This window comes from Procambarus clarkii, chromosome 65 (genome assembly GCF_040958095.1).
Source record: "Procambarus clarkii isolate CNS0578487 chromosome 65, FALCON_Pclarkii_2.0, whole genome shotgun sequence".
Lineage (NCBI taxonomy): Eukaryota > Metazoa > Arthropoda > Malacostraca > Decapoda > Cambaridae > Procambarus > Procambarus clarkii.
In genome coordinates, this window is record NC_091214.1 from 1,092,209 (window position 1) to 1,164,297 (window position 72,089).

General features: G+C 33.8%; 1 protein-coding gene across 1 annotated transcript; it reads left to right on the forward strand.

The window, feature by feature from the left end:
* Window positions 1–11,443: 11,443 nt before the first annotated feature.
* On the forward strand, window positions 11,444–21,918 carry LOC123749313 (uncharacterized). The gene is made up of 7 exons (XM_069309399.1): window positions 11,444–11,571; window positions 11,859–12,053; window positions 12,583–12,818; window positions 13,512–13,690; window positions 13,950–14,043; window positions 20,795–20,883; window positions 21,597–21,918. The coding sequence occupies exons 1-6, from the start codon at window positions 11,490–11,492 to the stop codon at window positions 20,810–20,812; spliced, it is 804 nt and encodes a 267-aa protein (XP_069165500.1). The 5' UTR covers window positions 11,444–11,489; the 3' UTR covers window positions 20,813–20,883; window positions 21,597–21,918.
* The last annotated feature ends 50,171 nt before the right edge of the window (window positions 21,919–72,089 follow it).

Below are 72,089 nucleotides of genomic sequence, written 5' to 3' on the forward strand. Positions count from 1 at the left end.
CTTTCTCTTGAGCCCCTGCATCATTCTCTTTAGCCTCTGCATCCCTCTCATGAGCCCCTGCATCCCTCTCTTGAGCCCCTGCATCTCTCTCTTCAGCCTCTGCATCACTCTCTTGAGGCTATACATCCCTTTCTTGAGCCTCTGCATCCCTCTCTTAACCCTCTGCATCACATTCTTGAGCCGTTGCATCACTCTCTTGAGCCTCTGCATCCCTCTCTTAAGCCTCTGCAACACTCTCTTCAGCCTCTGCATCACTCTCTTAAGCCTCTGCAACACTCTCTTCAGCCTTTGCATCACTCTCTTGAGCCTTTGCATCACTCTCTTGAGCCTCTGCATCCCTCTCTTAAGGCTCTGCAACACTCTCTTCAGCCTCTGCATCACTCTCTTAAGCCTCTGCATCCCTTTTTTGAGCCTCTGCATCACTTTCTTAAGCCTCTGCATCCCTTTCTTGAGCCTCTGCATCACTATTTTGAACTCCTGCATCCCTCTCATGAGCCTTTGCATCCCTCTTCTGAGCCTTTGCATCACTCTCTAAGGCCTCTGCATCCCTCTCTTGAGCCTCTGCGTCACTCTCAGGAGGCTCTGCATCTTTCTCTTGTGCCTCTGCATCCCTCACTTGAGCCTCTGCATCCCTCTCTTGAGCGCCTGCATCCCTCTCTTGAGCCTCTGCATCCCTCGCTTTAGCCTCTGTATCCCTCTCTTAAACCTCTGCATCACTCTCTTAAGCCTCTGCATCACTCTCGTAAGCCTCTGAATCACTCTCCTGAGCCTCTGCATCCCTCTCTTGAACTTCTGCATCCCTCTCATGAGGCTCTGCATCCCTCTCTTGAGCCTTTGCATCACTCTCCTAAGCCTCTGTATCCCTCTCTTGAGCCTCTGCATCCCTCTCTTAAGCCTCTGCATCACTCTCTTAAGCCTCTGCATCACTCTCTTAAGCCTCTGAATCACTCACTTGAGCCTTTGCATCACTCTCTTGAGCAACTGCATCCCTCTCTCAAGCCTCTGCATCACTCTCTTGATCCTCTGCATCACCTTCTTAAGACTCTGCATTGCTCTCTTGAGCCTCTGCATCACTCTCTTGAGCCTTTGCATCACTCTCTTTAGCCTCTGCATCCCTCTTTTGAGCCTCTGCATCACTCTCATGAGCCTCTGCATCCCTCTCCTTAGCCTCTGCATCCCTCACTTGAGCCTCTGCATCCCTCTCTTGAGCCTCTGCATCTCATTCTTGGGAATCTGCATCCCTCCCTTGAGCCTCTGCATCCCTCTTTTAAGCCTTTGCATCACTCTCTTAAGCCTCTGCATCACTCTCGTAAGCCTCTGCATCACTCTCTTGAGCCTCTGCATCCCTCTCTTGAGCCTCTGCATCACTCTCTTCAGCCTCTTCATCCCTCTCTTGAGCCTCTGCAACACTCTTCAGCCTCTGCATCACTCTCTTGAGCCTCTTCATCCCTCTCTTAAGCCTCTGCCTCACTCTTTTAAGCCTCTGCATCACTCTCTTCAGCTTCTTCATCCCTCTCTTGAGCCTCTGCACCACACTCTTCAGCCTCTGCTTCACTCTCTTGACCCTCTGCATCACTCTCTTCATCCTCTTCATCCCTCACTTGAGCCTCTTCATCACTCTCTTGAGCCTCTGCATCCCTCTCATGGGCCTCTGCATCCCTCACTTGAGCCTTTGCATCACTCTCTTAAGCTTCTGCATCCCTCTCTTGAGCCTCTGCGTCACTCTCTTGTGCCTCCGCTTCCCTCACTGTAGCCTCTGCATCCCTCTCATGAGCCCCTGCATCCCTCTCTTGAGCCCCTACATCTCTCTCTTGAGCCTCTGCATCCCTCTCCTAAGCCTTTGCATCCCTCTTTTGAGCCTCTGCATCCCTCTCCTAAGCCTCTGCATCACTCTCTTAAGCCTCTGCATCACTCTCTTGATCCTCTGCATCCCTCTCTTAAGCTTCTGCATCTTTCTCTTGAGCCCCTGCATCATTCTCTTTAGCCTCTGCATCCCTCTCATGAGCCCCTGCATCCCTCTCTTGAGCCCCTGCATCTCTCTCTTCAGCCTCTGCATCACTCTCTTGAGCCTCTACACCACTCTCTTGAGCCTCTACATCCCTTTCTTGAGCCTCTGCATCCTTCTCTTAACCCTCTGCATCACATTCTTGAGCCGTTGCATCACTCTCTTGAGCCTCTGCATCCCTCTCTTAAGCCTCTGCAACACTCTCTTCAGCCTCTGCATCACTCTCTTAAGCCTCTGCAACACTCTCTTCAGCCTTTGCATCACTCTCTTGAGCCTTTGCATCACTCTCTTGAGCCTCTGCATCCCTCTCTTAAGCCTCTGCAACACACTCTTCAGCCTCTGCATCACTCTCTTAAGCATCTGCATCCCTTTTTTGAGCCTCTGCATCACTTTCTTAAGCCTCTGCATCCCTTTCTTGAGCCTCTGCATCACTATTTTGAACTTCTGCATCCCTCTCATGAGCCTTTGCATCCCTCTCCTGAGCCTTTGCATCACTCTCTTAGGCCTCTGCATCCCTCTCTTGAGCCTCTGCGTCACTCTCAGGAGCCTCTGCATCTTTCTCTTGTGCCTCTGCATCCCTCACTTGAGCCTCTGCATCCCTCTCTTGAGCGCCTGCATCCCTCTCTTGAGCCTCTGCATCCCTCGCTTTAGCCTCTGTATCCCTCTCTTAAGCCTCTGCATCACTCTCGTAAGCCTCTGAATCACTCTCCTGAGCCTCTGCATCCCTCTCTTGAACTTCTGCATCCCTCTCATGAGGCTCTGCATCCCTCTCTTGAGCCTTTACATCACTCTCCTAAGCCTCTGTATCCCTCTCTTGAGCCTCCGCATCCCTCTCTTAAGCCTCTGCATCACTCTCTTAAGCCTCTGCATCACTCTCTTAAGCCTCTGAATCACTCACTTGAGCCTTTGCATCACTCTCTTGAGCAACTGCATCCCTCTCTCAAGCCTCTGCATCACTCTCTTGAGCCTCTGCATCACCCTCTTAAGACTCTGCATTGCTCTCTTGAGCCTCTGCATCACTCTCTTGAGCCTTTGCATCACTCTCTTAAGCCTCTGCATCCCTCTTTTGAGCCTCTGCATCACTCTCATGAGCCTCTGCATCCCTATCCTTAGCCTCTGCATCCCTCACTTGAGCCTCTGCATCCCTCTCTTGAGCCTCTGCATCTCATTCTTGGGCCTCTGCATCCCTCCCTTGAGCCTCTGCATCCCTCTTTTAAGCCTTTGCATCACTCTCTTAAGCCTCTGCATCACTCTCTTAAGCCTCTGCATCACTCTCTTAAGCCTCTGAATCACTCACTTGAGCCTTTGCATCACTCTCTTGAGCAACTGCATCCCTCTCTCAAGCCTCTGCATCACTCTCTTGAGCCTCTGCATCACCCTCTTAAGACTCTGCATTGCTCTCTTGAGCCTCTGCATCACTCTCTTGAGCCTTTGCATCACTCTCTTTAGCCTCTGCATCCCTCTTTTGAGCCTCTGCATCACTCCCATCAGCCTCTGCATCCCTCTCCTTAGCCTCTGCATCCTTCACTTGAGCCTCTGCATCCCTCTCTTGAGCCTCTGCATCTCATTCTTGGGCCTCTGCATCCCTCCCTTGAGCCTCTGCATCCCTCTTTTAAGCCTTTGCATCACTCTCTTAAGCCTCTGCATCACTCTCGTAAGCCTCTGCATCACTCTCTTGAGCCTCTGCATCCCTCTCTTGAGCCTCTGTATCACTCTCTTCAGCCTCTTCATCCCTCTCTTGAGCCTCTGCAACACTCTTCAGCCTCTGCATCACTCTCTTGAGCCTCTTCATCCCTCTCTTAAGCCTCTGCCTCACTCTTTTAAGCATCTGCATCACTCTCTTCAGCTTCTTCATCCCTCTCTTGAGCCTCTGCACCACACTCTTCAGCCTCTGCTTCACTCTCTTGACCCTCTGCATCACTCTCTTCATCCTCTTCATCCCTCACTTGAGCCTCTTCATCACTCTCTTGAGCCTCTGCATCCCTCTCTTGAGCCTCTGCGTCACTCTCAGGAGCCTCTGCATCCCTCTCTTGTGCCTCTGCATCCCTCACTTGAGCCTCTGCATCCCTCTCTTGAGCGCCTGCATCCCTCTCTTGAGCCTCTGCATCCCTCGCTTGAGCCTCTGTATCCCTCTCTTAAGCCTCTGCATCACTCTCTTAAGCCTCTTCATCACTCTCGTAAGCCTCTGAATCACTCTCCTGAGCCTCTGCATCCCTCTCTTGAACTTCTGCATCCCTCTCATGAGGCTCTGCATCCCTCTCTTGAGCCTTTGCATCACTCTCCTAAGCCTCTGTATCCCTCTCTTGAGCCTCTGCATCCCTCTCTTAAGCCTCTGCATCACTCTCTTAAGCCTCTGCATCAGTCTCTTAAGCCTCTGAATCACTCACTTGAGCCTTTGCATCACTCTCTTGAGCCCCTGCATCCCTCTCTCAAGCCTCTGGATCGCTCTCTTGAGCCTCTGCATCACCCTCGTAAGACTCTGCATTGCTCTCTTGAGCCTCTGCATCACTCTCTTGAGCCTTTGCATCACTCTCTTAAGCCTCTGCATCCCTCTTTTGAGCCTCTGCATCACTCTCATGAGCCTCTGCATCCCTCTCCTTAGCCTCTGCATCCCTCACTTGAGCCTCTGCATCCCTCTCTTGAGCCTCTGCATCTCATTCTTGGGCCTCTGCATCCCTCCCTTGAGCCTCTGCATCCCTCTTTTAAGCCTTTGCATCACTCTCTTAAGCCTCTGCATCACTCTCGTAAGCCTCTGCATCACTCTCTAAAGCCTCTGAATCTCTCTCTTGAGCCTCTGCATCACTCTCTTGATCCCCTGCATCCCTCTCTCAAGCCTCTGCATCACGCTCTTGAGCCTGGTTACCGGCTTTCCTTCTCTGTCTCTTTGCCTCCGATTTCTTGGCAAGTGACTCCTCGAACTTGGAGAGACCTCGTTGAACAGACTGCCTCCAGGCTGAACGGTCTGCAGCCAGTGTCTCCCATATAGCAAGATCGACGTCCATGGCTTTCAGGTCCCTTTTGCATACGTCTTTGTACCGTAGCTGGGGCTTGCCTACTGGACGCTTTCCCTGCCTCAGCTCTCTATACAGGAGATCCTTGGGGATCCTGCCGTCGCCCATTCGCACAACGTGCCCGAGCCAGCGCATTCGTCTCTGTTTCAGCATTGTGTACATGCTGGTGATTCTTGCTCTCCCCAAGACGTTGTTGTTTGTCACCTTGTCCTGCCAGGTGATGTCCAAGATGTGTCTAAGGCAGCGCATGTGGTAGGCATTCAGCCGTCTTTCTTGACGGGCACGGAGTGTCCAAGACTCACTGCCATAAAGGAGAGTGCTCAGGACACAGGATCTGTAAACCTGAATCTTAGTATACTCAGTCAGCCTATTGTTGGCCCACACTCTCTTTGTCAGTTTCGACATGGTAGTAGATGCCTTACCGATGCGTTTGTTTAGCTCCGTATCAAGAGAGAGGGAGTCAGAGATTGTGGAGCCCAGGTACACGAAGTCGTGAACAACTTCCAGTTTGGAATCAGAGATGCCGATGTCAGGTGGGGAGTCCACTCCTTGTCCCATGACTTGTGTTTTCTTCAGACTGATGGTGAGTCCGAAAGCCTGAGAGGCCTCGCTGAAGCGGGTTATGAGCCGTTGGAGGTCTTCAGCTGAGTGGGCAGTGACTGCTGCGTCGTCGGCAAAGAGGAAGTCGCGCAGACACCTCAGCCGAACCTTTGTCTTGGCTCTCAGCCTGGCGAGGTTAAAGAGCTTCCCATCCGACCTGGTCCGGAGGTAAATGCCTTCCGTGACAGATCCGAAGGCGTGCCGCAGCATAACTGCGAAGAAAATCCCGAATAGGGTTGGAGCCAGTACGCAGCCCTGCTTTACTCCACTTCGGATGTCAAAGGCGCCTGATGTTAGGCCATCAAAGACCACGGTGCCCCTCATGTTCTCATGGAAAGATCTGATGATGCTGAGGAGCCTGGGTGGGCATCCGATCTTGGGGAGGATCTTGAACAGGCCATCCCTGCTGACGAGGTCGAAGGCCTTCGTCAGGTCTATGAAGGCTACAAAGAGTGGCTGCTTCTGTTCCCTGCATTTCTCCTGCAGTTGTCTGAGGGAAAAGACCATGTCGATGGTGGACCTGCCAGCTCTGAATCCACATTGTGATTCTGGATAAACTCTCTCTGCAAGTACTTGGAGCCTCTTCAATGCGACTCGAGCAAACAGCTTTCCGACAATACTGAGGAGGGAGATTCCACGGTAGTTGTTGCAGTCGCCCCTGTCACCTTTATTCTTATACAGTGTGACGATGTTGGCATCCCTCATGTCCTGTGGCACCTCTCCTTCTTCCCAGCAGAGGCAGAGAATTTCGTGCAGCTCCATGAGCAGGCTACCTCTGCAGCACTTCAAGGTCTCAGCAGGAATGCCATCTTTGCCAGGAGCTTTACCAGAAGCAAGGGAGTCTAGGGCATCGCTGAGTTCTTCCAGGGTCGGTTCACTGTCGAGCTCCATTAACACAGGCAGACACTCAATGGCGCTCAGGGCATCTTCGGTGACCACATTGTCCCTGGCGTATAGCTCAGAGTAGTGCTCGACCCAGCGCTTCAGCTGCAGTGTCTGGTCCTGAATCACCTCGCCAGTGGCAGATTTCAGAGGAGCGGTCTTCCTCTGGATTGGGCCAAGGGCCTGCTTGATGCCGTCATACATTCCCCTTACATTGCCTGTATCCGCTGCAGTCTGTATCTGGGAGCAGAGCTGGAGCCAATAGTTGTTGGCACATCGCCTGGCGCTCTGCTGCACTTTGCAGCGGACGGCCCGAAGGATCTGTAAGTTGCGCCGACTTGGGCAGGCTTTGTAGGCTGCCAAGGCGTTTCTCTTCTCTTCGATTACAGGTGTCATCTCTTCCGAGTGAGCCTCGAACCAGTCTGCCGACCTGCTGGTCTTCTTGCCAAAGGTGGAAATGGCAGCGTTGAACACAGCGTCTCTGAAGTGCTCCCATCTTTTACAAGCAGTGACCCCAGCTGGGCCAGGAAGAGCTTCCTCGAGCACGTGTGCAAAATCTTCCACCTTGTCCTGGTTGCGGGTCTTGGTGGTGTCGATGCGAGGTCTGCCCGCCTTTTTCGAGTGATGAATCTTCTTTGGTTGCATCTTGACCCTGCTACATACCAGGGAGTGGTCGGTGTCACAGACAGCACTCTGGTAGCTACGCGTAATCTTGACGCTGGGTAGACTTGCACGCCTGGTAAGAATCAGGTCAAGCTGGTGCCAGTGCTTGGATCTGGGGTGTCTCCAAGATACTCGGTGTTGAGGCTTTGTGCCGAAGAACGTGTTGGTGACACAAAGACCATGAAGGCAGCAGAGTTCTAGCAGACGTTGCCCGTTCTCATTCATCCTTCCTATGCCGAATTGACCCAGGCAAGTGGGCCAAATGTTGTGCTCGGCACCCACTCTGGCGTTGAAGTCGCCGAGGATGAACAGTGGCTCCTTTACAGGGATTCTCGCTATGACTCTGTTGAGGTCATCGTAGAATTTTTCCTTTGCCTCTGCTGGAGAAGTCAGGGTTGGTGCATATGCACTAATTACATTGACTGGTCCTGTTTGGGAGTACAGTTGCAGAGACAGAATTCGTTCGGTTTCCCCCATCGGTGGCATAATGTGTCCCAACAGTGCATTCCTGACGGCAAATCCCACACCATGTTCTCTGGTCTCATCTGGAGGTTTTCCTTGCCAGAAGAAAGAGAAGGTCCTCTCTCTCACAGATCCTGATCCTGGGAGCCTGGTCTCTTGGAGAGCAACAATATCCATCTGCAGCTTGCTCAGCTCCCTATCGATGATTGCTGTTTTTCGGGCGTCATTGATTTCTTGCAGGTCGTCAGAGAAACCTGGTGTCAGTGTCCTGACGTTCCATGTGCCCAGCTTTAGGGCAGTTGATATTTTCTTCTTTGGTTTGGTATTGCTTGGTGCAAAGTTGTCGGGCCGCTTGTCAGTTTTCACCCTAAACCCCACGCACCCAGTGAGGTTAACGGACCGTGGCGAGGCAACACCTTATTGGCTGGGGTTTGCCCAGCTTGAGGCGGGCGGTAGCTGCCCAGTGGGGCGCGATGACCCCTCCCACCGTCGGAAGCAACCCCTGGCGTCACACTCTTCGCCAATCGAGCAGAAGACTTAAAACCGGTAGACTGTCGCTTCCCGTGTTGGTTCGACGCTGTGAGGCGAAGCTGGAGTGTCCTCTCCAGGGCGCAAAGCCTGGGTAGGTAGATATGGAGGAGAAGCTCCATATATAGGGAATATAGGGAATGTCATAAGAGTAGTCACAAGGCATATATATATATATATATATATATATATATATATATATATATATATATATATATATATATATATATATATATATATATATATATATATATATATGTTGTACCTAGTAGCCAGAACGTCGTACTCGGCCTACTATGCAAGGCGCGATTTGCCTAATAAGCCAAGTTTTCCTGAATTAATATATATTCTCTAATTTTTTTCTTACGAAATGATAAAGCTACCCATTTCATTATGTATGAGGTCAATTTTTTTTTTATTGGAGTTAAAATTAACATAGATATTTGACCGAACCTAAGCAACCCTACCTAACCTAACCTATCTTTATAGGTTAGGTTAGGTTAGGTAGCCGAAAAAGTTAGGTTAGGTTAGGTAGTCGAAAAACAATTCATGAAAACTTAGCTTATTAGGCAAATTGGGCCTTGCATAGTAGGCTGAGAAGTGTGTTCTGGCTACTAGGTACGACACACACACACACACATATATATATATATATATATATATATATATATATATATATATATATATATATATATATATATATATATATATATATATATATATATATGTCGTACCTAATAGCCAGAACGCACTTCTCAGCCTACTATTCAAGGCCTGATTTGCCTAATAAGCCAAGTTTTCATGAATTAATGTTTTTTCGTCTACCTAACCTACCTAACCTAACCTAACCTAGCTTTTTTTGGCTACCTAACCTAACCTTACCTATAAATATAGGTTAGGTTAGGTTAGGTAGGGTTGGTTAGGTTCGGTCATATCTCTACGTTAATTTTAACTCCAATAAAAAAAATTGACCTCATACGTAATGAAATGGGTAGCTTTATCATTTCATAAGAAAAAAATTTGAGAAAATATATTAATTCAGGAAAATTTGGCTTATTAGGCAAATCGGGCCTTGAATAGTAGGCTGAGAAGTGCGTTCTGGCTACTAGGTACGACATATATATATATATATATATATATATATATATATATATATATATATATATATATATATAATATGTCGTACCTAGTAGCCAGAACGCACTTCTCAGCCTACTATGCAAGGCCCGATTTGCCTAATAAGCCAAGTTTTCATGAATTAATTGTTTTTCGACGACCTAACCTACCTAACCTAACCTAACCTAACTTTTTTGGCTACCTAACCTAACCTAACCTATAAAGATAGGATAGGTTAGGTTAGGTAGGGTTGGTTAGGTTCGGTCATATATCTACGTTAATTTTAACTACAATAAAAAAAAATTGACCTCATACATAATGAAATGGGTAGCTTTGTCTTTTCATAAGAAAAAAATTTGAGAAAATATATTAATTCAGGAAAACTTGGCTTATTAGGCAAATTTGGCCTTGCATAGTAGGCTGACAAGTGCGTTCTGGCTACTAGGTACGACATATATATATATATATATATATATATATATATATATATATATATATATATATATATATATATATATATATATATATATATATATATATATATATATATATATATGTCGTACCTAGTAGCCAGAACTCACTTCTCAGCCTACTATGCAAGGCCCGATTTGCCTAATAAGCCAAGTTTTCATGAATTAATATTTTTTCGTCTACCTAACCTACCTAACCTAACCTAACCTAGCTTTTTTTGGCTACCTAACCTAACCTTTCCTATATATATAGGTTAGGTTAGGTTAGGTAGGGTTGGTTAGGTTCGGTCATATATCTACGTTAATTTTAACTCCAATAAAAAAAAATTGACCTCAAACATAGTGAAAAGGGTAGCTTTATCATTTCATAAGAAAAAAATTATAGTAAATCTATTAATTCAGGAAAACTTGGCTTATTAGGCAAATCGGGCCTTGAATAGTAGGCTGAGAAGTGAGTTCTGGCTACTAGGTACGACATATATATATATATATATATATATATATATATATATATATATATATATATATATATATATATATATATATATATATATATATATATATATATATATGTCGTACCTAATAGCCAGAACTCACTTCTCAGCCTATTATGCAAGGCCCGATTGGCCTAATAAGCCAAGTTTTACTGAATTAATATATTTTCTCTAATTTTTTTCTTATGAAATGATAAAACTACCCATTTCATTATGTATGAGGTCAATTTTTTTTTATTGGAGTTAAAGTTAACGTAGATATATGACCGAACCTAACCAACCCTACCTAACCTAACCTAACCTATCTTTATAGGTTAGGTTAGGTTAGGTAGCCGAAAACGTTAGGTTAGGTTAGGTTAGGTAGGTTAGGTTAGGTTAGGTAGGTTAGGTAGTCGAAAAAACATTAATTCATGAAAACTAGGCTTATTAGGCAAATCAGGCCTTGCATAGTAGGCTGAGAAGTGAGTTCTGGCTACTAGGTACGACATATATATATATATATATATATATATATATATATATATATATATATATATATATATATATATATATATACCTTAATTTATTGCCTGGCAATGGCAATTCTGTAATTGCAGAGTCTCCCGGTGCTGCTGCTGTTGAAGTGTTACCTGAAAACTTTGATGGTATGTCACATTTGTTATTATATAAAAAAAATTCCATATATATATATATAATATCATATATGGCTATCCTCTCTGAAATTGCAGGGGAAAGGACTTGGGTCCTTGATGTATGTAGGGTGGAACATAGTAGGCTTAAGTTAAATGCTTTATAAAGACCCTTAGGCCATTTTCATAGTCATTGCTGATGTAAATGTCCTGTCAAGGGTGTATAGATAGATGAATAAATATGGTTGTAGATAAATGGATAAAGGGGTAATATTATAAACACATTTGTAAAAATATTATTACAAATTATAAATACTGTATATATATATATATATATATATATATATATATATATATATATATATATATATATATATATATATATATATATATATATATATATATATATATATATATATATATATATATATATATATATATAAATATTTTTTGGTCAAAATATTGACTTATAGTTTGAGTGAAATTTAAAATAGCTAAAGAAGATAGTCTAAAAATCAGTGTAAGATTATAATTAAAGTATAATAATTTCAGCCACTGCCGAACTTGCTGCAGAAATAAACAAAATCCAAGAATCGCAAGTGAAGATTTCTCAATGGCAGCAAAGAAGAATGAAGGCTGAAATTTCTTGGGAAGAAAGTCGGTCAGTTCTATTTGAGTGGGAGGTGTGTAGGCACGCTGTTCCAGTTGAAGGTACATACACAATACTTATAAGCATATTGTCTATTTACATCAGCATATCAGTTTACATTACAACTTATTATATTTGCATTTTTTTTTAGTTATATTTTTTGACTAGAGAGTGGATACTTCGTTTTAAATATACCTGAAGCATTTTATCACTAATGAAAAATGTTTATGTATACTTATAGACCATATTTTTTTCCTAATTCTGCATGATCTGAAACTGTACAGAAGTATTTTTTTGACAAAGATGTGATATTTTTGAACATATGTTTTCAAATATTTTCATTTGAAAGACACAAAATGCTTCAAATGTATGATTGAAGCCAGCATCAAATGTGAAGATTGTCATCGCCTATTCTGCTACCACTGTGATATGAAAAAACATTTTTTAAACCCATTCCATGATAGGTTTTCCTGGGCCAGTGAATATTATGAAGCATTGCCACCAACTGTGACTGTTGACCTTAATGGGACATTTACTGACTGGCGTATGTAAACCAAAAAATTCTTTACATATGAAAACTTTTCTTTTTACCAAGCCTTTACAATATAAGTACCAAAATATTGAAAGAAAAAAATAAATAAATTTTTTACTCAATAAGCAATTCAATTTTTATGGCATTTGACTTACTGAATATTATTTAAATATGCAATCTTTGCTAAGTTTATTATTATTTTCTTATTCAGAACCTGTTGTGCCAGTTCCTGTGCCAAAAATTTCCTGTAACTGTAAAGACTGTAACCTTAAAATAAAGAGTTCTGACATCATGTGTACTTTCATAATGCTCTCAGGTATTTTTTATTTAATATTAAGTTTGAACACATAAGTCTATGAGTATTTGCATCACTGAATATAGTAGCATCACTGAAGTTCTAGTGAGGATACCCATAGCCAAGCATGTGGACTTCAATCTTTAAGACACAAACATATCCATTCAGTGATGGAGATGAGTTTTACAAAAGATTCAAAATAAGCTGCTTTATTTTAGGAATAAATACTAAAACTAAGCTTTCTAGGCAGGTATGACCTTTATCTGCCCATATTTGAGTGTCAAGAGTGTGGATACAGCCTTCCTGCAGATGCTAAGATGTTGTATGATGGTGGATACTTCTGCTCATCAGCCAGGAAAAGTAACACATTCTTCAGCACCAAACTCCTGAACAACTGGCATTTCCTTAAAAGGAACAGTCCAGGTTTATCAATGAAATCCTTGTTAATAGCGCTCCAAGCGCTTGGCTCTCGTAATGGAAGAGTAAGTATTTATTAATTTTATATATGTAATGTAAGTACCTGTATACATTAAACTGTATATATAATAATACATAAAAATATGAACCCACTCCACACATTCTCTTATGCCACTTACATGTACAAAACCTTGTTCCTAAATGCACATCCTGATCTGAAACTCTTCCTTGATAGATGTAAAGGATCCCATAATCACCACACCAGAAATCAATACCTCTCGGATATCCCCCGAGTCAAACTAAATCTGTGCAAACTCTCTATGCAAATAAAGTAATTGGTTATTGCTCCTAATTGGTAAACTCTTTATTGAATTAAAAGCTGTCCAGCTGTTCAAAACATTATTCAAAAGTAAAACTAAAAAGCATTAATTTCATCCTTATAGTTTCCTACGTAGTTCTTCAAACTTGCACTGTTACTTGTGCTACCCACTCCCCCAATATATATGGCTAACTCATGCAACTTTCATGGCTTAGCCACATCTGGGCCTAGTGCTGGGAACTAGGTTCCCAGCACTACGCTGGGAACTAGGTTCCCAGCACTACGCTGGGAACAAGGTTCCCAGTATTAGGCTGGGAACCAGGTTCCCAGTACTAGGCTGGGAACGTAGTTGTTCAATCTTGCACTATAACTTGTGCTACCCACTCCCCCAATATATGGGGCTAATCCATGCAAATTCGATATTCAGTATACATTTCAGGATGGTTGCATCAACTTTGAAGCTGCTAAAAGAATATCCCAGGAGTGGAGATTTATGCAGTATGAACTTGCAAATGTCCAAAGCTACAATAAGAGCGTGTGCCCTGCTTGTCATACTAACCCATTTGCCATACATATTGATGGCAACAAAAAGTTATTCCGATATGAAAAAGTTGGAAGGTACAGTTCTTAAATAATTTTCCTTTTGTAAGATAAATTTTTATTTTTCAACAATTAATACATTTCTATTAGGGCAACTTATATATCACAATACATTATTCGTTATGTAAATATATCAATATCTGAAAAATTCTTACATGCAATACATAATAGCGTTATTCATGTATTACAACATTAAGTAATATATATTTACACAATCATCAAAATTGAAAACAAATCAATGTAAATTATGTAAATACTGTCATTTTGTTTCTTTCAGAGGATTGAGGGAATCATATTATTCAGAGAGTGTCTTTGCTGCTGACAATGATGTGACTAATCACCTTAACCATATAGAGAGCTTAAAAACAAAGGTAAATATTATGTGTACAGACTTTGTAAACTGTACATAGATTTTATATTTTTATTTATATATACAAGACTTTTTACATTCTTGTACAGCCACTAGCACGCATAGTGTTTCAAGCAAGTCGTTAATCCTATGTTCCCCAGAATATGACCCCACCAAATCCATTAACAACCAGGTACCCATTTTACTGTTGGGTAAACAGGGGGGGGGGGCCATAGTTAAGGGTTGGTGCCCAGTAAATCTTCCAAGGCCAGGATACAAACCCAGGACAAAGCGCTCGCGAAACGCCAGGCGAGTGTTCTTAACCCACTACACCATTGGGAAAAGACAGTCATGATGTCTTACAGTTTACAGAGTTAATATATATATTATAACAAGTAGTTAGGTTTTTTTAACCCACAGGCAAGTCAACAAGTAAAACATAGAGTACTCAACGTTTGTCAAGAGCTACATGCACCATATAAATGGTGATTTTTGGGGTCTGAAGCCATATTGAGTAAGATGCTATATTTCTGTTGGTCTATATCACTTTTATATAACCCATCAGGTTAGGTTCTTTTCATTATATATTATATATTTTATATATACTGTATTTATATAATATATATATATATATATATATATATATATATATATATATATATATATATATATATATATATATATATGTCGTACCTAGTAGCCAGAACGCACTTCTCAGCCTACTATGCAAGGCCCGATTTGCCTAATAAGCCAAGTTTTCCTGAATTAATATATTTTCTCTAATTTTTTTCTTATGAAATGATAAAGATACCCATTTCATTATGTGTGAGGTCAATTTTTTTTTATTGGAGTTAAAATTAACGTAGATATATGACCGAACCTAACCAACCCTACCTAACCTAACCTAACCTATCTTTATAGGTTAGGTTAGGTTAGGTTGCTGAAAAAGTTAGGTTAGGTTAGGTTAGGTAGGTTAGGTAGTCGAAAAACAATTAATTCATGAAAACTTGGCTTATTAGGCAAATTGGGCCTTGCATTGTAGGCTGAGAAGTGCGTTCTGGCTATTAGGTACGACATATATATAAATATATATATATATATATATATATATATATATATATATATATATATATATATATATATATATATATATATATATATGTCGTACCTAATAGCCAGAACGCACTTCTCAGCCTACTATGCAAGGCCCGGTTTGCCTAATAAGCCAAGTTTTCATGAATTAATTGTTTTTCAATTACCTAACCTACCTAACCTAACCTAACCTCGCTTTTTCGGCTACCTAACCTAACCTAGCCTATAGGTTAGGTTAGGTTAGGTAGGGTTGGTTAGGTTCGGTCATATATCTACGTTAATTTAAACTCCAATAAAAAAAAATTGACCTCATACATAATGAAATGGGTAGCTTTATCATTTTATAAGAAAAAAATTTGAGAAAATATATTATTTCAGGAAAACTTGGCTTATTAGGCAAATCGGGCTTTGCATAGTAGGCCGAAAAGTGTGTTCTGGCTACTAGGTACGACATATATATATATATATATATATATATATATATATATATATATATATATATATATATATATATATATATATATATATATATATATATATATATATATATTTGTATACTGGCAGCAGGTTTTCTTTCAAACATGTTTCATTGAATATGACCGCATATTCTGTATTTATTATTTTCTGGTTTAGGGCTTCTATCCCTCTAACTATTTGCACGACGTACGTCGTGCAAATTATACAAATAAGTGTAATACACTCTATAGTAAATCACTTCTTTTCTTCACCTTAAAAGTACGAAAATGAGTTTTGGAGAACTCCTATTCCAATTAAGCCCTGATGCTAAGAAAATAGTTAGAGGGATAGAAGCCCTAAACCAGAAAATAATAAATACAGAATATGCGGTCATATTCAATGAAAATATATATATATATATATATATATATATATATATATATATATATATATATATATATATATATATATATATATATATATATATATATATATATATATATATATATATATATATATTATATATATATAAATATATATATATATATATATATATATATATATATATATATATATATATATATATATATATAAATATATATATATATATATATATATATATATATATATATATATATATATATATATATATATATATATATATATTATATAAATATATAATATATATCATTTATATTTGATTTGCAGAACAGCCAAAATTGTGGTGTCTCGTTGTGGAAAGCGGCACGAAACGAACCGTATACACACAAATCCCTGGACCAGACTGGCATAAACCTTGCATCATGCCGGCATGGTGTAATTCTCAAAATGTGCAATATGACTCGTGGTGAGGATTTTGGCTATGCACACTATCTCCATATAAATTACTTCAAAAGTGCCAAGTACATCTGCCAGGACATCATATGCCAGTACGGTACTGGCCATGGGCCCTGAAAATTCAAGAAAAAAATAAGAAATTCACCCTACTGGAGACAAAGCCGTTCCTAGGGGTTTTGCATGCAAAAGCACATGCATGGTATTGCCAGGTAAATAATTATCATTTGTCAAAGTAACGGGTATAAATGTAACGTTATTTTAGGGTTAAAAAGTTATTAATCAGAATAAAGTATTTAATCATAATTAAATTTTTGAGCAATCGACTAATATTCTTTCCTTGTAATTATTTTACAGTGTGTTACATCTTAATTATAGGTCTTGTATGGAGGACGCTGGCAGCACGGAAGTGGTTTTACCACAGGTGAAGAAACCGAGCAAATTTTCAGCTATATGTCGCGGTCCAACAGTACCACCAAAAACATGTTGAAAGCCGGTTAGTTTATAGTGCATTGTTACAATGAGGAAGGTATAATCTATTAAAACTTGTTAGTGATATTTATTATGTGTAATGAAGATGACTTCAGTAACTAGCAACACCTGGTGTCACCCTACAACTTTGTGTATATGAATTGGATTTGATTAATATAGCAAGTAAATTATAGATAGTATAAAAGTGAATGTTGACCAGACCACACACTAGAAGGTGAAGGGATGACGACGTTTCAGTCCGTCCTAGACCATTCTCAAGTCAATTGTGATGAGGAAGTAGAGACAGGCAATAAATAGGCTAGAGAGAGCTGAGGAACAAAGTAAGGTGTATTTTAGGGGATAGTAATAATAATAGGATCTGCAGATGGCCTATTGGCCCATACGAGGCAGCTGCTATTATAACCACTGAATGAGAAGGAGATAGAAATAAGAACTAACTAACACACCAACAAACTAACACACTTCGTAGCAATCTAGTTCACAGTGCTCCTCAAAAAAAAAAAAAAAAAATGCTCCTCCTGCTGCTGGTGTCTACTCTATTTCCTGTTCATCTGGTACAATACAATTTGGCGAAACTGGCTGTACACTGAATGACAGACTTAAAGCACACAAGAGAAGTGTCAAGTCTGCAGACACTAACAATGCTCCCTTCAGCCATGTGAGGGATTCTAATCATCCCATAGATTGGTCTTCCTCCAAAATAATCTTTCCTGCCTCTACTCTCCACAGACGCCGTCTTGTTGAATCGGCTCTAATACACAATGTACCCAACATGAACTTGAGTCCTGGCTTTGTTGCTGTGGACTCTTCCCTTTCACAGTATATTTAATCTACAAAATCTACAAAAATCTACTCTACAAATCTACAAGACTTTAATCTACAAAAAAGCCTCCAGATCTTTAGCCCCTGCTATTGCTTTGCTCTTCAACAAGTCACTTGAACTCCAAACCTTTCCAGATATTCTAAAAAAAGCGAGAGTAACGCCTGTCCACAAATGTGATGATCTCACAGATGTTAACAACTACAGACCTATATCAATCCTGCCAAACTTGTCAAAAATTTTTGAAAAACTAATCTATAAGCAGCTTTACTCATATCTAGTCAAACTCAATATACTTAGCCCTTGCCAATATAGCTTCAGGCCCAAAAAAAGAACTAACGATGCACTTATTAGTATGCTTAACTCGATTCATACAGCTCTTGATAAAAATGAGTTCCCTGTTGGGTTATTTGTGAACCTGCGTAAAGCTTTCGATACTGTCAACCACCAAAACCTTCTTCTTAAATTACATCATTATGGTGTCAGAGGACACTCCCTACAATACCTCAAATCCTACCTTACTGACAGGCTCCAATGTGTTTCTGTGAATAATACAATTTCTCCCACCCTACCCATCAACATTGGTGTTCCCCAGGGCAGCATACTTGGCCCTCTCCTCTTTCTCATCTACATTAATGACCTTCCAAATGCCTCCCAACACCTCAAACCAATTCTATTTGCTGACGACACAACCTTCATTTACTCCAGTCCTGATCCCCTTGCTCTAAATGCCACAGTAAATACTGAGCTTAATAAAGTCCATCTGTGGCTAACTGCCAACAAACTCACCCTTAACATTGACAAAACTTTCTATATTCTGTTTGGCAATAAATCCTCTAATCAAATAAATCTGAAAATAAACAATACCCAAATTTGTAACAAATTAGATGGCAAATTCCTTGGCATTCTCATTGACCACAAGCTGAATTTCCAGGGACACATTCTAAACATATCAAAAAAAGTTTCAAAAACTGTGGGCATTCTTTCTAAGATCAGATATTATGTACCACGCCCTGCCCTGGTGACTCTCTATTACTCCCTTATCTATCCATATCTCAACTATGGTATTTGTGCTTGGGGCTCTACTACCCAAAATCACTTACGTCCTCTAATTACTCAACACAAAGCTGCTATTAGGATAATATCCAATTCTGGCCCCAGACATCACTCTGTACCCCTACTCAAATCTCTGAATATGTTAGACATTGTCACTGCACATTCTCTCATGTGTATTATACATATATAAAACGCTAAACTATAATGCCAATCCTGATCTCAAAAGCTTCATAGAAGGTTGTAACAGAACCCATGAGCACCACACCAGCAATAAATACAGTTTTGATATTCCTAGAGTACGACTTAATCAAACCAGAAATGCTCTACAAATCAAGGGGCCCAGAATGTGGAATGACCTTCCCAACCATGTTAAAGACTGTACCTCTCTCAACCAGTTTAAGTTAAAAACGAAGCTATACCTAATAAATTCCCTGTAACTCACCTTACCCCTCTGTTGTCAACGCATGTATGTTTTTTTTTTTTTTTTTTTTTCAAATCAACGCTGTTTGAATGTAATTTTCTGTAATAATTTGTAATTGTATTTGTGCTGCTTTTTCAACAATGTTCCCCCCTCTTTTACCTCTATTTTTATTTGTACTCAACACATCTTATTCTTTTTACCCATTAGTTTTAAGCTTTAGTCATTAATGTTTTTCCTGCCCGAAACGCTTTGCGTAATAGTGGCTTTAGGCATTGTATGTACTAGCTCTATCTATAAAGCCAACAAACTTTGTAAAATCTCTTTATGTATGTACCTTACCTAAATAAAATTATTATTATTATTATTATTATTATATACTCAAATGCTGTAATCTTTCTAACAAACGTGACCTAACATAAGCCTACCCCTTCCATTTATCTATCTTTTCTTTCTCTTTCCTTTTCTTTCTCTCTTCTCCTTTTTTTCTGTGCATTGCCTTCTCCTACGCTCCCTTGCTATCGTCTTCTTATTCCTATCTCCTTCTCATTTGGTGGTTATAATAGGAGCTGCCTCGTATGGGCCAATAGGCCCTCTGCAGCTCTTATTATTATTACTATCCCCTAAAATACACCTTACTTTGCTCCTCAGCTCTTTCTAGCCTATTTATTGCCTGTCTCTACTTCCTCATCACAATTGACTTGAGAATGGTCCAGGATGGACCGAAACGTCGTCGTCCCTTCACCTTCTAGTGAGTGGTCTGGTCTACATACTTTAGCCACGTTATTGTGACTCATCGCCTGCATAAAAGTGAATTATTTTCATTTTACATATTCATTGAAGGGAGTTATTTTTTGTCCCTTTTTTCAGAGCGTGAAGAAGAACTTAGTGAATCTTCATTTTTTTGGAACCAACGTAAACATGACTCTTTAGCTCGTGTTCTAGCTTCAAGATTTTGTAAGGCAAGTAATTTGCTTTATTCATTGAATATATGCAACAATGATCATGAATCACTAATATAAGTGCACAGGAAAAAAAAACATTCAAAAATAAAAATAAAAATAACATTTACTGCCATTAAACAGCCTTCATCAGCAGTTAGGCTCGTAAGGATTGTTTTTTTTTTTTGTAATATCAAATATTAAATAAAAATTGCAACATTTATTATACTAACAGGGCAGTTTTTCCTCCTGTTGATAGGCAAAAGAAGCTGCAGAGTTAATAAGAAAGGAGTTAGCTGACTTATCTCTTGATGAAAAACAACTTCTCATCTGGATTGCAGAGTTAACCAACTTTGCCCAGAGTTTAAATAAAAGGATTGCTTGTAAAACATATAGTAAGAAACACTGTTTTGAAATACTCTTATATATTTTAACAAGGTTATTGTACTGTAAAATCAATGCAGTACCATAAATCATAAAATTGCCAAAACATTTCTTTATTATTTTAATTGTTTAGTTCTTGTACAATAATTGTCAGCCATCATAAAATGCCATTGTGACCATTGCCTAAAAATTTAAGTTAATTTTTTTTTAATTAATCAGGGTCTTTACATGTTTGAATTTAGTAAACATTATAGTAAACAGTATCCTCTATTCTCAACAGATCAGTTTCTCAAAATGATGTTCAAAAGGGGATAGAGTTAGTATGTGACTCAATTAGAACCAAGAAATCCCACATATCCAGTGTAGCAGGTATGTTAAAGCTTATGTATAAGTTAGGGACTGATAAAACAAACAGAAATCTTTTAGTGTTTGTAAAATACTTCAAGAAAACAATTACTTTTTTTTTTATCTAAACACATCTAATGTCATTTATTTCTCAGGTAGATTTGTATGGATACCATCTCACTTAGGTGTTGTCCTATGTAATTATAGGTAATTGTCAAAATTAAGTTGAGATATCAATATCTATGGCAGGTGCCTGCAGGTAATGTATCTGCCAATGGAAATCATTCCAGTTGTAAACTTTGTGAACAAAACCTAGGACATACTGTCTATCACTATATATGTGATTGCCCTGTTATCAATGACTTCAGAACAAATGGTATGATGTACTTTGAGTTTTGTTATTACTTCATACACTCAGGAATATTGGAAGATATTCTTGTGCTGTACCCCGATTTTGTTAGTGGAGGCTAATAGATCAGCCTTACATTTCATATTCTCTCCAGATTCCATGTATGACTGGCTGTCCTGTGAGGTTTTTGATCTACACTGTGGTCTTTCATACATAATAGGATAGCAGCACATTGCTGTGTATACCTAAGCTTGTTAAAAAAAAAGTGCTTGGCAAATATTTATGTAGTGTGTTCTGCTACTTTTGTGTAGGTATTCACTACTAAGTATATACAAAACAAATTTATCAACTATTATCTTATTTACTAGTAACAAAGTGTTTCTTTCAGTTTCAAGCAAAATGAGATCACGATACCGTGCAAAGATTGAAGCAGACAAGAAAAAGTTGAGGGAACTGATAGCGGTCAACAATGAAGACAATACAGAAAAACTTAGTGTGGACATTGATGAAGAGGGCAACTTTCCATGGTATAATGACACTCCTCAACCAACTGATAATGGTAAGTATATTTGGTTATTTTTCTGTGCATATTGGCCTTGTCAATGAGGATAAATATTGTTAGCTACTAACATGTTAATTCAAACTTACTCATTATGGTAATGGACAAATGGAAGTCCATGCCTAATTTATATTTTTAAGATAATAATATTAACAAGATACCTTAAAAATGATTACATATGATTGCATTATTGTTGCATAATACATGCATCCTACAATGACAGATTTGTTCATGTTCCTTATTAAATAATTTACTTTATATTTTATTTTTGAATATTTTAAGTTACTCTTCAAGACAAGAGAAATGCTACAGAAAAGCTGCATATGTACAACAGGACTATGGAAGAACAAAATGTCAATCAACTGGAAATGAAAAGTTACTTGGATTTCTACAGAAAAAAGCTTGAGATAACACAAAGACTAGATGATGTACAAAACAAAAGTGCTCCACCCTCTTGGATAATTGAAGTTAGTATCAGGTATCAATATTAACTTAATTACTCCACTGAAATAAATGTTATTGCATTATAGCTACTTGGTAATTATTTTAACAGGTAGCTTAATCATTGTTGTTTGTGTCTAAGCTAAGTAAAATTAGTAAAAGCATTTTGTAGACACAAATTGTAATATTATCATTATCACTTTTACTGGTTAAAGTTTAAATGAAACACTTGTTAGGAAAATAAACATTTAATTTAAAAAATGCCTGAAATAATGATGTGTGTTTGTTTTACAGGAACAGGGTAAATACTCAATAAAGAAGTCATCATTCCAGCATGTAACCAGTGGACTTACGGCCCTCTTGCTAAATATGAATTTTTTTTATCAAATTAAACTATTTGAGGCAACTAACCTGTTTTCTGAAGACAGGGAAGTAGAGTACAACAAATTTCAAACAGACAGTCAAGATTCCGAGGATTCCGAGACCGACAGTGACAACAGTGTAGTCAGTATTGAGTCACAGACTGACAACGAAGAAATGGAAGAAACACTCTTCCCTTTGATTTGAGTAGCTTTAAGTAGCAAAGCAAAGAGAAAATAACAAGTATTCTCTACCCCTGGGTTGGCAAATGTTCTTTGCCCAAATCATCGTCATGTTAATTTTGCATCCCTATGTTGCTCAAGAAAGATTTGTTTTCAAATTAGTTTTTATTTTTATTAATTACCCTCAAAGTTTTGTTTTGTTTAGAAATGCTTATTAAATAAATTGTAGTTGTAGTTATGTGCAATTTCTTTGCTTTCCTTCAAAAAACACACACACACAAAAAGGTAAACATGAAAAATGAGTGCCCAAATGAGATACAGAAAACTTTTTTAGTATCAGTAGTTGACAAATGGAATGCATCAGGAAGTGATGTTGTGGAGGCAGACTCCGTACAAAGTTTCAAGTGTAGATATGACGGCCCAGTAGGTTCAGGAAACTACTTCATTTGAGATGATGCTTCCTAGCATTACGTAAGTAATGAACAAATATGATATATTTACTCACTATAATGTTGGTACTGAATGTAGAACATGGAAATACACATTTTTACTCTGAAATAATCATATTTTATAACGAAATTATGCGAAACTTAACTCGCAGCTCAACACAGGAAGTCTACATTCTAAGCCTGGTAGCACTCGAAATTATTGACAACACTGAAGTAGACAGCTTAATTGTTTCTGACTCCCTTTCTTCACTACGAGCAATAAACAGTTTGCAATTATGTAATAACGTGCTTGTCTTGGAAGCTAGACATAGATATATAAGAATACTTAGCAAGAGGGTAAATATAAAAATGTTGTGGATTCCTTCTCACATTGGCATGCAGGAACATGACAATAAATAAGCCTCTGTATATCTTTCCACTTCGGCCCACAAGATGGGTATAGGGTGCATAATAAATGCGCTAAAGAGAGAATGTTATGGCTTTGGGTAATTAGATGATTCCAATTTTGAGCATCTGCATCACTCTAGAGAGGGATGCAGAGGCTAAAGAGAGGGATGCAGAGGCCCAAGAGAGTGATGCAGAGGCAAAAGAGAGTGATGCAGAGGCTCAAGAGAGTGATGCAGAGGATCAAGAGAGTGATGCAGAGGCTCAAGAGAGTGATGCAGAGGCTGAATAGAGTGTTGCAGAGGCTCAAGAGAGGAATGCAGAGGCTTAAGAGGGTGATGCAGAGCCTCAAGAGAGTGATGCAAAGGCTCTAGAGAGGGATGCAGGGGCCCAAGAGAGTGATGCAGATGCTCAAGAGAGGGATGCAGAGGATGAAGACAGTGATCCAAAGGCTCGAGAGAGTGATGCAGATGCTCAAAAGAGGGATTCAGAGGCTCAAGAGAGGGATGCAGAGGCTGATGAGAGTGTTGCAGAGGCTCAAGAGAGTTATGCAGAGGCTCAAGTGAGTGAAGTAGAGGCTTACGAGAGTGATGCAGAGGCTCAAGAGAGCGATGTAGAGGCTCAAGAGAGTGATGCAGGAGCTCAAGAGAGTGATGCAGAGACACAAGAGAGGGATGCAGAGGCTCAAGAGAGTGATGCAGAGGCTCAAGAGAGTGATGCAGAGGCTCAAGAGAATGATGCAGAGGCTCAACAGAGTGATTCAGAGGCTCATGAGAGGGATGCAGAGGGTCAAGTGAGGGATGTAGAGGCTTAGGAGAATGATGCAGAGGCTCAAGAGAGTGATGCCGGAACAGAGCGGTTTTACGTGTACATCTTCCATCGGTAATATAAACGGAAAATCAGGAACATTTTAGTTAACTCTAATGAAAACACATTGATTTTTATCATTTGTATCGGGAACAACATTGTCATATGTCTTTTCTTGGATCTAAATAATACGAAACCTCGCTTTATGATTCGAAGTTAAAATCCTCAAATTTGGTATAATAGTGACTTTTTTTCACGTTTTTCATGTTGTTTGATATTGCGTATATATATATTAATTTTTACCAATATTTCGATACTATTTCATGTAGTATCACGATATGTGATTTGGCCTTCAATTCTCAGAATTTCGCATAATATTGCATTTTAAGCTAATTTTCTTCCATTTTGTTTCGAACTAAAAATCATCGAATTTAAAAATATTTTGACGTTAATCATCCCCTTTTCTTTTATGTGATTTAAACAAAATATCATCGAATTAGGCAATATTTTGCCGTTTTTCCACGTTTTTGTGAATTTTCAGTTTATTGTTATTAATTCATTAAATATACGATAAAAATGATGCAAACACATAATTGATTAGATAATAACCTTAAATGCTTCATTTTCAATCATCTATTTGTTTCTCGTTAAAATACTGAGTAAGATATTGAAAATGGGAGAAGTTCGGTTTTTATTGCATATATCGACGTTTCAGCCGGAATAGAGCGGTTTTACATGTACATCTTCCATCGGTAATATAAACGGAAAATCAGGAACATTTTAGTTAATTCTAATGAAAACACATTGATTTTTATCATTTGTATCGGGAACAATATTGTCAAATGTCTTTTCTTGCATCTAAATAATACGAAACCTCGCTTTATGATTCGAAGTTAAAACCCTCAAATTTGGTATAATAGTGACTTTTTTCACGTTTTTCATGTTGTTTGATATTACGTATATATATTCATTTTTACCAATATTTCGATACTATTTTCTGTAGTATCACGATATGTAATTTGGCCTTCATATGTCAGAATTTCGCATAATATTGCATTTTAAGCACGTTCTCTTGCATTTTGTTTCGTACTAAAAATCATCGAATTTAGCAATATTTTGACGTTAATCATCCCCTTTCCCTTTACGTGATTTAAACAAAATATCATCGAATTAGGCAATATTTTGCCGTTTTTCCACGTTTTTGTGAAAATTCAGTTTATTGTTATTAATTCATTAAACATACGATAGAAATGATGCATCACATAATTGATTAGAAATTAACCTTAAATACTTCATTTTCAATAAACTATTTGTTTCTCGTTAAAATACAGAGTAAGATATTAAAAAGGGGAGAAGTTCTGTTTTTAATGAATATATCGACGTTTCAGCCTGAATAGAGCGGTTTTACGTATATATCTTCCATCGTTAATATAAACGGAAAATCAGGAACATTTTCGTTAATTCTAATGAAAACACATTGATTTTCATCATATGTATCGGGAACAACATTGTCATATGTCTTTTCTTGGATCTAAATAATACGAAACCTCACTTTATGATTCGAAGTTAAAATCCTCAAATTTTGTATAATAGTGATTTTTTCACGTTTTTCATGTTGTTTGATATTACGTATATATATTAATTTTTACCAATATTTCGATACTATTTCATGTAGTATCACGATATGTGATTTGGCCTTCAATTCTCAGAATTTCCCATTATATTGCATTTTAAGCTAGTTTTCTTAAATTTTGTTTCGAACTAAAAATCATCGAATTTAGCAATATTTTGACGTTAATCATCCCCTTTTCCTTTATGTGATTCAAACAAAATATCATTGAATAAGGCAATATTTTGCCGTTTTTCCACGTTTTTGTGAATTTTCAGTTTAACGTTATTAATTCATTAAACATGCGATACAAATGATGCAAACACATAATTGATTAGAAATTAACCTTAAATACTTCATTTTCAATAAATTATTTGTTTCTCGGTAAAATACAGAGTAAGATATTGAAAAGGGGAGGAGTTCTGTTTTTATTGCATATATCGACGTTTCAGCCGGAACAGAGCGGTTTTACGTATATATCTTCCATCGGTAATATAAACGGAAAATCAGGAACATTTTAGTTAATTCTAATGAAAACACATTGTTTTTTATCATTTGTATTGGAAACAACATTGTCAAATGTCTTTTCTTGGATATAAATAATACGAAACTTCGCTCAATGATCCTCAAATTTAGTATAATAGTGAATTTTTTCACGTTTTCATGTAGTTTGATATTACGTAAATATGTTCATTTTTACCAATAATTCGATACTATTTCATGCAGTATCACGATAAGTGATTTTGCCTTCAAATCTCAGAATTTCGCATAATATTGCATTCTAAGCAAGTTTTCTTGCATTTTGTTTCGTACTAAAAATCATCGAATTTAGCAATATTTTGACGTTTATCATCCACTTTTCCTTTATGTGATTTAAACAAAATATCATCGAATTAGGTAATATTTTGCCGTTTTTCCACGTTTATGTGAATTTTCAGTTTATTGGTATTAATTCATTATATATACGATAAAAATAAAGCAGACACGTAATTCATTAGAAATTAACCTTAAATGCTTCATTTTCAATCAACTATTTGTTTCTCGTTAAAATACAGAGTAATACATTGAAAAGGGGAAGAAGTTCTGTTTTTATTGCTTATATCGACGTTTCAGCCGGAATAGAGCGGTCCTACGTGTACATCTTCCATCGGTAATATAAACGGAAAATCAGGAACATTTTAGTTAATTCTAATGAAAACATTGGTTTTTATCATTTGTATTGGAAACAAGATTGTCATATGTCTTTTCTTGGATCTAAATAATACGAAACCTCGCTTTATGATTCGAAGTTAAAATCCTCAAATTTCGTATAATAGTGACTTCTTTCACGTCTTTCATGTAGTTTGATATTACGTATATATATTCATTTTTACCAATATTTCGATACTATTTCATGTAGTATCACGATATCTGATTTGGCCTTCAATTCTCAGAATTTCGCATAATATTGCATTTAAAGCAAGTTTTCTTGCATTTTGTTTCGTACTAAAAATCATCGAATTTAGCAATATTTTGACCCTTTTCCCTTATGTGATTTAAACAAAATATCATAGAATTAGGCAATATTTTGCCGTTTTTCCACGGTTTTGTGAATTTTATTTTATTGGTATTAATTCATTAAATATACGATAAAAATGATGCAAACACACAATTGATTAGAAATTAACCTTAAATACTTCATTTTCAATAAACTATTTGTTTCTCGTTAAAATACTGAGTAAGATATTGTAAAGGGGAAAAGTTCGGTTTTTATTGCATATATCGACGTTTCAGCAGGAATAGAGCGGTTTTACGTGTATTCATCTTCCATCGGTAATATAAACGGAAAATCAGGAACATTTTAGTTAATTCTAATGAAAACACATTGATTTTCATCATATGTATCGGGGACAACATTGTCATATGTCTTTTCTTGGATCTAAATAATACGAAACCTCGTTTTATGATTCGAAGTTAAAATCCTCATATTTGGTATAATAGTGACTTTTTTCACGTTTTTCATGTTGTTTGATATTACGTATATATATTAATTTTTACCAATATTTCGATACTATTTCATGTAGTATCACGATATGTGATTTGGCCTTCAATTCTCAGAATTTCCCATCATATTGCATTTTAAGCTTGTTTTCTTCAATTTTGTTTCGAACTAAAAATCATCGAATTTAGCAATATTTTGACGTTAATCATCCCATTTTCCTTTATGTGATTCAAACAAAATATCATTGAATTAGGCAATATTTTGCCGTTTTTCCTGAAAAGGGGAGAAGAGAATTTCTCCCCTTTTTAATATCTTACTCTGTATTTTAACGAGAAACAAATAGTTTATTGAAAATGAAGTATTTAAGGTTAATTTCTAATCAATTATGTGTTTGCATCATTTTTATCGTATATTTAATGAATTAATACCAATAAACTGAAAATTCACAAAAACGTGGAAAAACGGCAAAATATTGCCTAATTCGATGATATTTTGTTTAAACCACATAAAGGAAAAGTGGATGATAAACGTCGAAATTTTGCTAAATTCGATGATTTTTAGTACGAAACAAAATGCAAGAAAACTTGCTTAAAATGCAATATTATGCGAAATTCTGAGATTTGAAGGCAAAATCACTTATCGTGATACTGCATGAAATAGTATCGAATTATTGATAAAAATGAAAATATTTACGTAATACCAAACTACATGAAAAACGTGAAAAAATTCACTATTATACCAAATTTGAGGTTTTTAACTTCGAATCATAAAGCGAAGTTTCGTATTATTTATATCCAAGAAAAGACATTTGACAATGTTGTTTCCAATACAAATGATAAAAAACAATGTGTTTTCATTAGAATTAACTAAAATGTTCCTGATTTTCCATTTATATTAACGATGGAAGATATATACGTAAAACCGCTCTATTCAGGCTGAAACGTCGATATATTCATTAAAAACAGAACTTCTCCCCTTTTCAATATCTTACTCTGTATTTTATCGAGAAACAAATAGTTTATTGAAAATGAAGTATTTTAGGTTAATTTCTAATCAATTATGTGTTTGCATCATTTTTATCGTATGTTTAATGAATTAATAACAATAAACTGAAAATTCACAAAAACGTGGAAAAACGGCAAAGTATTGTCTAATTCGATGATATTTTGTTTAAATCACATAAAGGGAAAGGGGATGATTAACGTCAAGATATTGCTAAGTTCGATGATTTTTAGTACGAAACAAAATGCAAGAAAACTTGCATAAATGCAATATTATGCGAAATTCTCACATTTGAAGGCCAAATCACATATCGTGATACTACATGAAATAGTATCGAAATATTGGTAAAATGAATAAATATACGTAATATCAAACAACATGAAAAACGTGAAAAAAGTCACTATTATACCAAATTTGAGGATTTTAACTTCGAATCATAAAGCGAGGTTTCGTATTATTTAGATCCAAGAAAAGACATATGACAATGTTGTTCCCGATACAAATGATAAAAATCAATGAGTTTTCATTAGAATTAACAAAAATGTTCCTGATTTTCCGTTTATATTACCGATGGAAGATGTACACGTAAAACCGCTCTATTCCGGCTGAAACGTCGATATATGCAATAAAAACCGAACTTCTCCCCTTTACAATATCTTACTCAGTATTTTAACGAGAAACAAATAGATGATTGAAAATGAAGTATTTAAGGTTATTATCTAATCAATTATGTGTTTGCATCATTTTTATCGTATATTTAATGAATTAATAACAATAAACTGAAAATTCACAAAAAAGTGGAAAAACGGCAAAATATTGCCTAATTCGATGATATTTTGTTTAAATCACATAAAGGAAAAGGAGATGATAAACGTCAAAATATTTCGAAGTTCGATGATATTTAGTACAAAACAAAATGCAAGAAACTTGCTTATAAATGCAATATTATGCGAAGTTCTGAGAATTGAAGGCCAAATCACAAATCGTGATACTACATGAAAAAGTATCGCAATATTGGTAAAAATGAATATATATACGTATATTCAAACTACATGAAAAACGTGAAAGCAGTCACTATTGTACCAAATTTGAGGATTTTAACTTCGAATCATAAAGCGAAGTTTCGTATTATTTAGATCCAAGTAAAGACATATGACAATGTTGTTTCCAATACAAATGATAAAAACCAATGTGTTTTCATTAGAATTAACTAAAATGTTCCTGATTTTCCGTTTATATTACCGATGGAAGATATACACGTAAAACCGCTCTATTCCGGCTGAAACGTCGATATATGCAATAAAAACAGAACTCCTCCCCTTTTCAATATCTTACTCTGTATTTTACCGAGAAACAAATAATTTATTGAAAATGAAGTATTTAAGGTTAATTTCTAATCAATTATGTGTTTGCATCATTTTTATCGCATGTTTAATGAATTAATAACGTTAAACTGAAAATTCACAAATACGTGGAAAAACGGCAAAATATTGACTAATTCAATGATATTTTGTTTGAATCACATAAAGGAAAAGGGGATGATTAACGTCAAAATATTGCTAAATACGATGATTTTTAGTTCGAAACAAAATTGAAAAAAACTAGCTTAAAATGCAATATTATGGGAAATTCTGAGAATTGAAGGCCAAATCACATATCGTGATACTACATGAAATAGTATCGAAATATTGGTAAAAATTAATATATATACGTAAGATCAAACAACATGAAAAACGTGAAAAAGTCACTATTATCCCAAATTTGAGGATTTTAACTCCGATTCATAAAGCGAGGTTTTGTATTATTTGGATCCAAGAAAAGACATATGACAATATTGTTCCCGATACATATGATGAAAATCAATGTGTTTTCATTAGAATTAACTAAAATGTTCCTGATTTTCCGTTTATATTACCGATGGAAGATGTACACTTAAAACCGCTCTATTCCGGCTGAAACGTCGATATATGCAATAAAAACCGAACTTTTCCCCTTTACAATATCTTACTCAGTATTTTAACGAGAAACAAATAGTTTATTGAAAATAAAGTATTTAAGGTTAATTTCTAATCAATTATGTGTTTGCATCATTTTTATCGTATATTTAATGAATTAATAGCAATAAACTGAAAATTCACAAAAACGTGGAAAAACGGCAAAATATTGCCTAATTCGATGATATTTTGTTTAAACCACATAAAGGAAAAGTGGATGATAAACGTCAAAATATTGCTAAATTCGATGATTTTTATTAGGAAACAAAATGCAAGAAAACTTGCCTAAATGCAATATTATGCGAAATTCTGAGATTTGAAGGCAAAATCACTTATCGTGATACTGCATGAAATAGTATCGAATTATTGGTAAAAATGAACATATTTACGGAATATCAAACTACATGAAAAATGTGAAAAAATTCACTATTATACCAAATTTGAGGTTTTTAACTTCGAATCATAAAGCGAAGTTTCGTATTATTTATATCCAAGAAAAGACATTTGACAATGTTGTTTCCAATACAAATGATAAAAAACAATGTGTTTTCATTAGAATTAGAATTAGTTCCTGATTTTCCGTTTATATTAACGATGGAAGATATATACGTAAAACCGCTCTATTCAGGCTGAAACGTCGATATATTCATTAAAAACAGAACTTCTCCCCTTTTCAATATCTTACTCTGTATTTTATCGAGAAACAAATAGTTTATTGAAAATGAAGTATTTTAGGTTAATTTCTAATCAATTATGTGTTTGCATCATTTTTATCGTATGTTTAATGAATTAATAACAATAAACTGAAAATTCACAAAAACGTGGAAAAACGGCAAAATATTGTCTAATTCGATGATATTTTGTTTAAATCACATAAAGGAAAAGGAGATGATAAACGTCAAAATATTTCGAAGTTCGATGATATTTAGTACAAAACAAAATGCAAGAAACTTGCTTATAAATGCAATATTATGCGAAGTTCTGAGAATTGAAGGCCAAATCACAAATCGTGATACTACATGAAAAAGTATCGCAATATTGGTAAAAATGAATATATATACGTATATTCAAACTACATGAAAAACGTGAAAGCAGTCACTATTGTACCAAATTTGAGGATTTTAACTTCGAATCATAAAGCGAAGTTTCGTATTATTTAGATCCAAGTAAAGACATATGACAATGTTGTTTCCAATACAAATGATAAAAACCAATGTGTTTTCATTAGAATTAACTAAAATGTTCCTGATTTTCCGTTTATATTACCGATGGAAGATATACACGTAAAACCGCTCTATTCCGGCTGAAACGTCGATATATGCAATAAAAACAGAACTCCTCCCCTTTTCAATATCTTACTCTGTATTTTACCGAGAAACAAATAATTTATTGAAAATGAAGTATTTAAGGTTAATTTCTAATCAATTATGTGTTTGCATCATTTTTATCGCATGTTTAATGAATTAATAACGTTAAACTGAAAATTCACAAATACGTGGAAAAACGGCAAAATATTGACTAATTCAATGATATTTTGTTTGAATCACATAAAGGAAAAGGGGATGATTAACGTCAAAATATTGCTAAATACGATGATTTTTAGTTCGAAACAAAATTGAAAAAAACTAGCTTAAAATGCAATATTATGGGAAATTCTGAGAATTGAAGGCCAAATCACATATCGTGATACTACATGAAATAGTATCGAAATATTGGTAAAAATTAATATATATACGTAAGATCAAACAACATGAAAAACGTGAAAAAGTCACTATTATCCCAAATTTGAGGATTTTAACTCCGATTCATAAAGCGAGGTTTTGTATTATTTGGATCCAAGAAAAGACATATGACAATATTGTTCCCGATACATATGATGAAAATCAATGTGTTTTCATTAGAATTAACTAAAATGTTCCTGATTTTCCGTTTATATTACCGATGGAAGATGTACACTTAAAACCGCTCTATTCCGGCTGAAACGTCGATATATGCAATAAAAACCGAACTTTTCCCCTTTACAATATCTTACTCAGTATTTTAACGAGAAACAAATAGTTTATTGAAAATAAAGTATTTAAGGTTAATTTCTAATCAATTATGTGTTTGCATCATTTTTATCGTATATTTAATGAATTAATAGCAATAAACTGAAAATTCACAAAAACGTGGAAAAACGGCAAAATATTGCCTAATTCGATGATATTTTGTTTAAACCACATAAAGGAAAAGTGGATGATAAACGTCAAAATATTGCTAAATTCGATGATTTTTATTAGGAAACAAAATGCAAGAAAACTTGCCTAAATGCAATATTATGCGAAATTCTGAGATTTGAAGGCAAAATCACTTATCGTGATACTGCATGAAATAGTATCGAATTATTGGTAAAAATGAACATATTTACGGAATATCAAACTACATGAAAAATGTGAAAAAATTCACTATTATACCAAATTTGAGGTTTTTAACTTCGAATCATAAAGCGAAGTTTCGTATTATTTATATCCAAGAAAAGACATTTGACAATGTTGTTTCCAATACAAATGATAAAAAACAATGTGTTTTCATTAGAATTAGAATTAGTTCCTGATTTTCCGTTTATATTAACGATGGAAGATATATACGTAAAACCGCTCTATTCAGGCTGAAACGTCGATATATTCATTAAAAACAGAACTTCTCCCCTTTTCAATATCTTACTCTGTATTTTATCGAGAAACAAATAGTTTATTGAAAATGAAGTATTTTAGGTTAATTTCTAATCAATTATGTGTTTGCATCATTTTTATCGTATGTTTAATGAATTAATAACAATAAACTGAAAATTCACAAAAACGTGGAAAAACGGCAAAATATTGTCTAATTCGATGATATTTTGTTTAAATCACATAAAGGGAAAGGGGATGATTAACGTCAAGATATTGCTAAGTTCGATGATTTTTAGTACGAAACAAAATGCAAGAAAACTTGCATAAATGCAATATTATGCGAAATTCTCACATTTGAAGGCCAAATCACATATCGTGATACTACATGAAATAGTATCGAAATATTGGTAAAATGAATAAATATACGTAATATCAAACAACATGAAAAACGTGAAAAAAGTCACTATTATACCAAATTTGAGGATTTTAACTTCGAATCATAAAGCGAGGTTTCGTATTATTTAGATCCAAGAAAAGACATATGACAATGTTGTTTCCAATACAAATGATAAAAACCAATGTGTTTTCATTAGAATTAACTAAAATGTTCCTGATTTTCCGTTTATATTACCGATAGAAGATATACACGTAAAACCGCTCTATTCCGGCTGAAACGTCGATATATGCAATAAAAACCGATCTTTTCCCCTTTACAATATCTTACTCAGTATTTTAATGAGAAACAAATAGTTTATTGAAAATGAAGTATTTAAGGTTAATTTCTAATCAATTATGTGTTTGCATCATTTTTATCGTATATTTAATGAATTAATACCAATAAACTGAAAATTCACAAAAACGTGGAAAAACGGCAAAATAATGCCTAATTCGATGATATTTTGTTTAAACCACATAAAGGAAAAGTGGATGATTAACGTCAAAATATTCCTAAATTCGATGATTTTTAGTACGAAACAAAATGCAAGAAAACTTGCTTAAAATGCAATATTATGCGAAATTCTGAGATTTGAAGGCAAAATCACTTATCGTGATACTGTATGAAATAGTATCGAATTATTGGTAAAAATGAACATATTTACGTAATATCAAACTATATGAAAAACGTGAAAAAATTCTCTATTATACCAAATTTGGGGATTTTAACTTCGAATCATAAAGCGAGGTTTCGTATTATTTAGATCCAAGAAAAGACATATGACAATGTTGTTTCCAATACAAATGATAAAAAAACAATGTGTTTTCATTAGAATTAACTAAAATGTTCCTGATTTTCCGTTTATATTACCGATGTAAGATAGACACGTAAAACCGCTCTATTCCGGCTGAAACGTCGATATATGCAATAAAAACAGAACTCCTCCCCTTTTCAATATCTTACTCTGTATTTTACCGAGAAACAAATAATTTATTGAAAATGAAGTATTTAAGGTTAATTTCTAATCAATTATGTGTTTGCATCATTTTTATCGCATGTTTAATGAATTAATAACGTTAAACTGAAAATTCACAAACACGTGGAAAAACGGCAAAATATTGACTAATTCAATGATATTTTGTTTGAATCACATAAAGGAAAAGGGGATGATTAACGTCAAAATATTGCTAAATTCGATGATTTTTAGTTCGAAACAAAAGTGAAGAAAACTAGCTTAAAATGCAATATTATGGGAAATTCTTAGAATTGAAGGCCAAATCACATATCGTGATACTACATGAAATAGTATCGAAATATTGGTAAAAATTAATATATATACGTAAGATCAAACAACATGAAAAACGTGAAAAAGTCACTATTATCCCAAATTTGAGGATTTTAACTCCGATTCATAAAGCGAGGTTTTGTATTATTTGGATCCAAGAAAAGACATATGACAATATTGTTCCCGATACATATGATGAAAATCAATGTGTTTTCATTAGAATTAACTAAAATGTTCCTGATTTTCCGTTTATATTACCGATGGAAGATGTACACTTAAAACCGCTCTATTCCGGCTGAAACGTCGATATATGCAATAAAAACCGAACTTTTCCCCTTTACAATATCTTACTCAGTATTTTAACGAGAAACAAATAGTTTATTGAAAATAAGTATTTAAGGTTAATTTCTAATCAATTATGTGTTTGCATCATTTTTATCGTATATTTAATGAATTAATAGCAATAAACTGAAAATTCACAAAAACGTGGAAAAACGGCAAAATATTGCCTAATTCGATGATATTTTGTTTAAACCACATAAAGGAAAAGTGGATGATAAACGTCAAAATATTGCTAAATTCGATGATTTTTATTAGGAAACAAAATGCAAGAAAACTTGCCTAAATGCAATATTATGCGAAATTCTGAGATTTGAAGGCAAAATCACTTATCGTGATACTGCATGAAATAGTATCGAATTATTGGTAAAAATGAACATATTTACGGAATATCAAACTACATGAAAAATGTGAAAAAATTCACTATTATACCAAATTTGAGGTTTTTAACTTCGAATCATAAAGCGAAGTTTCGTATTATTTATATCCAAGAAAAGACATTTGACAATGTTGTTTCCAATACAAATGATAAAAAACAATGTGTTTTCATTAGAATTAGAATTAGTTCCTGATTTTCCGTTTATATTAACGATGGAAGATATATACGTAAAACTGACCTATTCAGGCTGAAACGTCGATATATTCATTAAAAACAGAACTTCTCCCCTTTTCAATATCTTACTCTGTATTTTATCGAGAAACAAATAGTTTATTGAAAATGAAGTATTTTAGGTTAATTTCTAATCAATTATGTGTTTGCATCATTTTTATCGTATGTTTAATGAATTAATAACAATAAACTGAAAATTCACAAAAACGTGGAAAAACGGCAAAATATTGCCTAATTCAATGATATTTTGTTTGAATCACATAAAGGAAAAGGGGATGATTAACGTCAAAATATTGCTAAATTCGATGATTTTTAGTTCGAAACAAAAGTGAAGAAAACTAGCTTAAAATGCAATATTATGGGAAATTCTTAGAATTGAAGGCCAAATCACATATCGTGATACTACATGAAATAGTATCGAAATATTGGTAAAAATTAATATATATACGTAATATCAAACAACATGAAAAACGTGAAAAAAGTCACTATTATACCAAATTTGAGAATTTTATCTTCGAATCATAAAGCAAGGTTTCGTATTATTTAGATCCAAGAAAAGATATATGACAATTTTGTTCCCGATACATATGATGAAAATCAATGTGTTTTCATTAGAATTAACTAAAATGTTCCTGATTTTCCGTTTATATTACCGATGGAAGATGTACACGTAAAACCGCTCTATTCCGGCTGAAACGTCGATATATGCAATAAAAACCGAACTTTTCCCCTTTACAATATCTTACTCAGTATTTTAATGAGAAACAAATAGTTTATTGAAAATGAAGTATTTAAGGTTAATTTCTAATCAATTATGTGTTTGCATCATTTTTATCGTATATTTAATGAATTAATACCAATAAACTGAAAATTCACAAAAACGTGGAAAAACGGCAAAATAATGCCTAATTCGATGATATTTTGTTTAAACCACATAAAGGAAAAGTGGATGATTAACGTCAAAATATTCCTAAATTCGATGATTTTTAGTACGAAACAAAATGCAAGAAAACTTGCTTAAAATGCAATATTATGCGAAATTCTGAGATTTGAAGGCAAAATCACTTATCGTGATACTGTATGAAATAGTATCGAATTATTGGTAAAAATGAACATATTTACGTAATATCAAACTACATGAAAAACGTGAAAAAATTCTCTATTATACCAAATTTGGGGATTTTAACTTCGAATCATAAAGCGAGGTTTCGTATTATTTAGATCCAAGAAAAGACATATGACAATGTTGTTTCCAATACAAATGATAAAAAAACAATGTGTTTTCATTAGAATTAACTAAAATGTTCCTGATTTTCTGTTTATATTACCGATGTAAGATAGAGACGTAAAACCGCTCTATTCCGGCTGAAACGTCGATATATGCAATAAAAACAGAACTCCTCCCCTTTTCAATATCTTACTCTGTATTTTACCGAGAAACAAATAATTTATTGAAAATGAAGTATTTAAGGTTAATTTCTAATCAATTATGTGTTTGCATCATTTTTATCGCATGTTTAATGAATTAATAACGTTAAACTGAAAATTCACAAACACGTGGAAAAACGGCAAAATATTGACTAATTCAATGATATTTTGTTTGAATCACATAAAGGAAAAGGGGATGATTAACGTCAAAATATTGCTAAATTCGATGATTTTTAGTTCGAAACAAAAGTGAAGAAAACTAGCTTAAAATGCAATATTATGGGAAATTCTTAGAATTGAAGGCCAAATCACATATCGTGATACTACATGAAATAGTATCGAAATATTGGTAAAAATTAATATATATACGTAATATCAAACAACATGAAAAACGTGAAAAAAGTCACTATTATACCAAATTTGAGAATTTTATCTTCGAATCATAAAGCAAGGTTTCGTATTATTTAGATCCAAGAAAAGACATATGACAATTTTGTTCCCGATACATATGATGAAAATCAATGTGTTTTCATTAGAATTAACTAAAATGTTCCTGATTTTCCGTTTATATTACCGATGGAAGATGTACACTTAAAACCGCTCTATTCCGGATGAAACGTCGATATATGCAATAAAAACCGAACTTTTCCCATTTACAATATCTTACTCAGTATTTTAACGAGAAACAAATAGTTTATTGAAAATTAAGTATTTAAGGTTAATTTCTAATCAATTATGTGTTTGCATCATTTTTATCGTATATTTAATGAATTAATACCAATAAACTGAAAATTCACAAAAACGTGGAAAAACGGCAAAATATTGCCAAATTCGATGATATTTTGTTTAAACCACATAAAGGAAAAGTGGATGATAAACGTCAAAATATTGCTAAATTCGATGATTTTTATTAGGAAACAAAATGCAAGAAAACTTGCTTAAATTGCAATATTATGCGAAATTCTGAGATTTGAAGGCAAATTCACTTATCGTGATACTGCATGAAATAGTATCGAATTATTGGGAAAAATGAACATATTTACGTAATATCAAACTACATGAAAAACGTGAAAAAATTCACTATTATACCAAATTTGAGGTTTTTAACTTCGAATCATAAAGCGAAGTTTCGTATTATTTATATCCAAGAAAAGACATTTGACAATGTTGTTTCCAATACAAATGATAAAAAACAATGTGTTTTCATTAGAATTAACTAAAATGTTCCTGATTTTCCGTTTATATTAACGATGGAAGATATATACGTAAAACCGCTCTATTCAGGCTGAAACGTCAATATACTCATTAAAAAGAGAACTTCTCCCCTTTTCAATATCTTAGTCTGTATTTTAACGAGAAACAAATAGTTTATTGAAAATGAAGTATTTAAGGTTAATTTCTAATCAATTATGTGTTTGCATCATTTTTATCGTATGTTTAATGAATTAATAACAATAAACTGAAAATTCACAAAAACGTGGAAAAACGGCAAAATATTGCCTAATTCGATGATATTTTGTTTAAATCACATAAAGGGAAAGGGGATGATTATCGTCAAGATATTGCTAAAGTTCGATGAATTTTAGTACGAAACAAAATGCAAGAAAACTTGCGTAAATGCAATATTATGCGAAATTCTCACATTTGAAGGCATATCACATATCGTGATACTACATGAAATAGTATCGAAATATTGGTAAAATGAATAAATATACGTAATATCAAACAACATGAAAAACGTGAAAAAAGTCACTATTATACCAAATTTGAGGATTTTAACTTCGAATCATAAAGCGAGGTTTCGTATTATTTAGATTCAAGAAAAGACATATGACAATGTTGTTCCCGATACAAATGATAAAAATCAATGAGTTTTCATTAGAATTAACAAAAATGTTCCTGATTTTCCGTTTATATTACCGATGGAAGATGTACACGTAAAACCGCTCTATTCCGGCTGAAACGTCGATATATGCAATAAAAACCGAACTTCTCCCCTTTACAATATCTTACTCAGTATTTTAACGAGAAACAAATAGATGATTGAAAATGAAGTATTTAAGGTTATTATCTAATCAATTATGTGTTTGCATCATTTTTATCGTATATATAATGAATTAATAACAATAAACTGAAAATTCACAAAAAAGTGGAAAAACGGCAAAATATTGCCTAATTCGATGATATTTTGTTTAAATCACATAAAGGAAAAGGAGATGATAAACGTCAAAATATTCCGAAGTTCGATGATATTTAGTACAAAACAAAATGCAAGAAACTTGCTTATAAATGCAATATTATGCGAAATTCTGAGAATTGAAGGCCAAATCACATATCGTGATACTACATGAAAAAGTATCGCAATATTGGTAAAAATGAATATATATACGTATATTCAAACTACATGAAAAACGTGAAAGCAGTCACTATTGTACCAAATTTGAGGATTTTAACTTCGAATCATAAAGCGAAGTTTCGTATTATTTAGATCCAAGAAAAGACATATGACAATGTTGTTTCCAATACAAATGATAAAAACCAATGTGTTTTCATTAGAATTAACTAAAATGTTCCTGATTTTCCGTTTATATTACCGATGGAAGATATACACGTAAAACCGCTCTATTCCGGCTGAAACGTCGATATATGCAATAAAAACAGAACTCTTCCCCTTTTCAATATCTTACTCTGTATTTTACCGAGAAACAAATAATTTATTGAAAATGAAGTATTTAAGGTTAATTTCTAATCAATTATGTGTTTGCATAATTTTTATCATATGTTTAATGAATTAATAACGTTAGACTGAAAATTCACAAAAACGTGGAAAAACAGCAAAATATTGCCTAATTCAATGGTATTTTGTTTGAATCACATAAAGGAAAAGGGGATGATTAACGTCAAAATATTGCTAAATTCGATGATTTTTAGTTCGAAACAAAAGTGAAGAAAACTAGCTTAAAATGCAATATTATGGGAAATTCTTAGAATTGAAGGCCAAATCACATATCGTGATACTACATGAAATAGTATCGAAATATTGGTAAAAATAATTATATATACGTAATATCAAACAACATGAAAAACGTGAAAAAAGTCACTATTATACCAAATTTGAGAATTTTATCTTCGAATCATAAAGCAAGGTTTCGTATTACTTAGATCCAAGAAAAGACATATGACAATTTTGTTCCCGATACATATGATGAAAATCAATGTGTTTTCATTAGAATTAACTAAAATGTTCCTGATTTTCCGTTTGTATTACCGATGGAAGATGTACACGTAAAACCGCTCAATTCCGGCTGAAACGTCGATATATGCAATAAAAACCGAACTTTTCCCTTTACAATATCTTACTCAGTATTTTAATGAGAAACAAATAGTTTAATGAAAATGAAGTATTTAAGGTTAATTTCTAATCAATTATGTGTTTGCATCATTTTTATCGTATATTTAATGAATTAATACCAATAAACTGAAAATTCACAAAAACGTGGAAAAACTTCAAAATAATGCCTAATTCGATGATATTTTGTTTAAACCACATAAAGGAAAAGTGGATGATTAACGTCAAAATATTGCTAAATTCGATGATTTTTAGTACGAAACAAAATGCAAGAAAACTTGCTTAAAATGCAATATTATGCGAAATTCTGAGATTTGAAGGCAAAATCACTTATTGTGATACTGCATGAAATAGTATCGAATTATTGGTAAAAATGAACATATTTACGTAATATCAAACTACATGAAAAACGTGAAAAAATTCTCTATTATACCAAATTTGGGGATTTTAACTTCGAATCATAAAGCGAGGTTTCGTATTATTTAGATCCAAGAAAAGACATATGACAATGTTGTTTCCAATACAAATGATAAAAAAACAATGTGTTTTCATTAGAATTAACTAAAATATTCCTGATTTTCCGTTTATATTACCGATGGAAGATAGACACGTAAAACCGCTCTATTCCGGCTGAAACGTCGATATATGCAATAAAAACAGAACTCCTCCCCTTTTCAATATCTTACTCTGTATTTTACCGAGAAACAAATAATTTATTGAAAATGAAGTATTTAAGGTTAATTTCTAATCAATTATGTGTTTGCATCATTTTTATCGCATGTTTAATGAATTAATAACGTTAAACTGAAAATTCACAAACACGTGGAAAAACGGCAAAATATTGACTAATTCAATGATATTTTGTTTGAATCACATAAAGGAAAAGGGGATGATTAACGTCAAAATATTGCTAAATACGATGATTTTTAGTTCGAAACAAAATTGAAAAAAACTAGCTTAAAATGCAATATTATGGGAAATTCTGAGAATTGAAGGCCAAATCACATATCGTGATACTACATGAAATAGTATCGAAATATTGGTAAAAATTAATATATATACGTAAGATCAAACAACATGAAAAACGTGAAAAAGTCACTATTATCCCAAATTTGAGGATTTTAACTCCGATTCATAAAGCGAGGTTTTGTATTATTTGGATCCAAGAAAAGACATATGACAATATTGTTCCCGATACATATGATGAAAATCAATGTGTTTTCATTAGAATTAACTAAAATGTTCCTGATTTTCCGTTTATATTACCAATGGAAGATGGACACTTAAAACCGCTCTATTCCGGCTGAAACGTCGATATATGCAATAAAAACCGAACTTTTCCCCTTTACAATATCTTACTCAGTATTTTAACGAGAAACAAATAGTTTATTGAAAATAAAGTATTTAAGGTTAATTTCTAATCAATTATGTGTTTGCATCATTTTTATCGTATATTTAATGAATTAATAGCAATAAACTGAAAATTCACAAAAACGTGGAAAAACGGCAAAATATTGCCTAATTCGATGATATTTTGTTTAAACCACATAAAGGAAAAGTGGATGATAAACGTCAAAATATTGCTAAATTCGATGATTTTTATTAGGAAACAAAATGCAAGAAAACTTGCCTAAAATGCAATATTATGCGAAATTCTGAGATTTGAAGGCAAAATCACTTATCGTGATACTGCATGAAATAGTATCGAATTATTGGTAAAAATGAACATATTTACGGAATATCAAACTACATGAAAAATGTGAAAAAATTCACTATTATACCAAATTTGAGGTTTTTAACTTCGAATCATAAAGCGAAGTTTCGTATTATTTATATCCAAGAAAAGACATTTGACAATGTTGTTTCCAATACAAATGATAAAAAACAATGTGTTTTCATTAGAATTAGAATTAGTTCCTGATTTTCCGTTTATATTAACGATGGAAGATATATACGTAAAACCGCTCTATTCAGGCTGAAACGTCGATATATTCATTAAAAACAGAACTTCTCCCCTTTTCAATATCTTACTCTGTATTTTATCGAGAAACAAATAGTTTATTTAAAATGAAGTATTTTAGGTTAATTTCTAATCAATTATGTGTTTGCATCATTTTTATCGTATGTTTAATGAATTAATAACAATAAACTGAAAATTCACAAAAACGTGGAAAAACGGCAAAATATTGCCTAATTCAATGATATTTTGTTTGAATCACATAAAGGAAAAGGGGATGATTAACGTCAAAATATTGCTAAATTCGATGATTTTTAGTTCGAAACAAAAGTGAAGAAAACTAGCTTAAAATGCAATATTATGGGAAATTCTTAGAATTGAAGGCCAAATCACATATCGTGATACTACATGAAATAGTATCGAAATATTGGTAAAAATTAATATATATACGTAATATCAAACAACATGAAAAACGTGAAAAAAGTCACTATTATACCAAATTTGAGAATTTTATCTTCGAATCATAAAGCAAGGTTTCGTATTATTTAGATCCAAGAAAAGACATATGACAATTTTGTTCCCGATACATATGATGAAAATCAATGTGTTTTCATTAGAATTAACTAAAATGTTCCTGATTTTCCGTTTATATTACCGATGGAAGATGTACACGTAAAACCGCTCTATTCCGGCTGAAACGTCGATATATGCAATAAAAACCGAACTTTTCCCCTTTACAATATCTTACTCAGTATTTTAATGAGAAACAAATAGTTTATTGAAAATGAAGTATTTAAGGTTAATTTCTAATCAATTATGTGTTTGCATCATTTTTATCGTATATTTAATGAATTAATACCAATAAACTGAAAATTCACAAAAACGTGGAAAAACGGCAAAATAATGCCTAATTCGATGATATTTTGTTTAAACCACATAAAGGAAAAGTGGATGATTAACGTCAAAATATTCCTAAATTCGATGATTTTTAGTACGAAACAAAATGCAAGAAAACTTGCTTAAAATGCAATATTATGCGAAATTCTGAGATTTGAAGGCAAAATCACTTATCGTGATACTGTATGAAATAGTATCGAATTATTGGTAAAAATGAACATATTTACGTAATATCAAACTACATGAAAAACGTGAAAAAATTCTCTATTATACCAAATTTGGGGATTTTAACTTCGAATCATAAAGCGAGGTTTCGTATTATTTAGATCCAAGAAAAGACATATGACAATGTTGTTTCCAATACAAATGATAAAAAAACAATGTGTTTTCATTAGAATTAACTAAAATGTTCCTGATTTTCCGTTTATATTACCGATGTAAGATAGAGACGTAAAACCGCTCTATTCCGGCTGAAACGTCGATATATGCAATAAAAACAGAACTCCTCCCCTTTTCAATATCTTACTCTGTATTTTACCGAGAAACAAATAATTTATTGAAAATGAAGTATTTAAGGTTAATTTCTAATCAATTATGTGTTTGCATCATTTTTATCGCATGTTTAATGAATTAATAACGTTAAACTGAAAATTCACAAACACGTGGAAAAACGGCAAAATATTGACTAATTCAATGATATTTTGTTTGAATCACATAAAGGAAAAGGGGATGCTTAACGTCAAAATATTGCTAAATTCGATGATTTTTAGTTCGAAACAAAAGTGAAGAAAACTAGCTTAAAATGCAATATTATGGGAAATTCTTAGAATTGAAGGCCAAATCACATATCGTGATACTACATGAAATAGTATCGAAATATTGGTAAAAATTAATATATATACGTAATATCAAACAACATGAAAAACGTGAAAAAAGTCACTATTATACCAAATTTGAGAATTTTATCTTCGAATCATAAAGCAAGGTTTCGTATTATTTAGATCCAAGAAAAGACATATGACAATTTTGTTCCCGATACATATGATGAAAATCAATGTGTTTTCATTAGAATTAACTAAAATGTTCCTGATTTTCCGTTTATATTACCGATGGAAGATGTACACTTAAAACCGCTCTATTCCGGATGAAACGTCGATATATGCAATAAAAACCGAACTTTTCCCCTTTACAATATCTTACTCAGTATTTTAACGAGAAACAAATAGTTTATTGAAAATTAAGTATTTAAGGTTAATTTCTAATCAATTATGTGTTTGCATCATTTTTATCGTATATTTAATGAATTAATACCAATAAACTGAAAATTCACAAAAACGTGGAAAAACGGCAAAATATTGCCAAATTCGATGATATTTTGTTTAAACCACATAAAGGAAAAGTGGATGATAAACGTCAAAATATTGCTAAATTCGATGATTTTTATTAGGAAACAAAATGCAAGAAAACTTGCTTAAATTGCAATATTATGCGAAATTCTGAGATTTGAAGGCAAATTCACTTATCGTGATACTGCATGAAATAGTATCGAATTATTGGGAAAAATGAACATATTTACGTAATATCAAACTACATGAAAAACGTGAAAAAATTCACTATTATACCAAATTTGAGGTTTTTAACTTCGAATCATAAAGCGAAGTTTCGTATTATTTATATCCAAGAAAAGACATTTGACAATGTTGTTTCCAATACAAATGATAAAAAACAATGTGTTTTCATTAGAATTAACTAAAATGTTCCTGATTTTCCGTTTATATTAACGATGGAAGATATATACGTAAAACCGCTCTATTCAGGCTGAAACGTCAATATACTCATTAAAAAGAGAACTTCTCCCCTTTTCAATATCTTAGTCTGTATTTTAACGAGAAACAAATAGTTTATTGAAAATGAAGTATTTAAGGTTAATTTCTAATCAATTATGTGTTTGCATCATTTTTATCGTATGTTTAATGAATTAATAACAATAAACTGAAAATTCACAAAAACGTGGAAAAACGGCAAAATATTGCCTAATTCGATGATATTTTGTTTAAATCACATAAAGGGAAAGGGGATGATTATCGTCAAGATATTGCTAAAGTTCGATGAATTTTAGTACGAAACAAAATGCAAGAAAACTTGCGTAAATGCAATATTATGCGAAATTCTCACATTTGAAGGCATATCACATATCGTGATACTACATGAAATAGTATCGAAATATTGGTAAAATGAATAAATATACGTAATATCAAACAACATGAAAAACGTGAAAAAAGTCACTATTATACCAAATTTGAGGATTTTAACTTCGAATCATAAAGCGAGGTTTCGTATTATTTAGATTCAAGAAAAGACATATGACAATGTTGTTCCCGATACAAATGATAAAAATCAATGAGTTTTCATTAGAATTAACAAAAATGTTCCTGATTTTCCGTTTATATTACCGATGGAAGATGTACACGTAAAACCGCTCTATTCCGGCTGAAACGTCGATATATGCAATAAAAACCGAACTTCTCCCCTTTACAATATCTTACTCAGTATTTTAACGAGAAACAAATAGATGATTGAAAATGAAGTATTTAAGGTTATTATCTAATCAATTATGTGTTTGCATCATTTTTATCGTATATATAATGAATTAATAACAATAAACTGAAAATTCACAAAAAAGTGGAAAAACGGCAAAATATTGCCTAATTCGATGATATTTTGTTTAAATCACATAAAGGAAAAGGAGATGATAAACGTCAAAATATTCCGAAGTTCGATGATATTTAGTACAAAACAAAATGCAAGAAACTTGCTTATAAATGCAATATTATGCGAAATTCTGAGAATTGAAGGCCAAATCACATATCGTGATACTACATGAAAAAGTATCGCAATATTGGTAAAAATGAATATATATACGTATATTCAAACTACATGAAAAACGTGAAAGCAGTCACTATTGTACCAAATTTGAGGATTTTAACTTCGAATCATAAAGCGAAGTTTCGTATTATTTAGATCCAAGAAAAGACATATGACAATGTTGTTTCCAATACAAATGATAAAAACCAATGTGTTTTCATTAGAATTAACTAAAATGTTCCTGATTTTCCGTTTATATTACCGATGGAAGATATACACGTAAAACCGCTCTATTCCGGCTGAAACGTCGATATATGCAATAAAAACAGAACTCTTCCCCTTTTCAATATCTTACTCTGTATTTTACCGAGAAACAAATAATTTATTGAAAATGAAGTATTTAAGGTTAATTTCTAATCAATTATGTGTTTGCATAATTTTTATCATATGTTTAATGAATTAATAACGTTAGACTGAAAATTCACAAAAACGTGGAAAAACAGCAAAATATTGCCTAATTCAATGGTATTTTGTTTGAATCACATAAAGGAAAAGGGGATGATTAACGTCAAAATATTGCTAAATTCGATGATTTTTAGTTCGAAACAAAAGTGAAGAAAACTAGCTTAAAATGCAATATTATGGGAAATTCTTAGAATTGAAGGCCAAATCACATATCGTGATACTACATGAAATAGTATCGAAATATTGGTAAAAATAATTATATATACGTAATATCAAACAACATGAAAAACGTGAAAAAAGTCACTATTATACCAAATTTGAGAATTTTATCTTCGAATCATAAAGCAAGGTTTCGTATTACTTAGATCCAAGAAAAGACATATGACAATTTTGTTCCCGATACATATGATGAAAATCAATGTGTTTTCATTAGAATTAACTAAAATGTTCCTGATTTTCCGTTTGTATTACCGATGGAAGATGTACACGTAAAACCGCTCAATTCCGGCTGAAACGTCGATATATGCAATAAAAACCGAACTTTTCCCTTTACAATATCTTACTCAGTATTTTAATGAGAAACAAATAGTTTAATGAAAATGAAGTATTTAAGGTTAATTTCTAATCAATTATGTGTTTGCATCATTTTTATCGTATATTTAATGAATTAATACCAATAAACTGAAAATTCACAAAAACGTGGAAAAACTTCAAAATAATGCCTAATTCGATGATATTTTGTTTAAACCACATAAAGGAAAAGTGGATGATTAACGTCAAAATATTGCTAAATTCGATGATTTTTAGTACGAAACAAAATGCAAGAAAACTTGCTTAAAATGCAATATTATGCGAAATTCTGAGATTTGAAGGCAAAATCACTTATTGTGATACTGCATGAAATAGTATCGAATTATTGGTAAAAATGAACATATTTACGTAATATCAAACTACATGAAAAACGTGAAAAAATTCTCTATTATACCAAATTTGGGGATTTTAACTTCGAATCATAAAGCGAGGTTTCGTATTATTTAGATCCAAGAAAAGACATATGACAATGTTGTTTCCAATACAAATGATAAAAAAACAATGTGTTTTCATTAGAATTAACTAAAATATTCCTGATTTTCCGTTTATATTACCGATGGAAGATAGACACGTAAAACCGCTCTATTCCGGCTGAAACGTCGATATATGCAATAAAAACAGAACTCCTCCCCTTTTCAATATCTTACTCTGTATTTTACCGAGAAACAAATAATTTATTGAAAATGAAGTATTTAAGGTTAATTTCTAATCAATTATGTGTTTGCATCATTTTTATCGCATGTTTAATGAATTAATAACGTTAAACTGAAAATTCACAAACACGTGGAAAAACGGCAAAATATTGACTAATTCAATGATATTTTGTTTGAATCACATAAAGGAAAAGGGGATGATTAACGTCAAAATATTGCTAAATACGATGATTTTTAGTTCGAAACAAAATTGAAAAAAACTAGCTTAAAATGCAATATTATGGGAAATTCTGAGAATTGAAGGCCAAATCACATATCGTGATACTACATGAAATAGTATCGAAATATTGGTAAAAATTAATATATATACGTAAGATCAAACAACATGAAAAACGTGAAAAAGTCACTATTATCCCAAATTTGAGGATTTTAACTCCGATTCATAAAGCGAGGTTTTGTATTATTTGGATCCAAGAAAAGACATATGACAATATTGTTCCCGATACATATGATGAAAATCAATGTGTTTTCATTAGAATTAACTAAAATGTTCCTGATTTTCCGTTTATATTACCAATGGAAGATGGACACTTAAAACCGCTCTATTCCGGCTGAAACGTCGATATATGCAATAAAAACCGAACTTTTCCCCTTTACAATATCTTACTCAGTATTTTAACGAGAAACAAATAGTTTATTGAAAATAAAGTATTTAAGGTTAATTTCTAATCAATTATGTGTTTGCATCATTTTTATCGTATATTTAATGAATTAATAGCAATAAACTGAAAATTCACAAAAACGTGGAAAAACGGCAAAATATTGCCTAATTCGATGATATTTTGTTTAAACCACATAAAGGAAAAGTGGATGATAAACGTCAAAATATTGCTAAATTCGATGATTTTTATTAGGAAACAAAATGCAAGAAAACTTGCCTAAAATGCAATATTATGCGAAATTCTGAGATTTGAAGGCAAAATCACTTATCGTGATACTGCATGAAATAGTATCGAATTATTGGTAAAAATGAACATATTTACGGAATATCAAACTACATGAAAAATGTGAAAAAATTCACTATTATACCAAATTTGAGGTTTTTAACTTCGAATCATAAAGCGAAGTTTCGTATTATTTATATCCAAGAAAAGACATTTGACAATGTTGTTTCCAATACAAATGATAAAAAACAATGTGTTTTCATTAGAATTAGAATTAGTTCCTGATTTTCCGTTTATATTAACGATGGAAGATATATACGTAAAACCGCTCTATTCAGGCTGAAACGTCGATATATTCATTAAAAACAGAACTTCTCCCCTTTTCAATATCTTACTCTGTATTTTATCGAGAAACAAATAGTTTATTTAAAATGAAGTATTTTAGGTTAATTTCTAATCAATTATGTGTTTGCATCATTTTTATCGTATGTTTAATGAATTAATAACAATAAACTGAAAATTCACAAAAACGTGGAAAAACGGCAAAATATTGCCTAATTCAATGATATTTTGTTTGAATCACATAAAGGAAAAGGGGATGATTAACGTCAAAATATTGCTAAATTCGATGATTTTTAGTTCGAAACAAAAGTGAAGAAAACTAGCTTAAAATGCAATATTATGGGAAATTCTTAGAATTGAAGGCCAAATCACATATCGTGATACTACATGAAATAGTATCGAAATATTGGTAAAAATTAATATATATACGTAATATCAAACAACATGAAAAACGTGAAAAAAGTCACTATTATACCAAATTTGAGAATTTTATCTTCGAATCATAAAGCAAGGTTTCGTATTATTTAGATCCAAGAAAAGACATATGACAATTTTGTTCCCGATACATATGATGAAAATCAATGTGTTTTCATTAGAATTAACTAAAATGTTCCTGATTTTCCGTTTATATTACCGATGGAAGATGTACACGTAAAACCGCTCTATTCCGGCTGAAACGTCGATATATGCAATAAAAACCGAACTTTTCCCCTTTACAATATCTTACTCAGTATTTTAATGAGAAACAAATAGTTTATTGAAAATGAAGTATTTAAGGTTAATTTCTAATCAATTATGTGTTTGCATCATTTTTATCGTATATTTAATGAATTAATACCAATAAACTGAAAATTCACAAAAACGTGGAAAAACGGCAAAATAATGCCTAATTCGATGATATTTTGTTTAAACCACATAAAGGAAAAGTGGATGATTAACGTCAAAATATTCCTAAATTCGATGATTTTTAGTACGAAACAAAATGCAAGAAAACTTGCTTAAAATGCAATATTATGCGAAATTCTGAGATTTGAAGGCAAAATCACTTATCGTGATACTGTATGAAATAGTATCGAATTATTGGTAAAAATGAACATATTTACGTAATATCAAACTACATGAAAAACGTGAAAAAATTCTCTATTATACCAAATTTGGGGATTTTAACTTCGAATCATAAAGCGAGGTTTCGTATTATTTAGATCCAAGAAAAGACATATGACAATGTTGTTTCCAATACAAATGATAAAAAAACAATGTGTTTTCATTAGAATTAACTAAAATGTTCCTGATTTTCCGTTTATATTACCGATGTAAGATAGAGACGTAAAACCGCTCTATTCCGGCTGAAACGTCGATATATGCAATAAAAACAGAACTCCTCCCCTTTTCAATATCTTACTCTGTATTTTACCGAGAAACAAATAATTTATTGAAAATGAAGTATTTAAGGTTAATTTCTAATCAATTATGTGTTTGCATCATTTTTATCGCATGTTTAATGAATTAATAACGTTAAACTGAAAATTCACAAACACGTGGAAAAACGGCAAAATATTGACTAATTCAATGATATTTTGTTTGAATCACATAAAGGAAAAGGGGATGCTTAACGTCAAAATATTGCTAAATTCGATGATTTTTAGTTCGAAACAAAAGTGAAGAAAACTAGCTTAAAATGCAATATTATGGGAAATTCTTAGAATTGAAGGCCAAATCACATATCGTGATACTACATGAAATAGTATCGAAATATTGGTAAAAATTAATATATATACGTAATATCAAACAACATGAAAAACGTGAAAAAAGTCACTATTATACCAAATTTGAGAATTTTATCTTCGAATCATAAAGCAAGGTTTCGTATTATTTAGATCCAAGAAAAGACATATGACAATTTTGTTCCCGATACATATGATGAAAATCAATGTGTTTTCATTAGAATTAACTAAAATGTTCCTGATTTTCCGTTTATATTACCGATGGAAGATGTACACTTAAAACCGCTCTATTCCGGATGAAACGTCGATATATGCAATAAAAACCGAACTTTTCCCCTTTACAATATCTTACTCAGTATTTTAACGAGAAACAAATAGTTTATTGAAAATTAAGTATTTAAGGTTAATTTCTAATCAATTATGTGTTTGCATCATTTTTATCGTATATTTAATGAATTAATACCAATAAACTGAAAATTCACAAAAACGTGGAAAAACGGCAAAATATTGCCAAATTCGATGATATTTTGTTTAAACCACATAAAGGAAAAGTGGATGATAAACGTCAAAATATTGCTAAATTCGATGATTTTTATTAGGAAACAAAATGCAAGAAAACTTGCTTAAATTGCAATATTATGCGAAATTCTGAGATTTGAAGGCAAATTCACTTATCGTGATACTGCATGAAATAGTATCGAATTATTGGGAAAAATGAACATATTTACGTAATATCAAACTACATGAAAAACGTGAAAAAATTCACTATTATACCAAATTTGAGGTTTTTAACTTCGAATCATAAAGCGAAGTTTCGTATTATTTATATCCAAGAAAAGACATTTGACAATGTTGTTTCCAATACAAATGATAAAAAACAATGTGTTTTCATTAGAATTAACTAAAATGTTCCTGATTTTCCGTTTATATTAACGATGGAAGATATATACGTAAAACCGCTCTATTCAGGCTGAAACGTCAATATACTCATTAAAAAGAGAACTTCTCCCCTTTTCAATATCTTAGTCTGTATTTTAACGAGAAACAAATAGTTTATTGAAAATGAAGTATTTAAGGTTAATTTCTAATCAATTATGTGTTTGCATCATTTTTATCGTATGTTTAATGAATTAATAACAATAAACTGAAAATTCACAAAAACGTGGAAAAACGGCAAAATATTGCCTAATTCGATGATATTTTGTTTAAATCACATAAAGGGAAAGGGGATGATTATCGTCAAGATATTGCTAAAGTTCGATGAATTTTAGTACGAAACAAAATGCAAGAAAACTTGCGTAAATGCAATATTATGCGAAATTCTCACATTTGAAGGCATATCACATATCGTGATACTACATGAAATAGTATCGAAATATTGGTAAAATGAATAAATATACGTAATATCAAACAACATGAAAAACGTGAAAAAAGTCACTATTATACCAAATTTGAGGATTTTAACTTCGAATCATAAAGCGAGGTTTCGTATTATTTAGATTCAAGAAAAGACATATGACAATGTTGTTCCCGATACAAATGATAAAAATCAATGAGTTTTCATTAGAATTAACAAAAATGTTCCTGATTTTCCGTTTATATTACCGATGGAAGATGTACACGTAAAACCGCTCTATTCCGGCTGAAACGTCGATATATGCAATAAAAACCGAACTTCTCCCCTTTACAATATCTTACTCAGTATTTTAACGAGAAACAAATAGATGATTGAAAATGAAGTATTTAAGGTTATTATCTAATCAATTATGTGTTTGCATCATTTTTATCGTATATTTAATGAATTAATAACAATAAACTGAAAATTCACAAAAAAGTGGAAAAACGGCAAAATATTGCCTAATTCGATGATATTTTGTTTAAATCACATAAAGGAAAAGGAGATGATAAACGTCAAAATATTCCGAAGTTCGATGATATTTAGTACAAAACAAAATGCAAGAAACTTGCTTATAAATGCAATATTATGCGAAATTCTGAGAATTGAAGGCCAAATCACATATCGTGATACTACATGAAAAAGTATCGCAATATTGGTAAAAATGAATATATATACGTATATTCAAACTACATGAAAAACGTGAAAGCAGTCACTATTGTACCAAATTTGAGGATTTTAACTTCGAATCATAAAGCGAAGTTTCGTATTATTTAGATCCAAGAAAAGACATATGACAATGTTGTTTCCAATACAAATGATAAAAACCAATGTGTTTTCATTAGAATTAACTAAAATGTTCCTGATTTTCCGTTTATATTACCGATGGAAGATATACACGTAAAACCGCTCTATTCCGGCTGAAACGTCGATATATGCAATAAAAACAGAACTCTTCCCCTTTTCAATATCTTACTCTGTATTTTACCGAGAAACAAATAATTTATTGAAAATGAAGTATTTAAGGTTAATTTCTAATCAATTATGTGTTTGCATAATTTTTATCGTATGTTTAATGAATTAATAACGTTAGACTGAAAATTCACAAAAACGTGGAAAAACAGCAAAATATTGCCTAATTCAATGGTATTTTGTTTGAATCACATAAAGGAAAAGGGGATGATTAACGTCAAAATATTGCTAAATTCGATGATTTTTAGTTCGAAACAAAAGTGAAGAAAACTAGCTTAAAATGCAATATTATGGGAAATTCTTAGAATTGAAGGCCAAATCACATATCGTGATACTACATGAAATAGTATCGAAATATTGGTAAAAATAATTATATATACGTAATATCAAACAACATGAAAAACGTGAAAAAAGTCACTATTATACCAAATTTGAGAATTTTATCTTCGAATCATAAAGCAAGGTTTCGTATTACTTAGATCCAAGAAAAGACATATGACAATTTTGTTCCCGATACATATGATGAAAATCAATGTGTTTTCATTAGAATTAACTAAAATGTTCCTGATTTTCCGTTTGTATTACCGATGGAAGATGTACACGTAAAACCGCTCAATTCCGGCTGAAACGTCGATATATGCAATAAAAACCGAACTTTTCCCTTTACAATATCTTACTCAGTATTTTAATGAGAAACAAATAGTTTAATGAAAATGAAGTATTTAAGGTTAATTTCTAATCAATTATGTGTTTGCATCATTTTTATCGTATATTTAATGAATTAATACCAATAAACTGAAAATTCACAAAAACGTGGAAAAACTTCAAAATAATGCCTAATTCGATGATATTTTGTTTAAACCACATAAAGGAAAAGTGGATGATTAACGTCAAAATATTGCTAAATTCGATGATTTTTAGTACGAAACAAAATGCAAGAAAACTTGCTTAAAATGCAATATTATGCGAAATTCTGAGATTTGAAGGCAAAATCACTTATTGTGATACTGCATGAAATAGTATCGAATTATTGGTAAAAATGAACATATTTACGTAATATCAAACTACATGAAAAACGTGAAAAAATTCTCTATTATACCAAATTTGGGGATTTTAACTTCGAATCATAAAGCGAGGTTTCGTATTATTTAGATCCAAGAAAAGACATATGACAATGTTGTTTCCAATACAAATGATAAAAAAACAATGTGTTTTCATTAGAATTAACTAAAATATTCCTGATTTTCCGTTTATATTACCGATGGAAGATAGACACGTAAAACCGCTCTATTCCGGCTGAAACGTCGATATATGCAATAAAAACAGAACTCCTCCCCTTTTCAATATCTTACTCTGTATTTTACCGAGAAACAAATAATTTATTGAAAATGAAGTATTTAAGGTTAATTTCTAATCAATTATGTGTTTGCATCATTTTTATCGCATGTTTAATGAATTAATAACGTTAAACTGAAAATTCACAAACACGTGGAAAAACGGCAAAATATTGACTAATTCAATGATATTTTGTTTGAATCACATAAAGGAAAAGGGGATGATTAACGTCAAAATATTGCTAAATACGATGATTTTTAGTTCGAAACAAAATTGAAAAAAACTAGCTTAAAATGCAATATTATGGGAAATTCTGAGAATTGAAGGCCAAATCACATATCGTGATACTACATGAAATAGTATCGAAATATTGGTAAAAATTAATATATATACGTAAGATCAAACAACATGAAAAACGTGAAAAAGTCACTATTATCCCAAATTTGAGGATTTTAACTCCGATTCATAAAGCGAGGTTTTGTATTATTTGGATCCAAGAAAAGACATATGACAATATTGTTCCCGATACATATGATGAAAATCAATGTGTTTTCATTAGAATTAACTAAAATGTTCCTGATTTTCCGTTTATATTACCAATGGAAGATGGACACTTAAAACCGCTCTATTCCGGCTGAAACGTCGATATATGCAATAAAAACCGAACTTTTCCCCTTTACAATATCTTACTCAGTATTTTAACGAGAAACAAATAGTTTATTGAAAATAAAGTATTTAAGGTTAATTTCTAATCAATTATGTGTTTGCATCATTTTTATCGTATATTTAATGAATTAATAGCAATAAACTGAAAATTCACAAAAACGTGGAAAAACGGCAAAATATTGCCTAATTCGATGATATTTTGTTTAAACCACATAAAGGAAAAGTGGATGATAAACGTCAAAATATTGCTAAATTCGATGATTTTTATTAGGAAACAAAATGCAAGAAAACTTGCCTAAAATGCAATATTATGCGAAATTCTGAGATTTGAAGGCAAAATCACTTATCGTGATACTGCATGAAATAGTATCGAATTATTGGTAAAAATGAACATATTTACGGAATATCAAACTACATGAAAAATGTGAAAAAATTCACTATTATACCAAATTTGAGGTTTTTAACTTCGAATCATAAAGCGAAGTTTCGTATTATTTATATCCAAGAAAAGACATTTGACAATGTTGTTTCCAATACAAATGATAAAAAACAATGTGTTTTCATTAGAATTAGAATTAGTTCCTGATTTTCCGTTTATATTAACGATGGAAGATATATACGTAAAACCGCTCTATTCAGGCTGAAACGTCGATATATTCATTAAAAACAGAACTTCTCCCCTTTTCAATATCTTACTCTGTATTTTATCGAGAAACAAATAGTTTATTTAAAATGAAGTATTTTAGGTTAATTTCTAATCAATTATGTGTTTGCATCATTTTTATCGTATGTTTAATGAATTAATAACAATAAACTGAAAATTTACAAAAACGTGGAAAAACGGCAAAATATTGCCTAATTCAATGATATTTTGTTTGAATCACATAAAGGAAAAGGGGATGATTAACGTCAAAATATTGCTAAATTCGATGATTTTTAGTTCGAAACAAAAGTGAAGAAAACTAGCTTAAAATGCAATATTATGGGAAATTCTTAGAATTGAAGGCCAAATCACATATCGTGATACTACATGAAATAGTATCGAAATATTGGTAAAAATTAATATATATACGTAATATCAAACAACATGAAAAACGTGAAAAAAGTCACTATTATACCAAATTTGAGAATTTTATCTTCGAATCATAAAGCAAGGTTTCGTATTATTTAGATCCAAGAAAAGACATATGACAATTTTGTTCCCGATACATATGATGAAAATCAATGTGTTTTCATTAGAATTAACTAAAATGTTCCTGATTTTCCGTTTATATTACCGATGGAAGATGTACACGTAAAACCGCTCTATTCCGGCTGAAACGTCGATATATGCAATAAAAACCGAACTTTTCCCCTTTACAATATCTTACTCAGTATTTTAATGAGAAACAAATAGTTTATTGAAAATGAAGTATTTAAGGTTAATTTCTAATCAATTATGTGTTTGCATCATTTTTATCGTATATTTAATGAATTAATACCAATAAACTGAAAATTCACAAAAACGTGGAAAAACGGCAAAATAATGCCTAATTCGATGATATTTTGTTTAAACCACATAAAGGAAAAGTGGATGATTAACGTCAAAATATTCCTAAATTCGATGATTTTTAGTACGAAACAAAATGCAAGAAAACTTGCTTAAAATGCAATATTATGCGAAATTCTGAGATTTGAAGGCAAAATCACTTATCGTGATACTGTATGAAATAGTATCGAATTATTGGTAAAAATGAACATATTTACGTAATATCAAACTACATGAAAAACGTGAAAAAATTCTCTATTATACCAAATTTGGGGATTTTAACTTCGAATCATAAAGCGAGGTTTCGTATTATTTAGATCCAAGAAAAGACATATGACAATGTTGTTTCCAATACAAATGATAAAAAAACAATGTGTTTTCATTAGAATTAACTAAAATGTTCCTGATTTTCCGTTTATATTACCGATGTAAGATAGAGACGTAAAACCGCTCTATTCCGGCTGAAACGTCGATATATGCAATAAAAACAGAACTCCTCCCCTTTTCAATATCTTACTCTGTATTTTACCGAGAAACAAATAATTTATTGAAAATGAAGTATTTAAGGTTAATTTTTAATCAATTATGTATTTGCATCATTTTTATCGCATGTTTAATGAATTAATAACGTTAAACTGAAAATTCACAAACACGTGGAAAAACGGCAAAATATTGACTAATTCAATGATATTTTGTTTGAATCACATAAAGGAAAAGGGGATGATTAACGTCAAAATATTGCTAAATTCGATGATTTTTAGTTCGAAACAAAAGTGAAGAAAACTAGCTTAAAATGCAATATTATGGGAAATTCTTAGAATTGAAGGCCAAATCACATATCGTGATACTACATGAAATAGTATCGAAATATTGGTAAAAATTAATATATATACGTAATATCAAACAACATGAAAAACGTGAAAAAAGTTACTATTATACCAAATTTGAGAATTTTATCTTCGAATCATAAAGCAAGGTTTCGTATTATTTAGATCCAAGAAAAGACATATGACAATTTTGTTCCCGATACATATGATGAAAATCAATGTGTTTTCATTAGAATTAACTAAAATGTTCCTGATTTTCCGTTTATATTACCGATGGAAGATGTACACGTAAAACCGCTCTATTCCGGCTGAAACGTCGATATATGCAATAAAAACCGAACTTTTCCCCTTTACAATATCTTACTCAGTATTTTAATGAGAAACAAATAGTTTATTGAAAATGAAGTATTTAAGGTTAATTTCTAATCAATTATGTGTTTGCATCATTTTTATCGTATATTTAATGAATTAATACCAATAAACTGAAAATTCACAAAAACGTGGAAAAACGGCAAAATAATGCCTAATTCGATGATATTTTGTTTAAACCACATAAAGGAAAAGTGGATGATTAACGTCAAAATATTCCTAAATTCGATGATTTTTAGTACGAAACAAAATGCAAGAAAACTTGCTTAAAATGCAATATTATGCGAAATTCTGAGATTTGAAGGCAAAATCACTTATCGTGATACTGTATGAAATAGTATCGAATTATTGGTAAAAATGAACATATTTACGTAATATCAAACTACATGAAAAACGTGAAAAAATTCTCGATTATACCAAATTTGGGGATTTTAACTTCGAATCATAAAGCGAGGTTTCGAATTATTTAGATCCAAGAAAAGACATATGACAATGTTGTTTCCAATACAAATGATAAAAAAACAATGTGTTTTCATTAGAATTAACTAAAATGTTCCTGATTTTCCGTTTATATTACCGATGTAAGATAGACACGTAAAACCGCTCTATTCCGGCTGAAACGTCGATATATGCAATAAAAACAGAACTCCTCCCCTTTTCAATATCTTACTCTGTATTTTACCGAGAAACAAATAATTTATTGAAAATTAAGTATTTAAGGTTAATTTCTAATCAATTATGTGTTTGCATCATTTTTATCGCATGTTCAATTAATTAATAACGTTAAACTGAAAATTCACAAACACGTGGAAAAACGGCAAAATATTGACTAATTCAATGATATTTTGTTTGAATCACATAAAGGAAAAGGGGATGATTAACGTCAAAATATTGCTAAATACGATGATTTTTAGTTCGAAACAAAATTGAAGAAAACTAGCTTAAAATGCAATATTATGGGAAATTCTGAGAATTGAAGGCCAAATCACATATCGTGATACTACATGAAATAGTATCGAAATATTGGTAAAAATTAATATATATACGTAAGATCAAACAACATGAAAAACGTGAAAAAGTCACTATTATCCCAAATTTGAGGATTTTAACTCCGATTCATAAAGCGAGGTTTTGTATTATTTGGATCCAAGAAAAGACATATGACAATATTGTTCCCGATACATATGATGAAAATCAATGTGTTTTCATTAGAATTAACTAAAATGTTCCTGATTTTCCGTTTATATTACCGATGGAAGATGTACACTTAAAACCGCTCTATTCCGGCTGAAACGTCGATATATGCAATAAAAACCGAACTTTTCCCCTTTACAATATCTTACTCAGTATTTTAACGAGAAACAAATAGTTTATTGAAAATTAAGTATTTAAGGTTAATTTCTAATCAATTATGTGTTTGCATCATTTTTATCGTATATTTAATGAATTAATACCAATAAACTGAAAATTCACAAAAACGTGGAAAAACGGCAAAATATTGCCAAATTCGATGATATTTTGTTTAAACCACATAAAGGAAAAGTGGATGATAAACGTCAAAATATTGCTAAATTCGATGATTTTTATTAGGAAACAAAATGCAAGAAAACTTGCTTAAATTGCAATATTATGCGAAATTCTGAGATTTGAAGGCAAATTCACTTATCGTGATACTGCATGAAATAGTATCGAATTATTGGGAAAAATGAACATATTTACGTAATATCAAACTACATGAAAAACGTGAAAAAATTCACTATTATACCAAATTTGAGGTTTTTAACTTCGAATCATAAAGCGAAGTTTCGTATTATTTATATCCAAGAAAAGACATTTGACAATGTTGTTTCCAATACAAATGATAAAAAACAATGTGTTTTCATTAGAATTAACTAAAATGTTCCTGATTTTCCGTTTATATTAACGATGGAAGATATATACGTAAAACCGCTCTATTCAGGCTGAAACGTCAATATACTCATTAAAAAGAGAACTTCTCCCCTTTTCAATATCTTAGTCTGTATTTTAACGAGAAACAAATAGTTTATTGAAAATGAAGTATTTAAGGTTAATTTCTAATCAATTATGTGTTTGCATCATTTTTATCGTATGTTTAATGAATTAATAACAATAAACTGAAAATTCACAAAAACGTGGAAAAACGGCAAAATATTGCCTAATTCGATGATATTTTGTTTAAATCACATAAAGGGAAAGGGGATGATTATCGTCAAGATATTGCTAAAGTTCGATGAATTTTAGTACGAAACAAAATGCAAGAAAACTTGCGTAAATGCAATATTATGCGAAATTCTCACATTTGAAGGCATATCACATATCGTGATACTACATGAAATAGTATCGAAATATTGGTAAAATGAATAAATATACGTAATATCAAACAACATGAAAAACGTGAAAAAAGTCACTATTATACCAAATTTGAGGATTTTAACTTCGAATCATAAAGCGAGGTTTCGTATTATTTAGATTCAAGAAAAGACATATGACAATGTTGTTCCCGATACAAATGATAAAAATCAATGAGTTTTCATTAGAATTAACAAAAATGTTCCTGATTTTCCGTTTATATTACCGATGGAAGATGTACACGTAAAACCGCTCTATTCCGGCTGAAACGTCGATATATGCAATAAAAACCGAACTTCTCCCCTTTACAATATCTTACTCAGTATTTTAACGAGAAACAAATAGATGATTGAAAATGAAGTATTTAAGGTTATTATCTAATCAATTATGTGTTTGCATCATTTTTATCGTATATTTAATGAATTAATAACAATAAACTGAAAATTCACAAAAAAGTGGAAAAACGGCAAAATATTGCCTAATTCGATGATATTTTGTTTAAATCACATAAAGGAAAAGGAGATGATAAACGTCAAAATATTCCGAAGTTCGATGATATTTAGTACAAAACAAAATGCAAGAAACTTGCTTATAAATGCAATATTATGCGAAATTCTGAGAATTGAAGGCCAAATCACATATCGTGATACTACATGAAAAAGTATCGCAATATTGGTAAAAATGAATATATATACGTATATTCAAACTACATGAAAAACGTGAAAGCAGTCACTATTGTACCAAATTTGAGGATTTTAACTTCGAATCATAAAGCGAAGTTTCGTATTATTTAGATCCAAGAAAAGACATATGACAATGTTGTTTCCAATACAAATGATAAAAACCAATGTGTTTTCATTAGAATTAACTAAAATGTTCCTGATTTTCCGTTTATATTACCGATGGAAGATATACACGTAAAACCGCTCTATTCCGGCTGAAACGTCGATATATGCAATAAAAACAGAACTCTTCCCCTTTTCAATATCTTACTCTGTATTTTACCGAGAAACAAATAATTTATTGAAAATGAAGTATTTAAGGTTAATTTCTAATCAATTATGTGTTTGCATAATTTTTATCGTATGTTTAATGAATTAATAACGTTAGACTGAAAATTCACAAAAACGTGGAAAAACAGCAAAATATTGCCTAATTCAATGGTATTTTGTTTGAATCACATAAAGGAAAAGGGGATGATTAACGTCAAAATATTGCTAAATTCGATGATTTTTAGTTCGAAACAAAAGTGAAGAAAACTAGCTTAAAATGCAATATTATGGGAAATTCTTAGAATTGAAGGCCAAATCACATATCGTGATACTACATGAAATAGTATCGAAATATTGGTAAAAATTAATATATATACGTAATATCAAACAACATGAAAAACGTGAAAAAAGTCACTATTATACCAAATTTGAGAATTTTATCTTCGAATCATAAAGCAAGGTTTCGTATTACTTAGATCCAAGAAAAGACATATGACAATTTTGTTCCCGATACATATGATGAAAATCAATGTGTTTTCATTAGAATTAACTAAAATGTTCCTGATTTTCCGTTTGTATTACCGATGGAAGATGTACACGTAAAACCGCTCTATTCCGGCTGAAACGTCGATATATGCAATAAAAACCGAACTTTTCCCTTTACAATATCTTACTCAGTATTTTAATGAGAAACAAATAGTTTAATGAAAATGAAGTATTTAAGGTTAATTTCTAATCAATTATGTGTTTGCATCATTTTTATCGTATATTTAATGAATTAATACCAATAAACTGAAAATTCACAAAAACGTGGAAAAACTTCAAAATAATGCCTAATTCGATGATATTTTGTTTAAACCACATAAAGGAAAAGTGGATGATTAACGTCAAAATATTGCTAAATTCGATGATTTTTAGTACGAAACAAAATGCAAGAAAACTTGCTTAAAATGCAATATTATGCGAAATTCTGAGATTTGAAGGCAAAATCACTTATTGTGATACTGCATGAAATAGTATCGAATTATTGGTAAAAATGAACATATTTACGTAATATCAAACTACATGAAAAACGTGAAAAAATTCTCTATTATACCAAATTTGGGGATTTTAACTTCGAATCATAAAGCGAGGTTTCGTATTATTTAGATCCAAGAAAAGACATATGACAATGTTGTTTCCAATACAAATGATAAAAAAACAATGTGTTTTCATTAGAATTAACTAAAATATTCCTGATTTTCCGTTTATATTACCGATGGAAGATAGACACGTAAAACCGCTCTATTCCGGCTGAAACGTCGATATATGCAATAAAAACAGAACTCCTCCCCTTTTCAATATCTTACTCTGTATTTTACCGAGAAACAAATAATTTATTGAAAATGAAGTATTTAAGGTTAATTTCTAATCAATTATGTGTTTGCATAATTTTTATCGCATGTTTAATGAATTAATAACGTTAAACAGAAAATTCACAAACACGTGGAAAAACGGCAAAATATTGACTAATAGAGGCTCAAGAGAGGGATGCAGATGCTCAAGAGAGTGATGCAGAGGTTTAAGAGAGTGAGGCAGAGGCTTAGGAGGGGGATGCAGAGGCTCAAGAGAGTAATGCAGAGGCTTAAGAGGGTGATGACGAGGCTCAAGAGAGTGATGCAGAGGCTTGAGAGAGGGATGCTGGGGATCAAGAGAGTGATGCAGAGGCTCAAGAGAGTGATTCAGAGGCTAAAGAGAGTGATACAGAGGCTTAAGAGAGTGATGCAGAGGCTTAAGAGAGTGATGCAAAGGCTTAAAAAAGGGATGCAGAGGCTCAAGAGAGGGATGCAGAGGCCCAAGAAAGGGATGCAGAGGCTCAAGAGAGGGATGCAGAGGCTCAAGTGAGGGATGCAGAGGGTTAGGAGAGGGATGCAGAGGCTCATGGGAGTGATGCAGAGGCTCAAAAGAGGCATGCAGAGGCTTAAGAGAGTGATGCAAAGGCTCAAGAGAGGGATGCAGACGCTCATGAGAGTAATGCAGAGTCTTACGAGGGTGATGCAGAGGCTCAAGAGAGTGATGCAGAGGCTTGAGAGAGGGATGCAGGGGCAAAAGAGAGTGATGCAAAGGCTCAAGAGAGGGATGCAGAGGCTTAGGAGAGTGATGCAAAGGCTCAAGAGAGGGATGCAGAGGCTCATGAGACGGATGCAGGAGTTCAAGAGAGGGATGCAGAGGCTCAGGAGAGTGATTCAGAGGCTTACGAGAGTGATGCAGAGGCATAAGAGAGTGATGCAGAGGCTTGAGAGAGGGATGCAGGGGCTCAAGAGAGTGATGCAAAGGCTCAAGAGAGGGATGCAGAGGCTCAGGTGAAGGATGCAGAGGAACAAGAGAGGGATGCAGAGGCTCTTGAGAATGACGCAGAGGCTCAAGAGAGGGATGCAGAGGCTTAAGAGAGTGATGCAAAGGTTCAGGAGAGGGATGCAGAGGCTCATGAGAGGGATGCAGGAGTTCAAGAGAGGGATGCAGAGGCTCAGGAGAGTGATTCAGAGGCTTACGAGAGTGATGCAGAGGCATAAGAGTGATGCAGAGGCTTAAGAGTGGGATACAGAGGCTCAGGCGAGGGATCCAGATGCTCAAGAGAGGGATGCAGGGGCTCAAGAGAGGGATGCAGAGGCTCAGGTGAAGGATGCAGAGGAACAAGAGAGGGATGCAGAGGCTCTTGAGAATGACGCAGAGGCTCAAGAGAGGGATGCAGAGGCTTAAGAGAGTGATGCATAGGTTCAGGAGAGGGATGCAGAGGCTCATGAGAGGGATGCAGGAGTTCAAAAGAGTGATGCAGAGGCTCAAGAAAGGGATGCAGAGGCTTAAGAGAGGGATGCAGAGGATCAAGAGAGTGATGCAGAGGCTTAAGAGAGTGATGCAGAGGCTTAGGAGAGAGATGCAGAGGCTCAAGAGAGGGATGCAGAGGCTTAGAAGAGGAATGCAGAGGCTCAAGAGATAGATGCAGGGGCTCAAGAGAGGGATGCAGGGGCTCATGACAGAGATGCAGAGGCTAGAGTGAGGGAAGCGGAGGCACAAGAGAGGGAAGCAGAGGCTTAAGAGAGTGATGCAAAGGCTCAAGAGAGGGATGCAGAGGCTCATCAGAGGGATGCAGAGGCTCAAATGAGGGATGAAGAGGATGAAGAGAGTGATGCAGAGGCTCAAGAGAGTGAAGCAGAGGCTGAAGAGAGTGATGCAGAGGCTCAAGAAAGGGATGCAGAGGCTTAAGAGAGTGATGCAAAGGCTCAGGAGAGGGATGCAGAGGCTCATGAGAGGGATGCAGGAGTTGAAAAGAGTGATCTAGAGGCTGAAGAAAGGGATGCAGAGGCTTAAGAAAGTGATGCAGAGTCTCAAAAAAGGGATGCAGAGGCTTAAGAGAGTGATGCAGAGGCTTAAGAGAGGGATGCAGAGGCTTAAGAGAGGGATGCAGAGGCTCAAGAGAGTGATGCAAAGGCTCAAGAGAGTGATGCAAAGGCTGAAGAGAGTGTTGCAGAGGCTTAAGAGAGGGATGCAGAGGCTTAAGAGAGTGATGCAGAGATTCAAGAGAGTGATGCAGAGGCACAAGAGAATGATGTAGAGGCTTAAGAGAGGAATGCATAGGCTCAAGAGAATGATGCAGGGGTTCAAGAGAATGATGCAGAGGCTTAAGAGAGGGATGCAGAGGCTCAAGCGAGAGATGCAGAGACTCAAGAGAGGGATGCAGTGGCTCAAGAGAGGAATGCAGATTCTAGAGTGAGGGAAGCGGAGGCAAAAGAGAGGGATGCAGAGGCTCTTGAGAGTGACGCAGAGGCTCAAGAGAGGGATGCAGGGGCTTAAGAGAGTGATGCAAAAGCTCAAGTGAGGGATGCAGAGGCTCATGAGAGGGATGCAGGAGTTCAAGAGAGTGATGGAGTGATCCAGAGGCTCAAGAGAGTGATGCAGAGGCTCAAGAGAGTGATGGAGAGGATCAAGAGAGTGATGCAGAAGCTCAAGAGAGTTATTCACAGGCTTACGAGAGTGATGCAGAGGCAGAAGAGAGTGTGTCAGAGGCTCAGGAGAGGGATGAAGAGGATGAAGAGAGTGATGCAGAGGGACAAGAGAGGGATGTAGAGGCTCAAAAGAGTGATGCAGAGGTTTAATAGAGTGAGGCAGAGGCTTAGGAGTGGAATAAAACGTAAAACCGCTCTAATCCGGCTGAAACGTCGATATATGCAATAAAAACAGGACTTCTCCCCTTTTAAATATCTTACTCTGTATTTTAACGAGAAACAAATATTTGATTGAAAATGAAGTATTTAAGGTTATTATCTAGTCAATTTTGTGTTTGCATCATTTTTATCGTATATTTAATGAATTAATACCAATAAACTGAAAATTCACAAAACGTGGAAAACGGCAAAATATTGCCTAATTCGATGATATTTTGTTTAAATCACATAAAGGAAAAGGGGGAGATAAACGTCAAAATATTGCTAAATTAGATGATTTGTAGAATAAAACAAAATGCAAGAAACTTGCTTAAAAATGCAAAATATGCGAAATTCTGAGATATGACGGCCAAATCACATATCGTGACAAAACATAAAGTAGTATCGAAATATTGGTAAAAACGAATATATTAACGTAAATCACACTACATGAAAAACGTGAAAAAAGTCTCCATTTTACCATATTTGAGGATTTTAACTTCAAATCATAGAGCGAGGTTTCGTATTAAGAAGATCCTAGAAAAGACATGTGACAATGTTGTTTCCAATACAAATGATAAAAATCAATGCGTTTTCATTAGAATTAACTAAAATGTTCCTGATTTTCCGTTTATATTACCGATGGAAGATGTACACGTAAAACCGCTCTAATCCGGCTGAAACGTCGATATATGCAATAAAAACAGAACTTCTCCCCTTTTCAATATCTTACTCTGTATTTTAACGAGAAACAAATATTTGATTGAAAATGAAGTATTTAAGGGTAATTTCTAATCAATTATGTGTTTGCATCATTTTTATCGTATATATAATGAATAAATAACAATAGACTGAAAATTCACAAAAACGTGGAAAAACGGCAAAATATTGCCTAATTCGATGATATTTTGTTTAAATCACATAAAGGAAAAGGGGATGATAAACGTCAAAATATTACTAAATTCGATGATTTGTAGTATAAAACAAAATGCAAGAAACTTGCTTAAAAATGCAAAATTTGCCAAATTCTGAGATATGACGGCCCAAACACATATCGTGAGAAAACATAAAGAAGTATCGAAATATTGGTTAAAACGAATATATTTACGTAAAATCACACTACATAAAAAACGTGAAAAAAGTCACTATTTTACCATATTTGAGGATTTTAACTTCAAATCATAGAGCGAGGTTCCGAATTAAGAAGATCCTTGGAAAGACATATGACAATGTTGTTTCAAATACAAATGATAAAAACCAATGTGTTTTCATTAGAATTAACTTAAATGTTCCTGATTTTCCGTTTATATTACCTATGGAAGATGTACACGTAAAACCGCTCTATTCCGGCTGAAACGTCGATATATGCAATAAAAACCAAACTTCTCCCCTTTTCAATATCTTACTCAGTATTTTAACGAGAAACAAATAGATGATTGAAAATGAAGTATTTAAGGGTAATTTCTAATCAATTATGTGTTTGCATCATTTTTATCGTATATATAATGAATAAATAACAATAGACTGAAAATTCAGAAAAACGTGGAAAAACGGCAAAATATTGCCTAATTCGATGATATTTTGTTTAAATCACATAAAGGAAATGGGGATAATAAACGTCAAAATATTGCTAAATTCGATGATTTTTAGAACGAAACAAAATGCAAGAAAAATTGCTTAAAATGCAATATTATGCGAAATTCTGAGAATTTAAGGCCAAATCACATATCGTGATACTACATGAAATAGTATCGAAATATTGGTAAAAATGAATATATATACGTAATATCAAACTACATGAAAAACGTGAAAAAAGTCACTATTTTACCAAATTTGAGGATTTTAACTTCGAATCATAAAGCGAGGTTTTGTATTATTTAGGTCCAAGAAAAGACATATGACAATGTTGTTTCCAATACAAATGATAACAACCAATGTGTTTTCATTAGAATTAACTAAAATGTTCCTGATTTTCCGTTTATATTACCGATGGAAGATGTACACGTAAAACCGCTCTATTCCAGCTGAAACGTCGATATATGCAATAAAAAAAAACTTCTCCCCTTTTAATATCTTACTCAGTATTTTAACGAGAAACAAATAGATGATTGAAAATGAAGTATTTATGTTTATAATCTAATCAATTATGTGTTTGCATAATTTTAATCATATATTTAATGAATTAATACCAATAAACTGAAAATTCACAAAGCGTGGAAAAACGGCAAAATATTGCCTAATTCGATGATATTTTGTTTAAATCACATAAAGGAAAAGGGGATGATAAACGTCAAAATATTGCTAAATTCGAAGATTTTTAGTACAAAACAAAATGCAAGAAAACTTGCTTAAATTGCAATATTATGCGAAATTCTGAGATTTGAAGTCCAAATCACATATCGTGATACTGCATGAAATAGTATCGAAGTATTGGTAAAAATGAATATATTTACGTAATATCAAACTACATGAAAAACGTGAAAAAAGTCACGATTATACCAAATTTGAGGATTTTAACTTCGAATCATAAAGCGAGGTTTCGTATTGTTTAGATCCAAGAAAAGACATATGACAATGTTGTTTCCCATACAAATGCTAAACACCAATGTGTTTGCATTAGAATTAACTAAAATGTTCCTGATTTTCCGTTTATATTACCGATGGAAGTTGTACACGTAAAACCGCTCGATTCCGGCTGAAACGTCGATATATGGAATAAAAACTAAACTTCTCCCCTTTTCAATATCTTACTCAGTAATTTAACGAGAAACAAACAGATGATTGAAAATGAAGTATTTAAGGTTATTATCAAATCAATTATGTGTTTGCATCATTTTTATCATATATATAATGAATTAATACCAATGAACTGAAAATTCACAAAACGTGGAAAAACGGCAAAATATTGCCTAATTCGATGATATTTAGTACATCACTTTCTTGAGCCTCTTCATCCCTCTCTTGAGCCTTTGCATCCCTCTCTTGAGCCTCTGCATCCCTCTCTTGAGCCTCTGCATCACTCTGTTGAGAATCTGCATCATTCTCTTGAGCCTCTGCATCCCTCTCTTAAGCCTCTACATCATTTTCTTGAGCCTCTGCATCACTCTCTTGAGCCTCTGCATCACTCTCTTGAGCCTCGGCATCACTCTCTTGAGCCTCTGCATCACTTTCTTGAGCTCCTGCATCACACTCTTAAGCCTCTACGTCCCTCTCTTGAGCCTCTGCATCACTCTCGTAAGCCTCTGCATCCCTCTCATGAGCCTCTGCATCTCTCTCTTGAGCCTTTGCATCACTCTCTTAAGCCTCTGCATCTCTCTCTTGAGACTTTGCATCACTCTCTTAAGCCTTTGCATCACTCTCTTGAGCCTCTGCATCCCTCTCATGAGCCTCTGCATCTCTCTCTTGAGCCTTTGCATCACTCTTAAGCCTCTGCATCACTCTCTTGTGCCTCTGTATTCCTCTCTTGAGCTCCTGCATCCCTCTCTTATGCCTCTGCATCACTCTTAAGCCTCTGCATCACTCTCTTGAGCCTCGGCATCCCTCTCTTAAGCCTCTGCATCACTCTCTTGAGCCTCTTCATCACTCTCTTCAATTTCTGCATCCCTCTCTTGAGCCTCTGCATCACTCTTTAGAGCCTCGGAATCCCTCTCTTAAACCTCTGCATCACTTTCTTGAGCCTCTTCATCACTCTCTTCAATCTCTGCATCCCTCTCTTGAGCCTTTGCATCCCTCTCATGAGCCTCTGCATCTCTCTCTTGAGCCTTTGCATCACTCTCTTAAGCCTCTGCATCTCTCTCTTGAGCCTTTGCATCACTCTCTTAAGCCTCTGCATCACTCTCTTGAGCCTCTGCATTCCTGTCTTGAGCCCCTGCGTCCCTCTCTTATGCCTCTGCATCACTCTCTTCAGCATCACTCTCAAGAGCCTCTGCATCCCTCTCTTGTGCCTCTGCATCCCTCACTTGAGCCCTTGGATCCCCCTCTGAAGCCTCTGCATCACTCTCTTAAGCCTCTGCATCACTCTCGTAAGCCTCTGAATAACTCTCTTTAGCCTCTGCATCCCTCTCTTGAGCCTCTGCATAACTCTCTTGAGCCTCTGCATCCCTCTCTTGAGCCTCTGCATCACTCTCTTGAGCCTCTGCATCACTCTCTTGAGCCTCTACATCCCTCTCTTGAGCCTCTGCGTCCCTCTCTTAAGCCTCTGCATCACTCTCTTGAGCCTCTGCATCACTCTCTTGAGCCTCTGAATCACTCGCTTGAGCCTCTGCATCCCTCTCCTAAGCCTCTGCAACACTCTATTCAGCCTCTGCATCACTCTTTTAAGCTTCTGCAACACTCTTTCAGCCTTTGCATCACTCTCTTAAGCTTCTGCATCACTCTCTTGAGCCTCTGCATCCCTCTCTTGAGCATTTGCATCCCTCTCTTGAGCCTCTGCATCCCTCTCTGAAGCCTCTGCATCACTCTCTTAAGCCTCTGCATCACTCTACTAAGCCTCTGAATAACTTTCATTAGCCTCTGCATCCCTCTCTTAAGCCTCTGCATCACTCTCCTGAGCCTCTGCATCCCTCTCTTGAGCCTTTGCATCCCTCTCTTGAGCCTCTGCATCTTTCTCTGAAGCCTCTGCATCACTTTCTTAAGCCTCTGCATCACTCTCGTAAGCCTCTGCAACACTCTCTTCAGCCTCTGCATCACTCTCTTGAGCCTCTACATCCCTCTCTTCAGCCTTTGCATCCCTCTCTTGAGCCTCTGCATCTTTCTCTGAAGCCTCTGCATCACTTTCTTAAGCCTCTGCATCACTCTCGTAAGCCTCTGCAACACTCTCTTCAGCCTCTGCATCACTCTCTTGAGCCTCTACATCACTCTATGGAGCCTCTGCATCACTCTCTTCAGCCTCTTCAGAGAGTGATGCAGAGGCTCAAGAGAGTGATGTAGAGGCTCAAGAGAATGATGTAGATTCTTAAGAGAGGGATGCAGAGGCTCAAGAGAATGATGCAGAGGCTCAACAGAGTGATGCAGAGGCTCAAGAGAGGGATGCAGAGGCTCAAGAGAGGGATGCAGAGATTGAAGAGAGTGATGAAGAGGCTCAAGAAAGTGATGCAGAGGCTTAAGAGAGGGATTCCGAGGCTCAAGAGAGTGATGCAGAGGCTCAAGAGAGGGATGCAGACATTGAAGAGAGTGATGAAGAGGCTCAATAGAGTGATGCAGAGGCTTAAGAGAGGGATGCCGAGGCTCAAGAGAGTGATTCAGAGGCTTAAGAGAGTGATGCAAAGGCTCAAGAGAGAGATGCAGAGGTTCATGAGAGGGATGCAGAGGCTCAAGAGAGGGAGGCAGAGGCTCAAGAAAGGGACGCAGAGTCTTATAAAAGTGATGCAGATGATCAAAATAGGGATGCAGAGGCTTAAGAGGGAGATGCAGCGGCTCAAGAGAGTGATGCAGAGGCTCAAAACAGGGATGCAGAGGCTGAAGAGAGTGATGCAGAGACTCAAGAGAGTTATGCAGAGGATCAAGAGAGTGGTGCAGAGGCTTACGACAGTGATGCAGAGGCTCAAGAGAGGGATGTAAAGGCTCAAGAGAGTGATGCAGAAGCTTAAGAGAGTGATGCAGAGGATTAAGAGAGTGATGCAGAGGCTCATGGGAGTGATGCAGAGGCTCAAGAGAGGGATTCAGAGGCTCAAGAGATGGATGCAGAGGCTTAAGAGAGTGATGCAGAGGCTCAAGAGAGTGATGCAGAGGCTTAAGAGAGGGATATTGAGGCTCAAGAGAGTGATGCAGAGGCTCAAGAGATGGATGTAGAGGCTCAAGGGAGTGATGCAGAGGCTCAAGAGAGTGATGCAGATGCCTAGGAGAATGATGCAGAGGCTCAAGAGAGGGATGCAGAGGCTGAAGAGAGTGATGCAGAGACTCAAGAGAGTTATGCAGAGGCTCAAGAGAGTAAAGCAGAGGC

Excerpts from the sequence above, each read along its gene's own strand:
- LOC123749313 (XM_069309399.1), top strand. The coding sequence starts at position 11,490 with ATGAAGGCTGAAATTTCTTGGGAAGAAAGTCGGTCAGTTCTATTTGAG. Across the intron at positions 11,572-11,858 it reads GCACGCTGTTCCAGTTGAAG|ACACAAAATGCTTCAAATGT; the intron begins GTACATACACAA and ends TTCATTTGAAAG. Across the intron at positions 12,819-13,511 it reads TTGGCTCTCGTAATGGAAGA|GATGGTTGCATCAACTTTGA; the intron begins GTAAGTATTTAT and ends TATACATTTCAG.